Source organism: Mirounga leonina, unplaced genomic scaffold (genome assembly GCF_011800145.1).
Source record: "Mirounga leonina isolate KUSES-001 unplaced genomic scaffold, KU_Mleo_1.0 Mir_154, whole genome shotgun sequence".
NCBI lineage: Eukaryota > Metazoa > Chordata > Mammalia > Carnivora > Phocidae > Mirounga > Mirounga leonina.
Genome location: NW_023270389.1, coordinates 28414550 through 28485229, shown reverse-complemented (window position 1 = coordinate 28485229; position 70680 = coordinate 28414550). Strand labels below are relative to the sequence as shown.

At 50.6% G+C, this 70680-nt stretch overlaps 1 protein-coding gene across 1 annotated transcript; it reads left to right on the top strand.

Annotated features, from left to right (window-relative positions):
* Nucleotides 1-24449: 24449 nt before the first annotated feature.
* On the top strand, nt 24450-57604 carry IGFN1 (immunoglobulin like and fibronectin type III domain containing 1). Its single transcript, XM_035009745.1, has 26 exons — nt 24450-24871; nt 27164-27211; nt 27702-27824; nt 28969-29108; nt 30257-30356; nt 31802-31846; nt 32128-32173; nt 32951-33125; nt 34019-34132; nt 35302-35470; nt 36645-36917; nt 37635-40193; nt 41013-41219; nt 42471-44252; nt 44737-44861; nt 45813-45954; nt 46296-46598; nt 47138-47437; nt 47970-48143; nt 49178-49306; nt 51153-51455; nt 52417-52505; nt 53747-53942; nt 54686-54985; nt 55750-56076; nt 56953-57604. The coding sequence occupies exons 2-26, from the start codon at nt 27205-27207 to the stop codon at nt 56964-56966; spliced, it is 8142 nt and encodes a 2713-aa protein (XP_034865636.1). The 5' UTR covers nt 24450-24871; nt 27164-27204; the 3' UTR covers nt 56967-57604.
* The last annotated feature ends 13076 nt before the right edge of the window (nt 57605-70680 follow it).

The following is a 70680-nucleotide window of genomic DNA, read 5'->3' as shown; positions in this document are numbered from 1 at the left end:
AGAATTCAGACACGTGTAACAGGCTCCAAGGGGTGGTGATTGGTGATTTGGAGTACAGAGAAGCCCTACCTAGATCCACCTCTAATGGGAAGTCATCACTCCGCCCCTAGATGGCAGGTCAGGGGCCCAGGGATATCCTTGAGATGGGGTGGGCACCATCCTCAGATACCCTGAGTAGGTCCGCTCTCTGACCACGCAGGATTTCTCAGGCATCAGAGAGCACAGAGCTGAGGGCAGAGGGTGCCCTGCTGCGTAACACACTCTCCCAGCTCGGCATCGGCCTGAACATGTGTTCTCTCTTTGTCTGGGCCCCCAGAGTTGCCTTTTCACAGACAAGCTGCTCTCCCAAAACCAACCGACTAAGACGACACCAGTCAAAGAAGAATTATATTTAATTGAATAAAACTCTGAATGAAAGCATTATTCTATCTAAAGTGTAACACATGACATTAACTTTGCCCAGATATACACACACACACACACACACGCATATGTATGTAGTACACACACATTAAATTCTGGACCCACTTTATTTTATTTTATTTATTTATTTATTTGACAGAGAGATACATAGTGAGAGGGGAACACAAGCAGGGGGAGTGGGAGAGGGAGAAGCAGACTCCCCGTTGAGCAGGGAGCCCGATGTGGGGCTCCATCCCAGGACCCTGGGATCATGACCTGAGCCGAAGGCAGACGCTTAACGACTGAGCCACCCAGGCGCCCCTGGACCCACTTTATGGCAGGCATTCTCCCAGCAGTTATTAATAAGGCACCATTCTGTGTGGGATCTTGCACTAAGTGGTCCCTCTCCCTCTGTCGTATCTTTCTGGGCTCAGCTTCTGCCACCATATGTCCTCTTCTGGATTCAGGCTTGACAGCACCGCAGAAGTATAGAACAATAGTTCACTTTGGGTTTCAATTTTCTTTTTTTTCTCAAAGATTTTATTTATTTATTTGAGAGAGAGAGAGAATGAGAGATAGAGGGGAGAGGGTCAGAGGGAGAAGCAGACTCCCTGCTGAGCAGGGACCCCGATGTGGGACTCAATCCTGGGACTCCAGGATCATGACCTGAGCTGAAGGCAGTCACTTAACCAACTGAGCCACCCAGGCGCCCCGGGTTCCAATTTTCTAACCACATCAAGTATCTTGGATTCTGTTTGATCAGCTCCCAAAAGGACATGAGGCAGGATAGGGTTTAGGTAAGTCCCTTGGACCAGAAATCACAAGGTCCGGGGTCTAGTTTGAACTCATTCCTGTCCAGGCACTAGCCCGGTAGGGCCTCAGTTTCTCCCTAAAGGGATTTGTTTGGAACAGCAGCTTTAAATCTTTTTGGTCTCATGTCCTGTGAAATAATAAGAAATATATATATTGGTCTCTGCCATGGTTCCTAACACAAAATTCCTAAAATCTTTTAATTTTCTGAATGACAGCAACATCTGGCATATACTCCCAAACCCTTGGGAATTCCTGGCTGATAGGAACATCTTTTGTTCTGATGAAGTGACTCTTGGTGGGCTCCTGGGTGAGGGCTGATCACTAGGAAGATCAAGCCAGGATTAGAAGCTTGGAACGTTCGGCCTCCTCTGCAGAGGGAAGAGGGGCTGGAAAAAGTTAATAATTAAACATGTCTGCATGATGAAGCCTCCATAAAAATCTTGAAGTATAAGGTTCTGAGAGCTTCCGAGTTCCTGAACACATAGAGGTACTGTGAGAGAGGTGTGCCTGAAAAGACCAGAACACTCTGCACGCACATCACCACACCTTACCCTCTGCATCTCTTCCACCTGGCTGTTCCTCAGTTGTGTCCTTTTATAATAAACTGGCACTCTAATAATGACAGTGCTTTCCTGAGTTCTGGGAGCAAATTACTGAACCTGAGGAGTGGGTCATGGGAACCCCAATTTATAGCTGGCCAGTCAGAAGCACAGGTGACGGCAGGTGACTTGCAACTAGCATCTGAAGTAGGGGAAAAAGGGGCAGTCTTGTGGGACCAAGTCCTCAACCTGTGGGGTCTGCACTAATACCGATTAGTGTCAGGATTGAATGGAATTGTAGGATATCTAGCTGATTTCGGAGAATTGCTGGACATGCGCAAACCCCACACATCTGGTGTCAGAAGTGTTGATGTGTGAGTGTGAGCAGAGAAGGGGAAACAGACTTCCCCTATTTTCATATCCCCTTTACACTTAATATTATCGAGGACCCCGAAGAGCTTTATGTGATCATACCCATCAATATTTAGTATTAAAATTAAAACAGAGAAAATTTAAAAATAATTTATTTGTTTTAAAATAACAATAATAAACTCATTGGGTACATAAACATCTTTTGATGAAAAAACCCTATATTTTCCAAAAGAAAAAACAGTGAGAGGAGTGGTATTGTTAAAAAAAAAAAAAGAGAGAGAGAGAGGTATTGTTTTACATTTTTTGCTAAACTTCCTTACTGTCTGGTTTCATAGAGGACAGCTGGATTCTCACATCTGCTTCTGCACTTAGTCAGTTGGGAATTACGAGTCCGCACAAGTCATCTGCCTCCGCCCCACCCCGCCCGCCCCCCACCACCGCCATACGCCTGGAAGAAAATTAGGGAGTGGAAGAGATGATTAGGAAAATTGTTTGACCTTGTGATTGCCCTGAGTCTTGGGGGCCCACATGGTCCTCAGACTGCATTTTGAAAACTGCTGACCTAGAGACCCTAACATGTCCACCAGATCTGACATTTTGTGGTCTTTCTAAGACAGCTCTGTGGTAGTGTTTTTCAGAATACATTTCAGGGATCCCACTCCCAGGAATAATTTCATGGGATGTTACTGTCCGTGGGGAACTGTGGTTTCTACGAGTAAATTAGTTTGAGAAGCCTTAGTTGAAAGTAAATTATGTCATGGATTTTACTGCAGGACTTTTTAGATGCTTCGATATGATAATACATGTTATGAATCTTTCAAAAATACAACTGTGTATAGGGTTTCCCCATGGTTTCAGCCAGAAATGCTTTTTTTGAGAAGCATCTTAAAAGACTAGTGTAACAGGGAACATAGTTTGGGAAATGCCGCTCCAGTGACTCCTGGGTATTTGTTCTGAGTATTAACAGATCAGTTTCTATCATTTGGAATCCATTTTTCTCAAAGTAAAAATCTGCATGCACACTTTTTGATTCTTTTAATGCAGAGACTTTATGGTAGTCATGTCGAGGGCTAAGAGAACCTCAAGTTGCTAAAAATTTGGCCTCTAGATAAATTGCTGAAAATTAAATAGGAAGAATATTACCAATTATATTAATAGTAATATATATATATGTTGAGCAAATGAATAAGTAATATTTCTTGAACATCTACTACATGCCAGCAATCTTTTTAAAAGCACAGTAATCAAGACTGTGTGGTATCAGTGGAGGGACAGACACATAGATCAATGGAACAGAATAGAGAACCCAGGAATAGACCCACATAAATATGCTCAACTGATTTTTGACAGAAGTTGGAAAATAATTCAGTGGAAGAAAGATAGCCTTTTCAACAAACGATGCTGAAACAATTAGACAACCACAAAGCAAAACAATGAATCTTGACTGAAGTCTCACATCTTATTAAAAAATTACTCAGAATGGATTTTGGACTGCGGTGCCTGGTTGGTTCAGTTGATAGAACATCTGACTCTTGATCTTGGGGTCATGAGTTCGTGCCCCCCCATGGGGTGTAGAGATTACTTTAAAAAGGTGGATCATGGACTTAAATGTAAAACCTAAAACTATAACATTTTTAGGAAAAAAAGTTGTAAGGGAGAATTATGAAAATCTGGAGCTAGCAAGAGCATTCTTATACTTGGTCAGAAAGCACAGTCCATAAAAGGAAAAAAATGATAAGTCGGACTTTGTAAAAATTAAAAACATTTGCTCTGCTAAAGACTCTGTTAAGAGGATGAAGAGAAAATATTTGCAAATCACATATCTGACAAAGGATTAGGATCTAGACTATACAAAAACTTTCAAAACTCAGTAGTGAAAAATAAAATTAGAAAATGGGCAAAAGACATGGAGAGATATTTCACTGAAGAGAACATACAAAAGGCAAATAAAAACATAAAAAGATATTCAGCATCACTAGCCATTTGGGAAATGTAAATTAAAACCACAATACATATCTCTATATACCTATAAGAATGGCTAAATTAAAAAAAATAGTGACACCACCAAATGCCAGTGAGAATGTACAGAAATTGGGTCACTCATACATTGCTGGTGGGAATGTAAAATGATACAGCTCTTTGGAAAAGAGTCTGGCAGTTTCTTTTAAAATTAAATCCAAAGCTCCCATGAGACTCCAGACAATTGTACTCCTGGACATCTAACCTAGAGAAATGAAGACTTATGTTCACAAAAACCTATGTGTAAATGTTTATAGCATTTTTATTAAAAATAGCCCCACACTGGGAGCAGCCCAGATGTTTCTCAGTGGGTGAATGGTTAACCAACTATGGTACATCCATACCATGGAATACCACCCAGCAGTAAAAAGGAGTGAACCATTGATACATGCAACAACCTGGATGAGTCTCAGGGAATTATGTTGCATTTAAAAAGCCAATTCCAAAAGGTTACATATTTTATGATTCCATTTATACGACATTCTTAAAATGGCAAAATTATAAAAAGGGGGGAAAGAATTAGTGGTTCCAGGTATTAAGGAGAGGATATTGGTGGGAGGCACTTGAATGACTCCAGAAGGACACATGAGGGATTTTTGTGGTGATGGAAATGTTCTGTGTCTTGACTGTATCAGTGTTAATATCCTGGCTGTGATATTGCAGTATTATTTTGTAAGAAGCTACCAATAGGGGGAACGGGGTAATAAGTATAGTGTATTATTTCTTTAATTACCTGTGAATCTATAATTATCTCTAAATAGAAAGTTTAATTTTTAAAAATTACCTGAATTGGTCAAGATACTAACTCAAATTTGCTTAAATTATAGTCTAACCCATGTCATAGGGCTAACCCATGTCACATTGCTAATATTGGACTGGTTTTGACTTAGAAAAATGACAATTTCCTATCAGTCAACCTAATACAACAGGAATATATTAGTTCACGTAAGCATTCAAAAAGAAAACCCCATCCTGCCAAATATTTTGCTTTTTCTTTAACTTTCTTTTAATGGAGATATAACAAATCTATAGTAAAGTACATAAAATGTACAGCTCCATCAATTTTTACTATGTCAGACTCAGGCCTGGGGGTCAGGAGTCCTGGTCCTGTCCCCAGCTCTGCTGTTAAATCTCTGCATGATTGAAGGGGGCATGTCCCTTCCTCTGAATTCCAGTTGCCCAACTATAAGGCAATACTATTAAACTAGATAGGTGTTCCACAAAGTGTGGTGTGTATATGCAAGATGATTTGAAGTATACATGGAAGAATAGTTTTTATGCTTTGATAGGTATGCAGTTTCTTTTTTAAACTTCCATATGGAGTTATACCTCACATACAATAAAATGCACAAATTTTTATTGAATAGTTCAGTGAATTTTTACCTAGGTATACAACAAATAATGCATATAAACCATTTCCGGCTCCTCAGAAAGCTCTTTGTGCCCTACCCCAGTCAGCATGCATCCCCTGGCTCCCCAGGTAACCAACAGACTGAGATCTATCAATATTAACTGGTTTTTGCCTGTTCTTGAACATCATGTAATTAAATCACACAGTATCTACTCTTCATCTCTGTCTAGCTGTTTTGCTCACCACTATGTCTGTGAAAACCACCCACATTGTTGCATGTAGTGGTAGTTCATTCCTTTGCATTGCCAAACAGTATCCCGTTGGATGAATATACCACAACTTATTTAACCCGTTGCAGCTGGGCATTCGGATTATTTAGTTTGGGGCTATTGTGAACAAAGCTGCTATTATTGTAGATGTCTTTTGGTGGATATATGTACTCATCTCTCTTGGGTATGTTCCTAGGAGTGAAATTGCTGAGTAACAGGGTACTGATATTCAACTTTTGTTTTCCGAACTGGATGTACCAACGTCCACTCCATCAGTGTATGAGAGTTTTAGGTGACTGGCATTGTTGCCAACACTCAGTGTTATTACATAATATCTTATATGAATATAAGGAGGTGCACTGGAGGTGGGAGGAGGTGCACTGGTGGTGGGAGGGAATAGAGACCATCTCAAACATTTTAAGATTTTTGCAGGGATTTTCTGACTCAAAGGGGGTTTTTTAGTGTCCTGGTATACACACTCCTAGAGGGAGGAACTTAGAGGGGACACATATGGGTAAAGACCTTGGATGAAGAAAGAGCACATGCTTAGCAAATTACAGAGACTCCAAAGCTGTGTGTATGTGTAGAGGTGGAGTGGGGAAGAGGGTCCAAGAAAACGCAATATTTTGGAGGAGAGAGTCAGGGCCCAAAAGATCTTGTAACACTGTAACGAAGGCTGGATCTGATTTCCTGCTTACACAAATACAGGATGGGAGAGATATGTAATATAACCAAGGACATGTTAGTGCTTTACACTAAGGCAGTATAAAGTGACTGACTAACTCATTTGACGTAGGCTGAATTCGCAGAAGACCTAAGAAGTCCTTTTGATTAGAACAGAGCATTTTATCTTTGTTCTGCTCTCTACCAGAAGCCCACTTCCAGGGTGTTCTGTTCCACTGCAGAGCTATATGCTTATGAGGAGCACAGACAGGATGCATTCAGAGCACAGTGGCCGGCACGCTGGAGACCTCGAAACCCTGCCACGCAAGGAACAGCTGTAGGAAATGGGACATTGTTCTGGGAAAGAGAAACCTCAGTGGTATGATAGCTGTCTTTCGCCATCTGAAGGAATGTCATGTGGAAGAGGAATAGAATTCATAGTGCATGACTGTAAAAGGTCAACACTAACAGAGAAAGCTTTCAGTTTGGTATCAGGAAGGATGTTTACCAAGGTTGGCTTTAGCCAATCTATTCCTTTAGAAGGAATATATTGCCTGGAGAGACTGTTCTGTTATCACCAAGGATGTTCACATACCTTTTGGTCAGCTACTTGCTGAAGTTACCTCAGAGGGAATTTAAGCATCTGATGAGAAGCTTGACATATGACTCTAAGTTCCCTTTTAGCTCTGAGATCCCATGAGTCGGGCTGTGTGACTTTGGATTTCCTGGAACCTCAGGTCTTTATAAAACAGGGGACGGGTTAAGGATTCTTCAACACCACATTTCGTTGTGAGCTGATTCCCACAGGCGCTGGGTGGTGAATTATGCGCACTCCCCATCATTTGCTAAGAACCCTAGCAGCTGGGGCGCTTTGGTTGTCAGCAACAGAAATTGATTGGCTTACCTAAGGAAAAAAAGGAGTCTGTTGGAAAGAAGAGGAAAATCTATAGAATCTAAGACGGAACTGATGGCCTAGTTAGGTCTTACACCTGCCCCTTGGCAGGAAAACTCAGGACACATTGATTGTCAGCCCAAGGTCGTCTCCCAAGATGAAATCAGAAGCTATTATCAGAGGGGCCAAACAACATTGTCCCCTGTGTACATCACCCCTTTCTCTCCTACTCAGGATAGCACATCAGAGCTCAAGAGAGTATTTGACACATTATGAGAAAAACAATCTTTGACCTCTTCAGAACCTTTATCTTTAAAAGGGAAAAATGCACCCATGTGAATGCTTACATTTTTTTTACTAGCAGCACATTACAGTGACACATGCTTTAACTGTGTGATGAAAAGCCAGAAGTCTAAGAACCCGACGCTCCCGGGGAGACAGACAAGCCAATGGGCATGTGCATCAACAAACAGGTATCGGATGCCTACGATGTGTCAAGCCCTGTACTAGACACCAACACTCATTAAGCCAGGGCAAAAATGGAAAGGTTAAGTATTTGTCCCGTGTCAACGCAAAGGGGGCGGAGGGCAGTGCGTTGGGGCTAGAGAGCGTGGGGTTGGCGGCCTTCGGTCCCCAGGTGGCCCGCGCTCGCCCCACCCACGAGGAGGGGCCTCCCGCTCCAGCCGTCCAATCGCCGGGCACCCCGCCGCCGGTCTAGCCGCCCCCGGGGCGTCGGCCGCCCTCGGGAGGAGGGGACGCCCCCAGAGTGAGGACATTTCGGTCCCGGCCAGCAGCTGTCACCTGAGAAAGATTGAGATCCGCCCACCAGGCGACAAGGCTTGTTGTAGCCGAGACAGGCGCAGCTCAGATTCCCTCCCTGAGATAATTAACCCCGGGGGGGGGGAATGTGACAAATCGCTGCGGCATCCGCCCTCCAGCCGGCCGCTCACTCGCTCCAACCTTCCCCAGACAGGGCCCGAGCCTGGAAGCTTTCGGGGAGTAATCTGGTGGTGGGGGAGGGGTGGTCCCCGCTCTTTCTCGGGGTGCGGCTGGGAGGACTCGGGACAAATCCCGCGGGGGGACGTCCGGGGCTCCAGACCCGGGCGCCCGGAGCGGACGGCGAGCTGGAAGCACGAGGCTGAGGTCAAAGAAAGTGAGCCTGGACCGCAGCGGGGGAGAGCTGGCTGGTGGGCGCCGGCGCCAGCGGCGATTTCCTGAGCCTCGAGGTCACGGCTCTGGACCGGAGGGGGGGCGGGGGAGGCATGGCAGCACGGCAGACACCAATCCGCAGTTTTTACGCATAATCACTTCAGACGGGAAAGATTAAATACCTGTACCTCAAATTGCACTCACAGCTGGAAGGACTGGTGGTTTGAGAGGCTTTCATCTCGGGTTCCCAGGGAGGCACCAGGGGCCCCCACTCTGATCCCTGAGCTGCCCCTCACTCTAGATCACAGCATCTCCCCGGACCTCAGTTTTCTCTCCTGTCCGATGGGTTAAACTAAAGCTGGCGCATCTTACCTCCTTTTAAGAACAAAAGAGCGGATCCAAAGAATGTTTCAAAGTTAAAACATGACAGAAGTCTATGAATCTCACAGACCTCTCTGGCATGCGTGTTTGGTCACCAAAGAATGCCGATTTTTTTTTTTTTTTTAAAGTCTCTAATTGACTTGCAGGAAATCAGCCTGATGGCTTGGTCAGATGGGGATAGGAAGTGGATTGGGGGTGATAGTGTGGGAGGGGCTGCTTTATTTGCAGGGATTCTCTCAGGGAATGAAGGAACCAAAGGAAAGCCTGGCTTGTGACTTCTGTAAAGATTCCTGTGATCAGAGCTGTTATTGAGTCGCTGATGAGAGCAGGAGGCCCCTTATTTAACAGATAAAGAAACGGAGGTGCAGACAAAGGGAAGTGACTTGCCCAAGGGCACCCGGGTGTTGACCAGAGTCCTCGGCTCTGGAATTTCTTTGCAGCTTCTTAAAACTAGCTTCCCTGACCGGACCTCAGTTTTGCCTCCCCCTACCTTCAGGTTTTAGGATTTGGGCCTTTCCCCCTAAGGGTTAGTGGGTTGTTTCGTGATTCCAAAGCCTCTTAAACTGCCCCCGTAGAGCCGTTTTCTGAACCTGTCTCTCAAACTGGGAGAGGCAGGAGGTGCCAGGGGTTAAAGAGTATTCCCCGGTGTGGGATTCAGCAGGGGTGAGATGTTCACAGGCGCTCGCTCAGTTTACAACTTGCTGTTAATAGAGGCCATTAATCACAGCCAACTGCAGCTGGCTTGACCCGGGGCAGGGACGGCTCACCATCCCTGGGTGGGGCGGGCAGGCAGGAGAACACAGGGAAGGGCCTCCTTCACTTACCCCTGAGGCCCAGAAATCTGGCCTGGGAAGGAGGCAGTAGAATAAATGCTCCCACCGTGGAGACCCAGGCACATAGCATCAGTGACTCGCTCCTTCCAGCCGAGTTTCCCAAATGCCCAACCCGAGTCAAATGCCTGACACAGTGTCTGGCACACATTACTTAATGAGAACTTTGAAGGAGTCTGGTGTTTGGGAGGCCTTGCCCCAAGAGATCAGGAGAGAGGGAAGGAGAAGTGTGGGTGATTTCAACTGCCATCTGGGCGGCAGAAACCCGCTGATTAGTCTCCAGGGTGGTAGAAGCTGCTGCTGGGTAGGTAGCTCAGGGACAGAGTTTTCCTTGCAAGGGGGCAGTGGGGCGGTGGGGGCACTAGCCAGGTCAGTGGGCTCAAGATGTGAACTTCATGCTTCAGAGCTTGCTTCTCTTCCTATGGCCTCTGGTGGGGCCCACACTGCTCTGCGCCTTGGACGTCCATAACATCTCTAACTGGAGACTCCGGACCCTCTTGGATTTACTCAGGGTCAAGACCAGAATTCTGGTGAACTAGCCTTCTAGGCGGGCCTCCTAACAGAGTGCTAGGTGCTCAGTGCTGAGGATGTAGAAAGGCTAGCTATCACGTTCCAGAATGTTCTATCCCAGTTTCAGACTGTGCCCTGGAGCCAAACACTGCATCGTCAGGACCCATCATACTGTTAGGCCTCTTGAGGTCTAAATCAGAGGAAGTATCTGTTGTCTTTTGCCAACTACCTATTTTAATGCTTGAGCCTAGAACAAGAGCAAGTGAACATAAGTGAGGGAAAAGATTTAATAACTTGATTGAGTCTAACAGCCACCATGTATGTGGAACTTACTATTCCTTACATATTATTCAAATATTACCTCACTTAGAACTCCCAGCAACCCTTTGAAGCAGGTATGGTTTTATTCCCATTTGGCAAGTGTGGAAACAGAGGGGCAGAGAGATTAAATTATTTGACCAATGTCACAGAGCAAGGAAGTGGCAGAGCTGGGTTTCACACCCAGGCTATCAGGCTCCAGAGTCTATGCTTTTTTTTTTTTTTTTAAGATTTTTATTTATTTATTTGAGAGAGAGAGAATGAGAGACAGTGAGCATGAGAGGGAGGAGGGTCAGAGGGAGAAGCAGACTCCCTGCCGAGCAGGGAGCCCAATGCGGGACTCGATTCCGGGACTCCAGGATCATGACCCGAGCCGAAGGCAGTCGCTCAACCAACTGAGCCACCCAGGCACCCCAGACTCTATGCTCTTAACCACCTAGAAAGGAGGGACCTGGGAAGAACCTTCCAGTGGTGTGGTTGTCAGACTCAGATGTCATGCACTCGCAAAATTCCCACTCCAGCCCAGTGTGCAGCCCTCCCTGGAGAAAGGGGAGAGCAAGATGACCTCTGGAGGCCCTTTCACACAAACAGGCCTCCAACTCTCCCTGGAGATTCCTCCCTCTTGGACTTCACTTGCTTCTCTTTCTGTCCGGTCCAACAGGCTGGTCTGGGTCTCCTGATTGAGTTCAGCTGTCGCTGTGGGACCAGGAGACCAGTGTGCAAACCCCTGCAGGATTAGGGGTGCCGATGAGGCGGCCACCAGAGAACAGCATCACTTGACAGGCCTCTCTCCCTCAGCAGTCACAAGGGCCGAGCCTGGAGCCCTCCTCCTGCTCCTCTGGCCGCCCTGGCCTCCCTGTGACCCAGCCCTTCTGGTTGCCATCCCCCCTTCTCTCGCAGCTGCTGTTTTTGTCAGACCCTCAAAACTACCCCTCTGTCATCCGGTCTCAGCTCCCAGAGAAGGCTGGAAGGTTCAGAAGTGCACGTCCTGCTTCTCTGCAGGATATTCCCTCCTCCATGCCCACCTGAGAGCCCTTCTCCCAAATCTCCATGGGAGGAAATTCTTCATGTTCTTTGTCCATATGTCTCACCATTGACAAAGTTGCGAGGCCAGGGCATTTGGTGAGATGGAATTTCTGGGAGCAGGCTTCCAGGAATTTGTTGGGGGTACACACAAAGATTTAAAGTATTCAGTTCATCTACCCCAGGGGTCTGCAAAGGGCCAGGTGGTGAATACTTTAGGCAGGCCCTGCAAGTTCTGTTGCAGCTACTCGATTTCGCTGTCATAACACAAAAACACCTCAAGGGGTAAGTAAATGAATAGGCGTGGCTGTTTCCAATAAAACTTTATTTACAAAAACAGGGTATGGGCTATGGTTTGCTGATCCCTGACAGAACGCAGCAGTGGGCAGCTTCTGTGTCATCCCTCCCACTGGCTAGGGTGCACTCTGGACCTGCACGAACAGGGACACCTACCTCACCCACCCCACCAGAGGCCATGAGTAGACAGAGGCCAAGGGGGAGCACTGACCAAGGATCAGGATTACTGTCTTGGAAGCACCCCTGGAATGGGGTGCTGGGATACTGTCTTAAGAGTGAGGAGCACCCCCAGGCCTTCTGACCACTGTATTCAGTCCTTCTGCCCTGCGCAGACAGCGTTCTTCCTAGCGGAGGAGTCCCCACAAGCCTTACCATTGACTAACACCTCTGTCTTCTGCTGCTGGAGCTAGAGCAGCTCAAGGCGGACGCACTCAGGAGAAAACCCAACTGGGCTGTGCATGGCTGCTGAGATGCTTCCTGTCTGGGACCTGGTGCTCAATAGCCTCGGAGAAGTCCTTGATGCGGACGGGCCTTGAGGAATCATCTCAGACTTAACAATTATTTCACTGCCTCCCGGGCACCTCTCTCTTTTCCACCTCTAGGCCTCTACATGTGCTGTTCTCTCTACCCGGAACACTCTTCGTCCATCTTCTTCACTCAGCCTACTCATCCTGTCACCTTCTCCAGGAAGCCTCCTCAGATTGCCCCTGTTCCTCAAGTCTGGGTTGGGCTCGCCCCCTGTGCTCCCGTTAAACCCCGACAGTCCCCTAGCACAGCCTTTAGTGTGCTTCATTGTGACCATGGGCTTGCCTGAATCCTCTGCTAGAGTGTAGGTTAGGCTGAAAATTCTGTGCGGGCAGGGCCCCCAGCACCTGGCATGAGACCTGCTGCTCAGTCAATCTTTATACAGTAGCTGGTCAATTAAATATTTATCAAAGGAATAATCTTACCTATGTCACGGGGCAGAGCTTTCCCTTAACTATTGTGGGAAGACATGTGTCCATCACATTCTCCATAGACTTCCCAAGAAGTTTGAGGGAGCAGAGGTCCTTTCCTGTGGTCATAGAACCAGTCTTTCCCCTTGAGCTTCTGTTTCCATTAATTAAGTCCGAACACATGTGCATCATATGTTCCAAGAGTTGTATGAACAGAGGCAGAGATCTTGTCTTAGTGGGCCTTCGTTTGGGGAGGGAAGTGACAGGAGGAATATTTTCTTGGACTCTGGAAGGGAGACTTCCTGTCTTCCTCTATGCTTGGGTACCCTATTATTTCTCTACGACTTACTTTCCCTTTTGTAAATAAGAAGGTGCCATGTTTGGGGCGGGGAGGGGGAGTGAGTGAAGGAACCCTTTAGAGAGTGAATGTTTACTTCTAGAGCAGTTTGAGGGGCTTTCTTCAGAACACCAATTGTAATTGGGATTAGGATTTTCACATCACTGAAAACTAACTGCAAAACTCCCCCTCCCCACCAGCTGGGGGAACATGGGCCAGGCTTGCAGTCTAAGGTTCTGATAATACCCCTGGGGCCCAGCAACTGTCTCCCAAAGAACAAGAAGAACGTCCCAGATATCACCATACCAACCTTCCCAATTTCCCCCAAATGGAAGGAAGAGACAGAGGTGGGTGTTGTAAAGCCAGGGAAACCAGGACACAGGCTGAGGAAGATCAGGTCAGAAAGCCAGTGAGAATTTGAATACAAAGAGCGCCCACCCTCCCTTGCCCACGCCCCCAGTCCTCCTGTGGTGCCCCTTGAGGGTGGGGCGGGCTCCAGGCTGGTTGGTGAGCAGTGGGACTGACTGGTGCAGGTTCCTGTGGTGGGAGAGGCAGACAGGAACTCTGGGGAGAGGAGGAAGAGAGATGTGTTTCCATCCTAATGGTTTTCTCACGTCCATGCCCATCTCTCCCCAACTTCTTGGAAAACCCATTCTGCTCTTTCCCCCTTTGCTTTGGATCCAGCTGTGAATGGCCTATAGCCATGCCAGGCCTGTCACTGCGGAGTTGCTACCTCTCTTGATTTCAGGATTTTGTGCCTTCGATGGGATAACTTCTGAGGTATTCTTGGGGGGCAACTGGAATGAACCTACCCGGCAGCTTAGCCAGGCCTTGGTTACAAGCAAGTCATGTTTATGTGATATTAAAAATAGATTGCAAACAAATGTATCATTCTCTCTCTACTCTTGGCCCTTCGCCTCTACCCTCACACCTCTGGGGGGCCCTCGAGACTTGATTTGCCCAGATTCCCTTTGACTCCCTAACTCCTTGCCTTAGGACACCTGCCCTCCCTATTCCAGGCTGTTCTAGGTTCTTCTCACCTTCTCTCCTCACCAGAAAGCGTGTCTCCGGCAGGAAAGCTGACAAAGCAATTAACAGCCTGGGCAGCTCATTAAATGCTAGAGCTGAGAGGTGCTAAATTTTCTCCAACTTGTCAAGGGCAACCGCCTGTAGGTCGTTCAATAGGAAAGATCTGAGATTGGCCTTGCTGGATGGGGAGCTTAGCCCCAGCGCCCGCAGTCCTGAACGAGTCACCCTCTTACCATCATGCCCCCCTACCCCGGCCTCCCCACGCCTCATGTAGTCACTTGTGAACATGCGATATGCTTAGCCTGCTCAGGTCTCTCCTTTAAGGATCCCATCTCCTGGCAGAACACCCAAGGCTGAGTTATTCCTGGGCAGAACCCAGGATGGGGTGGTACGGGGATAACCAGAGGGAAAAGGAGACGGAGTCCTCTCCTTGGGGGGGGGTCACAGAGACTGTGTTCAAACATGCAGAGGGAGAGAAGGGGGCACAAGAAAGACACACAGGCCCAGTCCTTAGCAAACTTGCTTGCGTTTGTGTGATGCTAGAATAGCAGCGGATGGCAGGGGAGGGCAGGAGGGAATGGAGTCAAGAGGAATTAAGCAGGGAAGGTTTCTGGCAGAGAAGGACCTTCAGGCAGCTTTGAACAACGCTTGACAGAAAGAAAGAGGTCCAGATTCAGGGCAGATTAAGTGACCTCAAAACAAGGCTCAGAGGCAGCAGAGGGGGCCTTTGAGTGGAAGGACTAAAGTCCTTGGAGGTATCGGGGCTCGGATAAAATTACAGCACCACGGAAGTTTTCCCTCTCTAGATCAGACCTAGGAGAAGAATGAGCCAGAAAGGCTTCACATCTCAGGGAAGGACTTAGGATCACAAGACTACCTTACCTGGTGCCCGTTGGCCTAGTTCCCGGGATGTGTGTGTGGGTGTGTGCGCGCACACACACTCACGCATGTTGGACAAGCCAATGTATGGATTCTTCTGTGGGCGGGGCAGTGGAAGAAGCGAGTCAGGTGCACAGGTGTGCTGCAGGTGAGCTGTGTGTGAAGAATGAGGTGAGAGCGAGCCCATGAGCTCGTGGAGATGGCCACGGAGGACAGGGACCAGAAGTGATGACCCTGGCACCATGCGGAAGGATCACTAAGTTAAAAGAAGACAATATGGAATGTCAGACAGGAGAGGGGCAGTGCTGGACCTCTGGGGCCCCTACCCGGCAAACCCCTTTCTTGCCTTCTCCTCCAGATTCCCGCCACGGCTCCCTCCCTGGTTCTTCTGCACCTCTGCATGCTCCTCTCTCCTCCCTCACCTAGCCCCCCACCCCCACATCTCCATCCATCCCCATCCCCATCCACCCCCATCCCCTTCCACCCTGCCCCGGGGCCACCAGGCTACAGATGGGGCAGACCTTCCACCTTGGCGCCCAGGGAGGAGCACAGCCCCCAGCTCCGTGGCTTGTGGGGTTCCTGCTGTGAAGTCCATCCCCACCTTGCCCCTGACCCCATGTCGCTGGTGGGCTGATCTCAGAGAAGCCATGTGTCCAGCCATGTAACTCTATCGGAAAGGTCTGTCTTTCTCCTCCTTCCTCCTGACTCATTCTCCCATCTCCCACTCCTTCTTTTTGGCCTAGTGATTCTTCAGGCTGCTGAGTGCATCCTTCTCCCCCATTCCTTCCCACTGCCTCCATCATCTCCTCCAGTCTCCTCGGCTGGTGCCTGCAACCCCTCCCTGGCCTCAGAAGACTGCTGGGAGGAGCAGGGAGGGTGAGCAAGAGGTCATCTGCTCTTGGTTGTCAAGGAGATGCCCCAGTATCCTCCACTCCTCCCTCAAATATTGTTGAACTGGGCTCAACACGGGAAATCCATCAGTGAAGAAAATCACATATGATTCATGCTCCACAGAGCCTTCAGTCTAGTGGAACAATGCTTAAAAGTAACGGTTCAAATATATAATGATAAGCTGTGACAAGTCAGGAGATCCTGCCGTTGCCACCTGCAGACGCATCCAGCATCTGACCACTGCCCACAGCCCGCCCCCCGCTACAAGAGGCTCCAAGGCATCTTCATCTCACTAGCTAGTTGTGGGGCCACTTGTCGGGTCTCCCGCCTTCCCCTCTTGTCTCCCTGCAGTCTGTTTCCAACCCAGCAGCCAGAGTGGTCCTTTCAACACATAAGCCAGATCTTGTGATCCCTCTGCCGAGAACACTGCAGAGGCCGCCCATCTGAGGGTAAAAGGCAAGTCATTACCATGGCCAATGGCCCTGTGTGATTGATGACCCCTCGCCTCTCTGATAAAATCTCCCACTTTCCCTCTGCTCAAGCCACTCCAGGCTGACAGCCTCCAGACCATAAAAGTGGTATTTATTTTATTTTATTTTTCTAAGATTTTATTTATTTGACAGAGAGAGACACAGCGAGAGAGGGAACACAAGCAGGGGGAGTGGGAGAGGGAGAAGCAGACTCCCCGCCGAGCAAGGAGCCCGATGCGGGGCTCGATCCCAGGATCCCGGGACCATGACCCGAGCCAAAGGCAGACGCCCAATGACTGAGCCACCCAGGCGCCCCCGTAAACGTGGTATTTAACCCTGGGTATGTCTGATTCAAGAGTCCATGAACCCTCCACTAATAACATTATCATCCCTTTTTTACAAATGAGGAAACAGAGGTTCAATAGGTTTAAGACGAGGCTAGAGTCACATGACTAAGAAATGTGACTATCATTGCAAATTGTATCTGTAATTATCTGCATAATTGCAAATCCAGGATAGACCCCCCCTACCACTTCTTGTGGGAGATCATAAGTGTCCACCAGTATAGACCAGGAAATAATATCATTGGCAATTCAAGTCACTTCCACCATACCAAATTCCCCTCAATTTTTAGTTCTACTGAGCTGTGGGCTTAGTCCTTCAAGCCTAAAATCATTTTAAACTGATCTCAGAAAGTCAGCCAGGAAATGAAAAGTTTTCTTCCTTTAAATTATCACACTACTCACAATGTAGGGATAATTTTTTATCCCCATAATTTTTGTAAATAAAGCGGAGGGTGGCACCCAGGAAGTCTGAGATCATATCTTCTGCTCCAGAGCCTCCTTCAGAGAGGACCTCAGGGCCAAGTTCAGGAGAAGCCAGTGAAACCCTTCACTGTAGGGTCAGTGGAATTGCTGTGTCCATAAGACAAGGCAACCCTGGAAACAACCAAGAGGTTCAGGGCACCATCTCCTACTCATGTGGGTCAGATAGCAACCATGCAAAGAGGAGAAATGGGCAAGAGAGCTTTCTCCAGGATAGAGATGAAACCCAGCATTACTATCTCCAGGATGGACACAAGACTGGACCAAGAAGGGACCTCAGGTCTTCAGGTTCCTGGTTCCATGGAGTCACCATGCTGGTGCTCTGTCAAGTGGTTCCTGATTGAGTTCCTCCAGGGGCACAAGTCAGTCACCAGGCAATAAATCCCTCTTCTGCTTTAGGCATTACTGAGATCCAGCCGGCTCCTGTCAATCTCCCAGGAGCAAGCATCTAACAACCTAGGCTGACAGGTGGCCCCCTGGGATATGGTCTATAGTGGAGACCAGGGACTTCCCCAGGGCATTTTCCAGAATTAACTGCAGGGAGGTGGGAGGCATGAGAGCTTCAGGAAAAGGAAAGTGGAGACATGTGGGGGAGGCACACACTCTGGGTTCTGAAGTCTCTTGATGCAGGCTGGGCTTTTAGAAGGAACAGCACCAAAAGGTGACACTGAGCTAAACAAACCAAAGGGGTTTGTCACCTTTCCTCATGACTGGTATAATAGAATTCCTCTGGCGGAATTCCCTTTTCTTTTTTTCTTTTTCCCTCTTCTCTGTCTTCCTCCTTGCCTCTCTCCTGCCCTCCCTTTCTTTTTGTCCTTTCTGGTTCTTCAGGAGGAAGTTCCACAGGGGGAATTGGACAGGGTTGCAGTCAGGCAGATCTGGATCTCTCTTGCTCTATAAGTGGAGCGGCCCAAGTTTTGAGGGGCAAAGAGGCTTGTCTGCCTGGCTCCATTGCCAGCCCTGCCACCGTGTTAGTTAAGGCTCACTCTGTGACCTAAACTCACTTTCCCTCTCAATGTCTCAGGTACCCTCTCTGCAAAATGGGGATAAGACCGTTGCGGGGTTAAAGGTGCCTGTAGGTGGAAGAGCCGGGGGTGGGGTCTGGCACTAAGTCCAGGCTCTTGGTTACTAGCCTGGTGAAGGTCTTCATGTCCACCTGATCACTCCATCATTCACTGGACTCCAACAGCAGCTCACACCTCCTGGAATGTCGAATTTAATCTCTGGAAAAGAAATCAAACATGTATCTGGAGCCAAGTTTGAGAAATTAAAAGAGGGGGGATCAACTGTGGGGAAAACATCTGGAGGAAGTCAAAGATTTGATGTTTATCTAAAACAATAAGATCTCACTCCACCCTGCTTGGGGACAAATGTCCTGTGTAACAGCAAACAATTTTTGTAAGCTAAGAATTCTTGTTCTCCCTTTATAGTGACTAATGTCCTCCTGTACTCAAAGGTTATTTCCTGTTGCTGTTCTAGTTTTCGAAAACAGTTAAGTATTTGATGGAGTTTTAACACTTTGCATCTCAAATTCCAGTTGGGTAGCTGAGCTCGATTGTTCTTTTTGAACCAAAACCAATAAAGAGAAGTTAGTTCTGTCCGGAATTGGGCAGGAGATTAGCTTTGACGACTGTAAGAGTTTGGTAATGATGTGGGAAGGGCTGAGACAAGGACAAGTCACTCTGTTAATCCTACATCCTGACCCTCAGCGCTCAGCACCTAACTGTGAGGCTATGACCAACCTGCTGGTACATTGGTGGCGTCATTCCCAGGGAGTCCCATTCCTGTTTTGAATCTCACTGTTCCCATTTTGGTTGGGGCCTCTCCCTTCCCTATCTTCTGGTTTTATCACACAGAACCAGTATAGGCATCCTCTTCCTGTCTTTTAATCATTTGTTACATAGGAGTCTCCAGATCTGCCCACTTAAAATCAAGTAGTGGTGGGCAGTACCTTGTCACTCCCCAGCTGGAGTCAGGTAAGTTATTTGTACATTCTCTGGCAGCGCTGGGGGGCAGTCATTCAACAACGAATGCCAAGCACTGTTTTCAACTCAGTAAACAAAACAGAATCTCTCTCATGCGGCTTCTATTTCAAATTGAGGAGAGAGCCAAGAAACAAATACATAGATTGGATCAACCCAGTATCAATAAATGTTAGCTTCTTTGCATGGGATAATCAGAGAAGAAGTTCGAACCAGTGACGAGGAGTCAGCTCGGCAGAGACAACAGCCCGCACAAAGGCCTCCCTGCGATCCACAGTGGGAACAGTAAAAGCCAATGAGATAATTAAATGACACAGTGACACCAAGTGCCTAGCTCAGTCGCGCATTGTGGCTGCTTCGCTCGGGCTGGTTTCCATCTCTGTCATGGAGAGCTGCGGTCAAAGCCAACCGCAACAACGACAGACGCCATTTATCGGTGACCTGACGGGGGAGACTAGGTCTCCCCAATCAGACGAGAGTCTCTGAGCTGGGCCTGTGCCTCGGCCACCATGGGGGAAGGCAGGATGAGCCCCCTGAGGGCAGGAACGGTGTCCCCTCCAGTCCCCAGGGGAGGGTCCTGTCCTCAGGTTTTCTTAAGCAGGAGACTGACAGGCACCTTTCCTCCCCATGGCTGCATCTTGCAAGGACTTGAAGTACCCAGCAGGTCCCAGCCTAGCTCCCTGCCCAGCCCTCAGCCAGGCCCCTGCCCGTGGTGTTCTGCTTTGGCATGTGGCCCCAGGGCCAAGCCACTGGTCGGGGATGGGGTTTCATCCTGAACTTTACCACAAGCTGCATATGGCCAGGCTGCTGGGAACTTGGGAAGTTGATGCCAGAGTAAGGACAGCTGATCTCAGGGAAGGCGCCATACTGCCCTTGGAACTTGAGGCAGGGGGATTGGGTCATAGGGTCTCATCCTCATGGTACTTGTCTCAGCTGGCCAGTGGGAGGGGAGGGTCCTGGGGACAAGTCATACCCCACCTGGGCCTCGATTTCCATCTTAGGCAAACCAGTCCACAAGACTAAGCTTTCCCTGGGTGTGTATCCAGGCTTAGGCACAGGGATTGGGAGTCCCTGTCCCTGTCCCTGTCCTTGGAAGCCCCTAGTCTGATGTGGGAGACACAGCCCCACTCTCAGGGAGTGCCAGGCTAATGGGGGAGATAGGTCCTGGCTTCAGGTTTTTTTCCACTCCAATCTAACCAATACACAACACCCAAGAGCTCTCTCTAAAACACAAATATATTCTTTTTCTGCCTAAAAACCTCTCCTGGCTCCTCATGCACTCCAAAATAAACACCAAACTCCATTGCAAGGCACAAAAAGCACTCTACCACCTCCATGGGTATGAAGTCTGCAGGGCGGGGTGGGCCTTTTGGTGAAGGGAGTTCAGCTCTGTGTTCTCAGAGTTGCTCAGGGCAGCAATCCTACAGACAGCTGAGTGAGAATTCCAGGGGCATGCCCAGGTGGGGTCTCCAGTCCTCTCTGTCCCCTCTTCTGCCAGCATAAAATCGCTTGCTGTGAGGCCCATGATTGTCAGGGGCATGTGGTGTGGACACCAGGAGAGCTCTTGGGAAAGATGGGAGGAGGATGTCTTCTCCCCAGTCTGCTTGCCACTTCTTCCCACAATGGCTGTCACTGGCTGGGGCTGCCAAGGACACGGAGCTGGGCCGACTTACTGAGAGCTGGGGGGACTGGTGAAGGGGTGACACAGAGTCCTTTCTGAACCCCACAGATTTTCCTCCCCGCCTCCCCCCCACCAGCTCCTGCCCTGGGCAGAGCCTACCCCGGGTGGTGGCAGGATGCTTCCTGAAGGGCTCCAACATTATCTCCCAATGAGCTTTCCACACGGTCATGGGAGAAACACTGAGAGGAATGAAAGGGATGCTCCTTTTATATTTTTTAAGCATGGCGTTCATTCCCAGATCATACTACTGGTAGAACACCAAGAATTAGCCATTTTATCAAGCCTGTAATAATTGGTAAAGAGCATGATTATATTGCATGGCACTTTGTGTCTATGGGTTAAACGTATTAAGTGGCTAAATATAAATATTTAAAATATATTATTCATCTTTTAGCCCTGTTTTATTATTTCTTCCTTTAAAAAAAATACCAGAACTCTTAAAAATTGCAAATTGTTGGGCCCTTCTCAACTTTTGAGAGGCCCTGGTAGATCTTTTGAGGATAGGGGGTTCATGGTCAAAAGAATACAGCCACGAAGGCTGCAGAATATTTAATTATATCTAATTTTTCCAGTTCTGAATGGCTGGGCCAGGAGGCAGAAGTGTGATGGAGTCAGAGAGCCTGCTTGACATTCCTACTCAGTCGTTTACTAGCTGTGTAACGTGAGGCTGGCATGGAACCGTTCTTAGCCTCAGCTTACTTCTCTGTAAAATGGACATAATAAGTGTCTACTTCATAGCCTTGTTACGTGGCTAAAGAAGACGACCCACACGGTGTCACACAGTATCTCCGGACCCAGGATGTGCTGTAATTTGCTATGATTCGATGAGAGCAGGCAAACGTCTCCATAAGATAGGCAGCTATATGAAAATGCAGCCTTAGAAAGCAGAGAGGGTTTGCCTCCTCGAGCAGGACTTTTCATTTACTTCCTCACCATCTGACTGACACCTCAAGGGAGCAGCTTTCTGGAATGACTTAGTAGTTGGGGCTTCTCCCCAATTCACTGCCTTTTGGCAGGTCATGTTCCTCTCCATTAATGACTAGTAATCTGTGAATCTACCTCTGCCTCCCTCCTCTGCAGAGACGGGCCCTGAGGCCCAGAAGAGGAGCCCATCTCTGGGAGGGAGGAAGGCAGAGTAGATCCACAGATTACTAGTCATTAAGAATGCAGATGTAAGGGCGCCTGGGTGGCTCAGTTGGTTAAGCGACTGCCTTCGGCTCAGGTCATGATCCTGGAGTCCCTGGATCGAGTCCCGCATCGGGCTCCCTGCTCGGCAGGGAGTCTGCTTCTGCCTCTGACCCTCCCCCCTCTCATGTGCTCTCTCTCTCATTCTCTCTGTCTCAAATAAATAAATAAAATCTTTAAAAAAAAAAAAAAAAGAGTTAATGTATCTAAAGACCTAGGAGAATGTCTGACCCGTAACAAGAGCTCTGTTTAAGAGTCAAGTGCTGTTGTTGTCATTGTGTTGTCGGTGTTAAATGCTCTCAAGATGGGCTCTCAAAGATTCTGTCCAGCTCTGATCTTCTGGGAGGTTCTACACCCATGAAACCCACTCAGTAAGTCACAGGACACTAGAAGATTCAAGTTGGCCAGGATCTCAGAGATCATCCCACCCAACCCATGCCATGGGGAGTAAGAGGGCCCCCAGAGGGAGGCCTGTATGGGGCCTGAGCCTCTTGGCACCTGCCATATAATAATGCATTTCCCTCTTGTAAGGACAAGGGAGTAATAATAAATTGTGATCATTTCACTACCCAAAGTCATTGAGCCCTTCCCATAAGACACTGTGAAAGAATGAATATGCACAAATCCTGCCCAGAGCTCTTCTGACAAGAATATTCTCCTAATAATAAAGGCCAAAACTTGTTCCTTTATCTCCCAAAGAAAAAGTCTATCAAGGGGTGTAATAATGCTACATTATAGAGAGAGTTGGTGTGAAAATTTTACCACTGGATAAAATCAGGGCACTGGGAAAGATCACTGGGGAATAGGTCAGAACACGCTATTGTTGGCCTGAGTGGTAGGTAGCCAGAAAATTCCTTAAAGGGGCTTGGCATCCCCATGTCACCCCTTTGTTACATACTGCCAATCACAAGGAACAACACCAGAGTCTGACCCAGGATCTTTCATACCACTGAGGATTCTCACCTTCAGGAAGATGGCTAAACATGCCAGGCATAGCTAAATATTATTGGGTATTCCATTTGATAAAGCATAAAAAACAGAGGATAGAGGATGGGTGGAATTTTAGTTGCTTGGAGTCCTGAAATTTCCATCTTACTGCAAAGAGAGGGATTCAAGTATGGGATAGTGCAGAGCAGACAGGTATGCCTACTGTGGTCTTCTAGCCATCCCCAGGCCTCAGGGAAGAACCTACCAGCTACTTGGGGGCCAAGGGAGGCACGTAAAATGCTGAAGGGTTCTGTATTGGGTCATGTTCCCAGCCTCTCCCTCTTTTCCTCCTGGGACGATGGAACATGTGGCTCAGAAGGTCCCCTGGAGGCCAGGACCCCACTATCAGAAAGAACACCTTGGGTATATTGGACCAGCCTCCTGAGAGCTGGACTCCTGCCTCTCACTTCCACTTTCCTCCATTCTTTTTCTGCCGTGCACCAGAATGAGTTTCTAAAAATGCAAACTGGGTCCCGTTGCTCTTCCAGATTAAATAAACCTCAACAGCCCTTAGGACAGAGATCAAAATTCTTAAATGGCTTCTCAAGCCTACCTGTCCAAGCTCAGCCCACGTCACTCTTGCCCTAGGTCTCTGAGCTCCAGCTCTACCAGCCGTCTGGAGGCTCTAGTTCTCCTAGAGCATGCTGCAGTTTGTTACCAGCTATTTCTCATGCATCCGACCCATTAGACTGTAAGCTCCACGAGGGGAAGGCCCTGTCATCTGCTTGCCTCTGTATTCCCAGTGCCTAACACAGTGCCAGACCCAGGACCTGACACAGGGTAAGTGTTCAACACATACTTACTGAATAAACGAAACACCAGCCTCTGACACCTAGAGCTAGAAACACACAAGGAGACACACAATATATGTATGCACGCACACACACACACACACACACACCCTGGAGTGGAAGAGGTCAAGCACCTCCCTTCTCAGAACACACGCAGAGGTAGATCCTACAGAATTGGCAATGTGATAGTGAGTACGTGTAAATACCCAGTGGCCTCCCTTTGAAGGTGGCTCTTTCAAAGCAGACCAGGTGGCCTTCTCATCTCGTCTCCCGGGCCTTGCTTCTCCTCCACTCTCCTTAAGAAAATCTGTTAGCAGCCATCCTATCCCCAACTCCCATCTTCCATCCACGCATCCTCAAAACCCCAACCATCTGCCTGCTACTTTCAGCCCCTAGCCCAGCTGGCCGGACCCCCCTTCTATCCCGCGAAAGCTCACCTTCTCCCGGAAGGCCTCTTGGCTGCAGACCTCCAGGGTCTCCCCCTGCCCCACACTCTCAGGGGAGTGCACCCCCACAGCAGAGCCTTTGGGATCGGGCCCTCTGTCTAGTTCCTGAGGTTGTTGCCTGTTTGGTGCTACTTTGGGTTGTGATTCCCAAGAGGGCACTGGCTTTATGTATTTGTGTGACTTATGGTGTCAAGGGTCTCAAGGGATCAGCTTAGGAGCAAAATTAGGGCTTTGGATGATGTACCCCACCCCTGCTGAAAGGGGTTATCTCCATGAGGCCACATGGAACAAACCTAACCAGTCAGCTTTGCAAACTGAAGAGTTGGATGACCTAATGTCACGGGACCCTTCCATCTCTGACCTCCTCAGAGGCTAGGGCATTAACCCTGGGGCAGGGGCCCTGCCCTGCCAAGCCTGGCCTAGAGCAGGAGGAGGGAGGCGGGGTGAGTGGGAGGGGCAGAGGGAGCCTGGGGAGTCCGCAGTGACCTACAACTGCTCCCAGCACTGCCTCCACCAGCAGTCCATTCAGAGGCTCTGGCAGTGCGAGGCAGCTGGGAACAGGGAGGAGGGAGCAGACAGGAGGCTGGAGGTCAGCAGTACGCCCAGGTAAGTAGGCATTGCGCACCTGGCTGCCCACCCAGGGCAGAAATGGAGATGCTGGAATGCTCTCGAACTTTTTCTACTCAGGAAGGGGCAGCAGTGGGCATGAGATCAGCCTGGGGAATATTCAGCTGTAAACAGTGGGGTGCACGTACAGTCCCCTCTAAATGACTCCAGGATATTTGGAAGAGAGAATTTCAGTGAGTCCTGTCCGGGGGGGTCCTGTCCTGGCTCTGATTTTCCAGGCACTGTTTGACTTACAGTGTGAAATGATGACCAGGTTAAAAAGCTGACTAGCTGTCTAGAATGAGGACCTCGGGTCTAGGACTTGTTACATTTGGATTAATAACATGGTCAAAGCAGTTGAGACAAACTCCATTTGGCTCTTCCAGCCTCAACCCTACCAGTTTGGAAGGTGGGGGCAGCAGCTACCCAGAGGTGCAAGGTGACGGCAGGTGGGAGCAGGGGGTGCCGGGGGGCTGTGGGTCCTGGAGGGACCAGGAAACACTGCCCCGAGGGGCCAGGGCTGAGAGTGTTGGTGGGATAGGCTGAACTGAGGACACGGCTGCTGTCTGGTGCTAAGAAAAACTAAGATTTCTTCTCCAAAGGGGGGAATGAACCATGGGAAGAGAATTCATTTCCTTCCCTGTCCCCCCTGATTGAGATGATATCCATCTAGTCTCCACCCAAGCAGACCTTTTGCGCATTCGCCACTAACCTTGTCCCAAGTCTGGCTTCCTGAAGAGAATGGAGGTCTAGAGGGCAAGATGGCTTAACATCCGACCCTTAAGTTCCCGGAGGGGTCTGCTTCTCTCACCCTTCTCAGCTGGGACCTGTAGGCAGGAGGCTGGACGGACAGAGGCCGTGTTAGCATTACACTTCACGTGTGGCAAATGGCAGAGTAAGTGACTGAGAGCTGGTGATGAGGCTGATGGCGGTGATGAGGAAGATGAAGAGGACAACTAAGGTGTCCGTGTTAAATTCAAATTACTCCAGGACAGGTGCCAGGCAATGTACTGGGGAACGGGTGGGACGCAGACCCCGGGAGCTCCCACCCCTTGTGGTCAGCTGCGTTCTCCTCCCCTGGCGGCCGTGCTCCATCCTCGCCCTCCCTCCTGACTCCCTGCTGTGCGGCGCCTGTGACCCCGTGACTGCTCCAGAACGTCCCTGGCGCGCCATGGAATTCCAGCACCCTGGGGGGCAGCCGCTGCACTGTAGATGGGAAACCTCGAGGCCAGAAGTGTCAGTGGTGGGCAGTTGTGAAATGCAAGTGTCAGTTGGGGGGAGGAATTTGCTCTGTCATGTGTGATTCTATCCTGAACGCAAGGCTCTTTGGGCAGGGAATGGCATCTTCAAAATGGAACCCTTGGCCACGGGCCAATCGCACAGGAGGTGGGACTGCTGGAGAACTCTTTCAAGACATCCACCCCATCCCCCTCCAATTCATGGCTCTCACCGAGGCTCTCATGTCAGCCCAGAGCCAAGCCCCCTCTCTCCCCGGGGTGGCACTCCCCAGCAGCCATGATGGAAGGATGCAATTGTGAGAAAATCAGAAATCTGGCCTCCCAGCCCCCACATCCTCCTCCCAGGGGGAGTTGGGAGATGGTTGGGGGAAGCTGGAGGGCATTTCTTTCACCTGACGCTATAATTCACTGGCTTTGGAAGGGGGCAGATGGATTTATGAGGATCCTGTCAGTCTGTGTCAAGAAGAGCTAAAGAACAGCCAACTAAGGGATTCTCCCCCACAGACCCGGTGATCAGAAAGATTCCAGATTAGTTGAGGGAGGGAGGTAGAAGGCCGCTGGACCCTGCTAGAAAATCTCAGAGTTGGGGTTGGAGCCAAGAGTCTCAGAGAATTATCCCTGGAAAACTGACATTCCACAGTCAAGAGGGGGCAGGCTGCGAAATGGTTAAAGGAATCCTGGATGCCAGGCATTTGATTTCCTGAGGTTTGGGGAAGCTGTGTCTCATCCTCTGAGTGGCCATCAGGCCTGGGGCCCCACCCGAAAGGCCAGGCCACCAGCACAGGTTGCAGGTTCAGCCCCGTGGGCTCCGTTACCTGGGAAAGGTAAAACCGAGCAGCAACCCACCCTCTCCCTGTCTCGGGGAAGTTGGTTTTGCTGGAGCAGAGACCTGCAGGTCACCGATCAATACCATTAGGTGGGGTTAGACAAGCTCTCAGGGGGCAGCAACTCTACCCAGCTCCCAGGCCAGAGACCAGCCAAAGCACGGATGGTGTGGGGAGATGGGGTAAGACCAGCCTGCACTCTCATAAGCATTTCTGTCTTCTGTTCTCAGGAGATCAGTTGCCACCCTCAGTAACCAGAGGCACCCAAACTATGGCAGGTGAGAAAAGAGCTGACCTCCCCTCCCCCGTCTTAGTCCCTCACTGGCGTTCCTCACGGGGTGGAAATGAGGGAAGGGTAGGGCTCAGAGATCTTCGGGAACTTGCCTGGTTCTTTGTTTTTTCCAGTTTAGGCTTTGGGTTTTAACTTGTTTTCCTGAATAAAGGATGCACAGCCCCAGTGCGGAGCCCCTTCCCATTCTCCCTTCTCCGACTTTACCCCAGTGACGCTCCCAGGGTCTTCCCTGGGTGCCCCCTGCCCACTTCCCAGGGGCTCCATTCACACTGCTGGAGGACCACTGCCCAACTCCACTAGAAAATTCAAAAGCCCTGTTCAAGTCAGGAGCTCTGAGAGACAATCCCACCCAATGGTGGGATAGTGGGGAGGGGCTCACGTTCCGTGGGTGCATGCATCAGGGCTCCATTGTGTTAAAGGGTCACCCACGAGGAAGAGTAGGGAAGGTTCATCTCTGTTTCTCCCGCCTTCTCCAGAGAAGCCCCCAAAGAAGTCCGCCATTCATGGGGTGAGCATCCGGCAGCTGGTGGAGGAGATCCCCGAAGGTGGCAACACACCAGACTTCCAGCAGAAGCCCGTCGCCTTGGCGTTGCAGGAAGGTGAGACCCGGGAGGGGAGCTGCTGAGAGTCTGCACGGTGGAGAGGGCTCAGCCCCATCCTTGCTAGCCGGCCTCCCAGCCCCCACATCCAGCACCAGGCCACACCATGTCTCCCTCTGCTTGTGGGGCGCCTGCCTGCCTGGGTCCCCAGAAGGGCCAGGGACCTGACGGGCAGAATGGGCAAAGGGAGTGAAGACATACTAGGGTATGCTGAAACAAGAAATATTTGGGAACAAGCGTGGGGGATGCTCACTGGGGAGCGGGAGAGGTGGTGGTGTTGCCGAGCTCCCCTCCCCTCTCCTGACCTCTGAGCAGTCGCTGTAGACACTGTTAAAACGAAGTTCATTTGGGCCACATGAGAAAAGTGCCCAGGAAAGTGATGGGAGCAAAGACTTTTGGGGGAAGGGGTGAGAATTGGTGTTCTTTTTCCCAGCACAGGTTCCTACAATACCTTGCAATTTACATCATTTCGGTATAAGAAAAAGAATGGCACTTTATTTTTCTAAATCTGACTCTAAGTCCTCACTCAAAATACAAAGGTCATGGCAATTGTCTCTCATCACTGCGGAGGGCCCTTGGGTCCTCACTCTGTACTGCTCTCTATGGAGATGTCCCTGGCAGGAGCCCAAGGGATCTCTTGAGGGTAGGCAGCTCCCAGCCTTCCATGCCACACATGGAGCTTGGGCTCTTTTCTGAGGCTGGAACCCTGTGTCTCGGGATCATCCCGCCTTGAAAGTGGACACGGAACCCCCAAAAGACTTGTCCCCTTCCCAGTCTTGGGAGGTCCTTCAGACTCCTCCCTCACCTACGTGCAAAGAAATGCACCCTTCCACCCCAAGCCCTGCTTGCCTCTCCTTCCACCATGGACAGTCCAGCCGCATCTTTTCCTCGAGGAGCCCACCCTCTGTGATACAGAAGGGGGGGGGGGGGGGGCGGGAATCTGTCTTCTGGGTGCCTGGAAACTGCTGCTCTCTGCCTGGCATCATAAGACTCCTTGAGTCAGGGCACCAAGGCCTGACACCCTTCTTGGAATGGGCAGTGGAAATACCTAGAGCAGTGAGAACAACAAATTAAAGTCCCAATAAAGTCTACTCTTAGCCCTCCCCCAAGCTGCCAATCTTTTGACCGCCTTCTCCTGACACAGGGAAAAATGCCATCTTTCGGGCCGTGGTCTGTGGGGAGCCCAAACCTGAGGTGGGTTGGCAGAGCACCAAAGGTAACCTCAGGAACTCCAGCAAGTACCAGATCTCCTCCTCCCCCTGCAGCAACGAGCACGTGCTACAGGTAGGGCCTGCAGCTCTCCCCCCGACCCACGTCTACTCATCTCTCCCTGTCCCCTTGAAGGGCTCCTTGGCAGCCTCCAAACCCCGGAGGAGTAGATGTTCCCAGTTGGGGTTGAGCCCACTCAGCTCCATCCTGTGGCTCCAGGTGGCTTGAGCCAGGTTGGGACCTGCCAGGCTTGCAGGTACGTACCTCTGCTGATAACCTGGCAGGTGGTGGAGGCTGGAGCTCAGGAACTCAAGCTGTGGAGTCCAGACGGCCTGGTTTCCAATCCCAGGCCCACCACCTTGGCCTTGGAAAGTTCCTTACTTCTCTGTACTTCCGTTTCCTCATCTGTGACATGGGATAATAACAGTACTTACTTTACAGTGTTGTTACGAATATGAAAAGTTTATGTGAGGTACCTCACCAGTGCCTGGCCTCCAGCGAGCACTCTGTCCCGGCTGCCAATATTAGTAATAATTAGGGCGCCTGGGTGGCTCAGTTGGTTAAGCGACTGCTTTCGGCTCAGGTCATGATCCTGGAATCCCGGGATCGAGTCCCGCATCGGGCTCCCTGCTCGACAGGGAGCCTGCTTCTCCCTCTGACCCTCACCCCTCTCATGTGCTCTCTCTCTCTCATTCTCTCTGTCTCAAATAAATAAAATCTTTAAAAAAAAAATATTAGTAATAATTAGAGCTACCAGTCACAGAACACCTACTATGTGCTGGGCCTTGGGCTAAACATTTGACATAGATGATATCCTTTACTCCCGACCATTCACTACTTTTTGAGGCATTATTATTCTCGCCGTATAAGAAACTAAGGTTCAGAGAGGTTAGGTAATTTACCCAAGGTCCCATAGCCCGTAATACGTGACGGAGACGATACGTAGTCCCAGATCCACCTGCCCCCAAAAAGCCAGCCTTTCTGCTACACCACATTGCCTCTGTTGGCTAAGAGGCCCTCCCCCAACCTGCCAATGGTACATCCACTCTCTGTCATGATCCCGCTTTTTGTTTTGGGGTCTGACTTCCTTGATGAAGACTGTGAGCTCTGTAAGGAAAGGGCTGTATCTTATTCATCTTGATATACCTTTAGCCATGTCTAGTAAGTGGAGGAAGGGGGGAGGGGGTGCTAGCCATGTCCCCCCGGCCTTGGCCTCTCTGCAGATCAACAAGCTGACAGGTGAGGACTCGGACCTTTACCGCTGCACCGCAGTGAACGTCTATGGAGAGGCCACGTGCTCCACGAGGCTCCTGGTCATCGAAGGTGGGCTCGACCCCCTCCCCTCATCCTGTCTCATTGGTGCTTGGGGTGCTGGCCCTGGCTTTCTCCTCAGAGAGCCCTCAGAGGCCTCAGAGGCCGGGCAGCTGGTGGGGTGAAAGGAGAGAGGGACAGCAAGTTCGCTGTCCCATCTGGTGCCAGGGCCCTTGGCTTCACGCACTTACATACCAACTCTGCATGTGGTCTAAAAGGCACACGCTCAGCAGATGCCCCACTGCAGATGCTCTGAATGATAGTCTCTTAACCCTGGAGCGTGAGAGCAGGACCTAGAGGTCGGTTTCTGGTCCTGAACCTTCTGCTAACTCCTTCAATGCGCTTCATTTTCTTGAGGGGGGGCCCCAGCTTTGTGGCCCCAGTTTCTCCACTGTACAAAGGACACTTTGTACAGGCCTACGTCAGAGGTGGCAAACAGGTATATGAAGGCCAAATCCTTTCTCAGACGTGGGGGTGGGTTGTTTTTGACTTGCACAGTGTTTCCAAATTTTAAATTAATTTTTGACATATAATAACGGGAAGGGGCATGTCTCTTGAGAAAGCAGATCTAGTCTTTCAATTGGTTATGCTTTTGCCTACGAATAACAGAAAACCCTACTACAAATAGCCCAAGAAATAAAGACACTTGATTATGTCACATGATAAGTCCTGAGGTTGGAACCCAGGGCTCAAACCACAGCTCAGCGCTGTCACAGGACAACCAGATGTTTCCTGTCCCACTGAGCTGCCACCCAAAGACATTGGCTTGGCTTATAGCCTCGTGGTCATAAGACTGCTGCTGCAGATCCCAGCTGCATCCACATTCAAGGTGGGAAGAAGGGGAAAGAGGTGGCCCCAGGTACAGCTGGCCCTTTTATCAAGAAAGCAAAAGCTTTCTCAGAAACTCCTTGGAGACTTCTGTTAACATCTCATTGACCAGACCCGTGTCACATGGCCACTCCTGGTGGCAAGGGAAACTGGGAAGGCAAGGATTTAGCTTTTCCAGCCTCCTTCCTACTAGTGGGAATAGGCAATGAGGACTGGGCATGGCTGCAGGCTCAGTCAAACAGCAGTGTTGGCCTACCTGGGCAACATCTGGCCCGTACCCTGAAATGGCAGCTCCTGGGGGGCATGGGAGAGCTGCTGCCCCTGCAGCCAGCCACAGTCTCTGCACTCACTTCTGCCGCCCCCCCTGCCCCTGCAGACACGTCAGCGGGCCTCCCCCGCATGTGATGATAATCAGGTCAGCTCCACATCAGTCATGCTAAGGCTCTGGGTATCAAAGCTTATGATGGACCCTCCGCTCATCCCTCTTGCTGAGCTGTTGTCTTGCCCTTTTGGACAGTGGGGAGGACACGGCTGGGGCACTCAGTTGGTTCTCAGGAAGACCATCAATGTGTCTCGCTTCTCTCCCTATCTGTCCACATAAATCTCTTCCTCTTCTCCTGATGGTCCAGTTGGCTTTCGGAAGAATCGGAAGAGGCACAAGGAACCCCAGGAGGGTAGGTGTAAGGGTTGTCAGAAATCTTCTTGGGTTTTGGGGAATGGGCTACTCCTTGCCTGGTGCTCCTGACTTGGCCAAGCCCCTACCAACACCTTACAGATCATCACCAGTCCACAGGAGGGCAACTTTCAAAAGCTCGGTTGTCAGCTATGGACCACAGGTCCTCAGATTACCAGCCCCTCACACACCCACCCCACTCCCATTGCCACAGAAAAGCCCTGCCTTAGCCCCTTGGAATCCCACCCTGGGCTTGGGGCCTCATTCCTGCTCCTTTTCTAGACCTCAGGAAGGAGCTGATGGACTACCGAAATCTTCTGAAAAAGAGGTGGGTGTGGGCCTATCCAGGGGCAGGGTTGAAGTCTCCCCAACTACATCCATGAGCAAGGCAGGCTCAGTTCTCCCGTCCACTGGCTAGGAAGCTAGACTGCAGGTAGCCAATAGGAAGAGGGAAGAGCGCTGACCCCCTAGTTCTGTTGCCTTTAAGCTCTGTGTCCTTGAATGAATCATCTCTTCTCTCCCGGTCCTGACTCACTTGTTTGTAAAATGGGGTGCTCCACTAGAACAATGATTTTTTTTTTTTAAGTGTTAAAGTAACAGAATAGGGACGCCTGGGTGGCTCAGTCAGTTAAGTGGAGGCCTTTGGCTGAGGTCATGATCCCAGGGTCCAGGGATGGAGTCCTGCATTGGGCTCCTTGCTCAGTGGGGAGCCTGCTTCTCCCTCTCCCTCTGCCTGCCCCTCCCCCTGCTTGTGGGCTCTCTCTCTCTGACAAATAAATAAATAAAATATTTTAAAAAAAAGTAACAGAATAATCTGCACACACACCCCCCTGCCCCCCCCCCCCCACGGCCATCTTTCTCAGTGATCCACAATACAAGGTGTTAGGAGCAGAGTTTCTCCCCTGAAAGTTCGGACTGGGGTGGGGGTCGCCCTTGCCCATCTCTGTGTCCATCGTGTCCCGACAGTGCTCAGACCCAGAGCCCAGCCTCCGCATCCCTTTCTAGTGCAGAGAAGGCAGCTCCCCACAGCCTCTCAGGGTGCCAGGCCCAGGGACGCAGCTCCTGGGGCTCCCCTGGCCTCTGACCTGCCCGCCCTGCTCCCCAGGGCCCCGCCTCCCACCAAGAAAAAGGTGGACCTGGAGCAGGTGTGGCAGCTTCTGACGACGGCCGACCGCAAGGACTACGAGCGGATCTGCCTGAAGTACGGCATCGTGGACTACCGGGGCATGCTGCGCAAGCTCAAGGAGCTGCGGAAGGAGCACGAGGACAAGATGGCGCAGGTACCCTCGCCGGGGCCCGCGGCCCGGTGCCTCGCGGGCGCCCCCACCTGGAGCTGGGCCTGGCGCAGGGCCGGCCCTCACCCAGCTCCCAGGGCCACGTGTGGTCAAGCATCGGGGCCTCCAGTCAACGTTTTGGCTTTGAAATCTGGTTCAGATACTAAAATCGGGGGCATTGGGCAAGTTAGGGCCTCCGTGTCTTGGTTTCCTTACCTGTAAAATGGGTGTTATAGTTGTACCTGCTTCTTAGGGTTAGGGAGAGGATGAACTAGAGAATGTACTTAAAGCACTTAGCCGAGTGCCTGACACCTGGTAAGGGCTTTCTGTCCGCTGTCATCCTCCCCAGACCTTGGATACCTGTCTTATTTCTAAATGCTTCCTGTGGAGGGGATTTCACCGTTGCCTGCTTATCCCAGTGTCTTATAAACTGTATAGGCAGTTCTTTCCTGGGTCTAACATAACTATAGCACTAGTCTAATTTGTCTTCTGGAAATGCAAAACAACTAGTTTTCACCATCCTGAAAATAGTATTTTATCACCTTGAAGGTGGTTCATCAAACATCCTGGGACTCAGTTTTCTGTCCTCCAAGCCTTCTCATTGACCTTAACACAGGGCTTTGCCCACAGTAGGTGCTCAACTGCTTTTTATTGGCCGGAATAGCAGATGAACAGAAATGTCCTACCATGTTCTCAGAGCACCTGGATGGACACCTGGGGTCCTTTCCCACTTTGCTTCCTGACCTGATGTCTCATCTTGGAAAATTTCTTCCCACCTGTAAAATGGGCAAATGCATGCTCGAGTGGGACATGGTGGGGGGTGGGACTGGGGTCCGAGGGTTCGGAGTGCCCCGAAGAGAGAGCTCAGAGAGATCCCCTGGTGCGTTTGTCTTCCCTAGTACGTTAACGCCGTCTCCAACTTGAGACACATCAGGGTCAGCAAGGAGGGGGTCGCAACATTTGATCTGGAGCTGGATCTCAAGTATTCCGGGAGCAAGATTCACCTGTATAAGGTGAGGCTGGAGGAGTCATTGAGGAGGGAGGCATCTGGCAGGGATGCTGCAGGTCGTGGGGGGAGGAACTATGGGTCGCATGGATTCCCCTCTGGGAGCAACTCAAGCACACAGATGGTGAGTCCTGAATCCCCTGGAGTTCCTGATTGGAGGGAGGTGAAACTTTGGTGTAGACATTTCATAAACTCTTCTTACCTCTCACTGAGCAACGAGGTTCTCTAGCCAGGACACCGGGGGTAAAAAGAGGATTCTGAGAAAATGTACCCCCGCCCCCCTGCATCTGTTTCGTTGCTCTAGCTGGTCCTGCTGCCTGCCATGGTCTTCCCCGGTATCCACACGGCTAATTCCCTCACCCGCAGCCAGATGTCCCCTGACCACCCTCTGGGTGCTTGTGTCCCCCCAGCCCCGTCCTGCATCCCTGAGTCCATATTTTCCTCTCCCTTTTCTTTTTTTCCCTAATTCTATCTCTTTCTAATATACATTATATTATCTGCTTATGATATGTGTTATTTGTCTGTGTCCCTCCTAGAATTTTAGCTCCCTGGGGGGCAGGAATCTTTGTTTTATTCACTGATGTGCCCCAAGTACCCAACCCAGTGCCTGGCACACAGGAGGCAACTGAAGACGAGCTGTTGTTAATATCTTTCAAGTGGCAAATCTATCTAGGCTTTAGCTACAGGGGGCGTGTGTATGGATCACTGGGTTTTCTAGAACCCCTAAAGATACCTGATAGTACTTTCTTGTGGCCCTCCGAGAATGAATGTGCTGGGGCCCCTAGGGCCCTCGGTGTTGCCTCCCTGCCCCCTGGTAAACCCCTGGGGCTGCTTGGGTGGTTACTCAATCTGAGCGGAGGTCTCCCACTCTCAGGTGTCTCTTGTGTGACACTTGCAGATTATTTACTCCATAGTCAGAGTCAGCGACCCTCCTAGGGCAGTGTTCCTTCACCTCACACTCCCCATTCTCAAGGCCTCTGAGCCCTGCTCTCCACCCCTGCCCCTGCCCCCTGCTCTCCACCCCTGCCCCTGCCCCCCTCCTCATCTCCTCTGTGGTTCCAGCAATGTTGTCTGGTGCCTCGGCCAGTGGCAGAAAACTGCCAGAGTGGGGTTGAGGCAGGAGGTGCTGGGGCCCCACTGAAGCCCTGAACCTCCCTCTTCCTTTCTTGGCCTCAGGATGGTGAGATGATCCCCTACAGCTTTGATAACCAGACCAAGCACTGTCTGCGGCGGCTGGGGAAGCGCTACCAATTCCAGATCCGAGACCTGCAGCCTGAGGATGCCGGCATTTACCAGGTCAAGGTGGAGGATGCCGAAATCTTCTCCACGGAACTGGATGCTAGCGGTGGGTGGTCTTCCCCTGCAGAAGCTGGAGTGGAGATCTGTTAGGAGGGGGGCCCATGTGCCATGGCAGGGGGAGGGGGTGGGGAAGATAAATGTGATATGCCTCCCCCACCCCTTGCAAAGACTGTGAGGGAGAAGAATGCACACCCAGGTGGTTAAATTGAAATGATCTCTGCTTTCCAAAAGTCTTGGTCCAAGGTCTGTGTTCTCTTGATGCTGAGCTGGGCTCTCCTGAGTTCCAGCCACAGACATACAATGTCCATGCCATGCCCCTGCTCACAGACCATCTGCAGCGGAGATTCTATCTCCAGGTTAGATCCAGACTAATTTCACAGGCTCTAGCCACAGCCTCACTGCTTTCTGCTGCAGACTCTCACCTCCCACACTCCCCAGCACAAGATCCACCCAGGTGTGGAACCCTTGTGCCCTGTACAGACCTCTTCCTTCCCTGCCTCCCGTGGCCCCACCCCACCTGGGAACTGTCCCTTCCTCTTTCATCAAACTCTGTCCCATCCCCTCGAGTAGCTTTGTATACATCATCACCCACCCCCCACACCTGGCCTCCTGGGAGGAGGAGAGGCCTGGAGAAGAAAGCTTTGGGCAGACAGAACATAAAGAACATGATTCTAAATCAAGGTTGAGGAAGAAAGAGGGCATGAGGTCTCCAGGTATGCCTGGACAGGGCTTTGAAAAGCCGAGAAATGGCGTGGCATGGGGGAAGGAGCAGGGCCTTTGACGTCAGCCAGACCTGGGTGTGAATCCTGCCCGGGCTGCCTCTTAGTTGGGTAAGACTGGGTTTCCTTACTTGTAAGAAGGAAATAATAATACCTATCTGGGAGGTGGTCCTAGGATTCATAAGAGATCATATATGAAGCTCTGGCAGTCAGCATATCGGTTTCTTCATGTACCCATGTTACCCCCAGACATAATCTCTGGATTTCAGATTACAGAATTCCAGAGCTGAAAACAGTCTTACTGTTCATAACCTCATTATAAGCCCTCATTTTATGTTGGGAACTGTCACCTGGGGTAAAGAAGTGACCTGCCCCAGGTGACACAGGGGGTCTGTGGCTGAGCTGGTCTGAACCTGGGCTTCCGAGCTCCCGGCTTCGCTGTGTCAGGTCACGCTGGGTCAAGCTGCCAAGCTGACGCCCCCATTCCTGCTTCCCTGACAGCCATCCCCTCCAGAGTGGTGGTCCCGCTGGCTGAGGCTCACTGTGAAGAGCAGGGTGATGCTGTCTTCGAGTGCATTCTCTCCAGCCCCTGCCCCAACGCCACCTGGAATTTCCGGCACCGGCCACTCCAGCCCAGAAACAAATATGAAATGTTTGTGTCCCCTGATGGGCTGACCCACAGGCTGGTGGTAAGGGGGGCCCATTTCTCAGACATGGGCCCCTACTCACTGGGCACTGGGTTCTACTGTTCTACTGCCTGGCTGGTGGTTGAAGGTGAGTGGTTCTTACCTCTGTGGTTCCCTGGCTGAGAAGGGCATGAAAAAGGCCAGGGCCAGGGGCTTCCCTTGGTCAGTCATTCGCTCTTGATGATTCCTTCACTGTCCAGGAATAAGGAAGGCTCCTGAGATCTATTCCTGACCCACCTCAGTGCTGGCCCTCGCAGCCAGCCTGGTCCTCCTCAGCTGTGTGTGCTCCATGGGCCTCTGGAATGCCTCTGGGAGCAGAGATCCAAGATGGCCCGAGGCTCCTGGCCAGGCCTTGGCTGAGATTCACTATGGATGAGAATCTGGGTCAGGCCAAAGAACACCCTTAAATTCCCCTATGGATTTAGGTTCAAGGTGATCCCAGGAAACTGTAAAGTGGACATTTGTAAGGCAGATGGTGAGCAAATAGAGCTTTTAAAAATCATGCAACTCTTCATGGCAGTTTGATAAGCGGATGAGTTTTAGGTTATGTATTTTCTCCAAAAGTCCTCATGAACCACATAGCAGGGCAGGGTGTCTGTGGGTACAGGGCTGGGGGAGGTGGTGATAGGATTCATCTATCAATGAGCTGGCACACCCTGGCTTCCTTCTGAGATGGTCAGCTTTTTCTCTATTAGGGAAACTGAGGGTCAGGCAAAGCAGTTAGGGTCAGACGGGTGACTTGACGTGATTTAACAGGTCTTTTCTTTTGTCTCTCTATGGGGGCATTGACCTCTTATCAAAGCAGGGAAGGATAGAAACTTTCTGACTGCAAGTGCTGACCATCAGCTGCAAGCCCAAGGAGCCCAGACCTCAGAAGCAGAAGATTCCAGGAGCATCAGCAGCAAGGGAGGGGAACCCAGAGAGCAGGGCCTGCTGGAGGGCTCCCTTAATGGGGCCAGGCTTGCTTCTGGGCTACAGTTCACAGCTGGCCTAGAGACAGGTGGCCTTGATGGGCATGGCTACTCCCTAATAGGGAGTGATGGGGCAGCTGGCTCAGCCGGGGGCCCTGGGCAGGCAGGAAAGGGCTTTCTGGAAGCAGAGGGAAGCACAGTCACTCCCTTTGGGGAAAATCAGCTCCACAGAGAGGGAGGCTGGGGCATAAGCCTTCCAGGGAGCCCCTATGTACAGGGAGAGGGCCTAGAGTCAGGTTTAGGTCTCATGGAAGGTCAACAGCAAGATCATGGCAGAGACAGTGATGGGGACAGATGCGGTAGGACAGCAGGAGGTTGGGAGGCTGAGTCCAGGTACCCTCAAGTGGGAGGACTGGGGAGCAGCGGGGAAGGAGAGGAGTACAGAGAGGACCATGGGAGTCCCCTGGACAGGCATAGCCAGAAACAACTCTTCAGTGCTCATTTGGGACCTGGGAGAGGACAAACAGCCCTGAGGGGATCCCCGTCTAGTCCTGAGGGCTCTTGGTCAGAAGGGGGAGTGATGGAGAAGATTTTGCAGGGGGAAAGCCTGGGTGAGGTGGAAGGAGGGGGTGATCTGAGCAGGAAAAGACAGAGAGGAGCGACAGGGGCAGTGTGGAGCAGGGGGACCGGTGTGGGGGAAGCTGGAGACAGCAGTGGGACAGGTAGTCTTGGGGCCCAGGAATATCCTGGAGAAAGAGCTTCTAGCTCTCAGGGTGGCAGAGATGCTGATAATGAGGAAGCAGGGGGCTGCTGGGGGCCAGAGGAGTCTCAAGGGCAGATACCTATAGGAAAGAACTCCCAGGAACCATCAATACCTGGTAGTAGAGAGTTCCTTCTGGGACAAGGGGGGCCTGAAGCCAAAGCTGAAGGGTCACTACAGACAGCTGATCGAGGCCCAGGGAAGTCTGTGGGTGGGGGAAGGCACTACAAAACCAGCCCTGCAGGCCCAGGAGGTCCCAGAGGCTGGGAGAGGAGCCTACAGGGGCCCAGAGGAAGGGAGGGCCAGGAGACAGCAGAAGACTTGGGTGAGGCAGGGGATGGCTCCAGAAGCTTCCAGTATTCCCAAGGCTGGCCAGCAGGTCAGTGGGGAGCAGAGGTTGCTGGCAGAATAGAGTCTGGGAGCACAGGTCCTTGGGATGACACAGGGTCCAGCCTCAGCAAAACCAGGGCCTACCACAGGCCTGGAATGTTGGGGTCTGGTGAAGGGGAAGGTGGTGTGGGTGGTACCCAGGGGGCTGGACTAATGGGGTCTGGTCAGGGGGTGGATACCAGAAGCCACAGGCTATTTGGGTCTCTAAGCCTGGGTGCTCAGGGTTCTGGGGAGACACTAGGAGACACTGATGGATTAAGAGGTCCAGGGGCAATGGGTTCTGAACCAGATTTCTGGAATGGGTCATGGAACTCCAGAGGAAAAGGGCTCAGAAGTGAGACAGGCTACGAGGATGGCTTAGGAGGTCCAGGGAGAATGGAGTCTAGGTACGGCAATGGCGTAGGGTATGCTAGAGGAATAGGTCCTGAAAACGGGTCTGGCTATAGTGATAGCTCGGCAGTGTCAGGAGAAATGGGCTCTGGTTATGGCGCTGGTTGTGAAGTTGTCTCTGGGGCACCTGGGGGAACAGAGTCTGAGGAAGGGGTTGGTTATAGGCATGGCTCAGGGGTGCCTGGGGGAATGTGGTCTGGAAACAACGATAGTTACGGTCCTGCAATAAGGGGGTCTGAGAGACTTGCTGATCTCAAGAGTGGCTCAGGTGGCCCTGATAGAGGGCCCATGGATGAAGCCAGGATGCCTCCAGAGGCCAGGGATGCATCCAAAAGCCAGGGGGATACTGGCCCTGGGGGAAGGCATCATTCCAGTGGTGGCCTAGGTAGTCCTGGGACAGTGGAGTCTGTGGGTAGAGGTGGCCTTGGGGCCTCTGCAACCATGGAGGCTGATGAGGAGGGACATGTAGAAGAATCAGAACCAGGGGTCTCTGGAAGAATAAGTCCTTGGGGCCAGACTGGAGACTATGGGGACTTCAGAGCCTCAGGAGCTCTGGGGGCCTTTGGAGAAGGAGGCCATGAAGATGGCTCTGGGGAAGCAGGAGCCATGGAGCCAAGGTATCTGAAGGCAGGAGGCAAAGTGAATGATGGGGTTGGGACCAGGGACCTTGGTGCTAGGGCCTCTGGAGCTAGAGCCTCTGGAGCTAGAGCTGGTCATTGGGACGATACCAGGTTCCCCGAGGCACTGGCTCCTCATGCTGGGGCCAGTTCTGAAAGCCAAGAGACTTATGGGTCTTGTGGCATGCCTGTTCTTGGGGGTGGATCAGGAATTCGAGGGTCTCAGCAAATTGGAAGGAAAACAGCTTATAAAGGAAGGTCAAAGGGTCTTGGGTCTGGGGGGATGGGGCCAGGGGGTGAGGCAGGTTATAAGGATAGTATTGAGGTTTCTGGGGAAATGGGGTCAGTAGATGAGGCAGACTATAGGAAAGATTTGGGAACTCCTGAGGGAATGGGTTCATTGGGTAAGGCAGATCATAGGGATGATTTAGGGGGTTCTGGGAGAACTGGGTCAGGGGGTGAAGCAGGTTATGGAGATGGTTTGGGGGGTTCTGGGAGAATGGGGTCAGGGCATGGGGTGGGTTATAGGGATGGCTTAGGAGGTTCTGGGAGAATTAGGTCAGGTGGTGAAGTAGGTTATAAAGATGGTTTGGGGTGTTCTGGGAGGATAGGGGTGGGGGGTGAGGCAGGTTATGGGGATGACTTGGGAGGTTCTGGGAAAATGGGGTCAGGGGGTGAGGTAGGTTATAAGGATGGTTTGGGGGGTTCTGGGAGAATTGGGTCAAGGGGTGAGGCAGAATATAAGGATGGTTTGGGGGGTTCTGGAAGAATGGGGATGGGGGGTGAGAGAGGTTATGGGAATGACTTGGGGGATTCTGGTAGAATTGGGTCAAGGGGCGAGGCAGGTTATGGGGATGGCCTGGGGCATTCTGGGAGAATGGAATCAGAGGGTGAGGCAGGTTATGGGGATGGCTTGGGAGGTTCTGGGAAAATGGGGACAGGGGGTGAGGCAGGTTATGGGGATGGCTTGGGAGGTTCTGGGAAAATGGGATCAGGGCATGAGGCAGTTTATAGGTATGGCTTAGGAGGTCCTGGGAGAATTGGGTCAGGGTGTGAGGCAGGTTATAAGAATGTTTTGGGGGGTTCTGGGAGAATGGGGATGGGGGGTGAGGCAGGTTATGGGGATGGCTTGGGAGGTTCCAGGAAAATGGGGTCAGGGGGTGGGCCAGGTTATAGGGATGGCTTAGGAGGTCCTGGGAGAATTGGGTCAGGTGGTGAAGTAGGTTATAAAGATGGTTTGGGGGGTTCTGGGAGAATGGGGATAGGGAGTGAGGCAGGTTATGGGGATGGCTTGGTATATTCTGGGAGAATTGGATCAAGGGGTGAGGCAAGTTATAAGGATGGTTTGGGGGGTTCTGGGAGAATGGGAATGGGGGGTGAGGCAGGTTATGGGGATGGCTTGGGGGATTCTGGGAGAATTGGGTCAAAGTGTGAGAAAGGTTATGGGGATGGCTTGGGGGATTCTGGGAGAATTGGGTCAAGGGGTGAGGCAGGTTATAAGGATGGTTTGGGGGATGCTGGGAGAATTGGGTCAAGGGGTGAAGCAGATTATGGGGATGGCTTTGGGGATTCTGGGAGAATTGGGTCAAAGGGTGAGGCAGTTTGTAAGGATGCTTTGGGGGGTTCTGGGAAAATGGGGGTGGGAGGTGAGGCAGGTTATGGGGATGGCTTAGGAGGTTCTGGGAAAGTGGGGTCAGGGGGTGGGGCAGGTTATAGGGATGGCTTAGGAGGTCCTGGGAGAATTGGGTCAAGGGGTGACACAGGTTATAAGGATGGTTTGGGGGGTTCCGAGAGAATGGTAGCAGATGGTGAAGCAGGTTATGGGGATGGCTTAGGGGGTTCTGGGAGAATTGGGTCAAAGGGTGACTCAGGTTATGGGGATGGTTTAGGGGGTTCTGGGAGAATGGGGATGGGGGGTGAAACTGGTTATGGGGATGGCTTGGGGGAATCTGGGAGAATGGGGGTGGGGGGTGTGGCAGGTCATAAGGATGGCTTAGGGGGTTCTGGGAGAATGGGGATGGGGGGTGAGGCAGGTTATGGGGATGGCTTGGGGGGTTCTGGGAGAGTTGGGTCAGGTGGTGAAGCAGGTTATAAGGATGGTTTGGGGGGTTCCGAGAGAATGGGAGCAGGAGGTGAAGCACGTTATGGGGATGACTTGGAGGGTTCTGGGAGAATGGGGATGGTGGGTGAGAGAGGTTATGAGGATGGTTTGGGAGGTTCTGGGAGAATTGGATCAGGGGGTGAAGCAGGTTATGGGGTTGGCTTTGGGGGTTCTGGGAGAATGGGGGTGGGGGGTGAGGCAGGTTATGGGGATGGCTTGGGGGAGTCTGAGAGAATGGGGGCAGGGGGTGAAGCAGGTTATGGGGATGGCTTTGGGGGTTCTGGGAGAATGTGGGTGGGGAGTGAGGCAGGTTATGGGGATGGCTTGGGGGAGTCTGAGAGAATTGGGTCAAAGGGTGACACAGTTTATAAGGATGGTTTGGGAGGTTCTGGGAGAATTGGATCAGGGGGAGAGGCAGGTTATAAGGATGGTTTGGGGAGGCCTGAGAGAATTGGGTCAGGGGATGAAGCAGGCTATAGGGATGGTTTGAGGGGTGCTAGGGGACTGAGGTCAGGAAGTAAGTCAGATTATAGGGGAGGCTCAGGAGGATCTGCAGAAATGGGGTCAGAAGGTGAGGTGGGCTACAGAGATGGTTCAGGGAAGTTCAGAGTAACAGACACACAGGCTGGAGTGGGATATGAAGGTGGACCCAGCAGCCAAGAAGCCGTAGAGCATGGGTCAAGATACTGGACGGCATCAGAGAGGTCTGAGGGTAGCACAAGCTCCAAGGATGGTTCAGAGAGGGGCAGAGGAATGGGGTTTGTGAAAGGGGCATGTCCTGGAGTGGGTTTTAGGATGGCTGGAATGCCAGGCACTGCAAATGGCACAGCATGCAGGGAGGGCCCCTGGGGCCCAGAGATGCGGGGGATTCAAGGTGAGCCATGGATTCTTTCAGACGGGCAAGGCTCCAAGAATGATCTCGGGGGCTCTGGAACCTCAGGGGTTCCTAAGGTGCTGGGAGCCTTTGGCTCTATGGGAAAATCAGGTGTCAGAGAGTGGCAAGATGCTGCTAGGAACCCAGGATCTCCTGGGGACAGAGAGGCTCCCAGTAGGGAGGGCAGGTCTGCAGACCAAGCAGGGGGTATGAGGGCTTCTGGGTTTCTTGATGGTCAGGGGGCAGTGGAGAGCGAGATCTGGGCAGGGGCAGCTGCTCTGGGATCTGGACATGAGCAGGACTTCTGGAAAGCAGAGCCAGGGACAGCAGATAGGGGTAGAGCAGCTGGCCTGGGAGGACTGGCACCTCAGGCAGGTGGGGACTCACCGCTGGGAGGCAGAAGGATGGGAGCAACATGCGGGCACTCAGTGGGCACAGGCCAGGTTCTGGACAACAGCCGGATGCCTGGGGAAAGGGGCGAATCAATGTCAGGTTCTGCTGATGGACAAAGGGTAAGCCACACTGGGGTCCCAGGCAGGGAAGACCAAGGGTTTGGCCAAGGAAGCATAGGTACTGGGAATCAGTCCCCAGGCTCCAGAGCTTCCAGATCTCTGCAAGACAAAGATGCCACTTTCAGGGGGACCCATGAAGGGCCAGAGAGCTCCAGGGGCAGGAGGGGTGCTCTAGGCCAAGGAGGGTCTGGTGGGTGTCAAGATCCATGGCTCCTGGATAGCAAAGGTTCAGGTCCTGAAAGGGGCAAGTCTACCGGCTCAGGGGACTCAGGCATCTTGGATAAGGGGAATTCCACTGATAGGGAGAATGGCCTCACCCAAAACCCTGGGGATTTAGGGCCTCAGGGAGCCTGGAATGGTCTAGATGGTCCATTGGTCAGAAAAGACTCTATGGACAGATCTGGGGGCATCCAGGGCCTGGGCTTTCAGCTAGACAAAGGACAAAGAGGAGAAAGAGGGTCCCTGGGGTATCAGGGGTCCCTGGGGGCTGAGAATGACAAAGCCCAAGGTCCAGGGGCCCTAAAGGAGTATGAGGGATGGGGAGCAGAAGAGTCTGGAGGGTCAGACAGAAGGCCTGGCCAGCTCAGGAGCAGGTCTCAAAGACAGTCAGGGGTGGAGCCTGGAACAGCAAAGAGAAGGGGAGCAGATGAGGCCAGAGGCTCAGGGCAGCCACTGGGAGGAGAGGACAAAGAGAGCCCAGGGGTGACTCGGCACGAAGACCAGAGCTGGGAGCCCCCGAGTCACCTTGGCAGCTGGAGAGGTGACCTGGAGAGCAGGTCAGACATCTACGGCCAGGGGAGGGATGCCACCCAGAGTCCCAGATCCAGATACAAGCCTGGCACTGGCGGTTTCTCCAAGGAGGCCCAAGGTAGGTATTTCTCAGGGAAATGGCTCCGGTGGGGTAGAGTCAAGGGGAACGGGGATGACTCAATTCTGCCTCTAGCCCCAGGAGTTTGTCCCTGCCAGTGCCCCCCCATTTTCAGGGATCTCTTCCCATCTAGGAATCAACCTCTTCCTCCTTGTGGAGGTGGGCTCCAGGCCACATGGGGCTCAGAGGTCTCTGGGTCTCTGTCTTAACACCCTATGTCCAAAGAACTGGAGCTGTTGAAATCTCTCTGTGGGTTACTCAGACTTCCCGTCTTTGTCACTCAAGGGGGGCCCTTCATCCACCTTGTACCCCAGGTCCCCTATACCAGCCTAGCAAAACCAGTTTAGTTTTGCTGGCACGGCCTCAGCCCAGTTGGCGGGACATGGTGGCCTCCCAGAGCTCAGTGTAGGCCACGGTCTGGGAGGCTGGACCTTGGGGGAAATCCCTGGACGACCAGCCCCCAGACTCCTCTGTGTCTCTCCAGATCCCCAGGGCCACTTCTCCCAGGGCCTGGCTGACACGGAAGTGCAGCAGGGAGAGGATGCCATGCTCTCCTGTACCCTCACCCACGACCTGGGCCCGGGTGCCTGGTTTAAAGATGGAGTCAAGGTACTGCCCCCCATGCTTTACCGACCAGTTTATGGGTGGGGGGAGGGGTGTGAATGGGGGGGAGTGAAGCAATGAAGAGTAGAAGGTAGGGGCTTTGCAAGAAAGATTTTTCATTCTTTTTTTAAGATTTTATTTATTTGAGAGAGAGCACAAGCTGGGGGGGAGGGGTGGAGGGAGAAGCAGACTCCCTACTGAGCCGGGAGCCCGATGTCATGTTCGATCCCAGGACCCTGGGATCATGACCTGAGCCAAAGGCAGTCGCTTAACCAACTGAGCCACTCAGGCGCCCCAAGATTTTTCATTCTTCATTTTACTAAAGCACCTACCCTGGGAGAAGTCTAAATAACCAGCATGTTGGTATTTTTAAATAAAACTGGGTTTTTAGGTGGGTGTGTATCCTCTTCGCTCCCCCCACCCACACCCGGACATACCCCTTCCTCTCCCAAATGCCTCTTCCTCATCCAAAATGCCTGTCCTGTCCCAGCGCCTGTTGAATTCTGCTGTCCTTCAAGGCGTGGTACAAACGCCCCCTTAGCCCAACCAGATGGGACCTCTCCTCTCTCTGAACAGCCCTTCTGTCCTCCACCACGGCTGTTCTCCCAGGAGAATGGATGTCACAGGGGTTCAGAGCACGGGCCTTGGCATCAGCTAGCCCGGCTTCAGATCCCAGCTCTGCCCCTTACCTCTGGTTGCACCTATAAAATGGGACCAGTAACAGTACTGACTTCATAAGGTCGTTGCAACATTAAATGAGGTACTGAGTATGGAGAGCACTAGCACACGCCTGGGGCGTCCTGGGGCGTCACAAGCATTCCATTGACCCTGCTCTTATGACAGTCCCTGCATTGCATTAGTAAGGGGCCCTGCTTCCCCCCACCCTGCCCCCCCACCACCTGGAAGAGCTGAGCAGGGGTGGGGATGACAGGGCTCCCCCGTGGCCCTTGTTTGCAGCTCAGCACCCAGGATGGAGTCGTCTTTGAGCAAGACGGTCTCGTGCACAGTCTCCTCATTGCCCATGTGCAAGGGACCCAGGCTGGGAGGTACACCTTTGTAGCCGGCAACCAGCGGAGCGAGGCCACCCTGAGTGTCCACGGTGAGGGTCAGCCCGCCCTTCCCTGCTCGGCAGGCTCTCTGCAGCAGGTGCTATGCTCCACCTCTAAACCCCTGACCGTGTGGCTAGTCTGCGGCCAGTGCCTAATCTCATCCTCAGTCTGAGAACCACATCCTCCCTGTTCTTTGTCAGGAAGTCCTTGGGGAGGTCTAGCCCTGGTCCCTCCTTGCTGCAGATGAAGCGCATTCATCCCCTTGGTAGTTCTCCTGGGGGGTGGTCTTTACTCTCAGCCTACACTTCCCACTCCGGGTCCTTCTTTCCCCACTGCCCCGGTGCACAGTGCCCTGGCTGCCTTTGACTCCCTGGCCCTGTTATATCTCTAGATCGCCCCGTCATCGCTCCTGATGTCACAGAGAAACTGAGAGAGCCGCTGGTGGTCAAGGGTGGGAAGCCGGTGACAGTGAAGATCCCCTTCCAGAGCCACCTCCCATTTCAGGCTGCCTGGAAAAAGGACGGAGCCGAAGTCGTGGGTGGCAGCAGCCCCCAGGGAGCACAGGTGGCCCTGGGGGACGGCTTCACTCGGCTGTGCCTCCCTAGCGCTGGCAGGAAGGATGGTGGCCGGGACTGCGTGACACTGAGGAGCGAGGGCGGCTCTGTGCAGGCTGAGCTCACCCTGCAAGTTATAGGTGCCAGTCCCAGCTTCTCCCCAGCCAAGGCCCAAGGGTCCCGGGGTTCTGGGAACTCCCTGCACGCAGGAGCAGGCCCAGAGGGTGCCGCCCTGCTCCGATCCTCATTTGCATGCTGTTTAAGATCCAAACCTACTCCACCTTGTTCTTGCTCCCCTCCTCAGACTGGTTAGGAAGCAGCAGTTTAGATAAAGACAGGGCTGGGCTCCCGCTGGTGGTGCTTCTCTGGGAGCTAAGGCACTGGGCCCCGGGGAGGGGGGGCATTTCTGGGATGGGATGGTGGCCCCCAGCCTTGAGCAGTGCCAGCAAGTTAGGACTGCCTGTACCAGCCACAGTGGCGCATTCCGGGTCACCTCTGTGGGGTGTATGTGTGTGTTGGGGGGTGGAGACCAGGGGCACTTCCAGGTAATGTCCAAGGCTCTCTGGATATTCTACCCCATGGCAGGCTTATCCGCTGATGAGGGGGGAGGCCTAGGACCACTCCCCTCCAGCTCCTTTGACCCCCTCTTCTCTTCCTGCTCCTCTCGGTGGGACCCCAGACAAGCCCCAGCCCCCACAAGGTCCCCTGGAGGTACAGGATCGCCAGGGGGCTGGGGTTTGCCTCCACTGGCGGCCCCCAAAGGACAGCGGGGGCCGGCCCGTGGAGCACTACGTGGTGGAGCGGCGGCAAGCTGGCCGGAGCACTTGGCTGAAGGTGGGCGAGCCCCCCGCAGACAGCACAGCCTTCACCGATGCCCACGTGGAGCAGGGCAGGAAATACACCTTCCGAGTGCGGGCTGTGACCTCTGAGGGGGCTGGGGAGGCCCTGGAGTCCACAGAGGTGCTGGTGGCTCCTGAGGGTAAGAGGATGGACTGGGCCCTAGCATTCTGGGCTCTCCACCGTGCCCAGGGGGTGGGCGGGGCTGCCCCAGGCACTGAGGGACGTGGCAGGGGGCGGGGGTGTCTTGGGGCCCTTGTAGAGCACTGTGGGGACTCCTTACATCAGCTTCATTTGGGATTTGGCAGGCGATCAGGAAACAAGGTTTGTGGGGTCTTCTCTCAGCGGTGGCTCTCTGGGAGTAGGGGTAGACAAGCAGAGCCCACTTTCTCAGGAAGCTGGGTGGGGCAGGCACCATCCTCCATCAGATGCCCTCCTTCTGGAGCATCTATCAGGGGACTTAAGGCTGAGGGGCCTCAGGGCTGCCTCTAGGCTCCTAGGCCGGAGCCAGAACAGTGTCCTAGGGCAGGCTGGCTCAGCCCCCCTGACATTCCCTAGGAAAGAATAGAGTGTGACCCACTCCCAGATGCCCCACTCCCCGTCCCCTAGGACCTTGCTGTGAGCTGGCATCTTTCCTCGGCCTCTGGCTGACCTGCACCTTCTCTGCCCCCCAGCTCTCCCTGGGCCCCCTTCAAGCCCAGCCATCCAGTCGGCCTCCAGCCAGGGCATCACGCTGATGTGGACGGCACCTCGGGGCCCTGGCAGTGCCCACATCCTGGGCTACCTGATCGAGAAGCGCAAGAAGGGGAGCAACACCTGGACAGCAGTGAATGCCCAGCCTGTGCCTGGTGAGTGCGCCTGAATGGATGCTTCACATTATCCTGGCCTCCAAAGTTTCCCTAGAGGACCTCCTGGCTCCAGGGTCCTGTGGCACCATCTTGCCAGATCCCTTTAGGACAGTGGGTCTCACGTGGGGCAGTTTCACCCCCTGGGGACATTTGGCAATTGTCTGGCAATTTTGGGTTCTCATAACTGAAGTGCAGGAAGGTGGGGAGTAGCATCTAGTGTGAAAAAGCTGCTAAACATCCTGGAATTCACAGGGCCATGCCCCTGTCCCATCCCCTTGTCCCCAAACGAAGAATGATCTGGCCATAAATGCCAGTAGGGCCAAGGTTAGGAAACCCTGGCTTAACAGAAGTCTCGGGATGGAAGCCAGAGATGGAGCAGTTAGCCCTGACCCCTCTCCTTCTGGCCTTGACTTCAGGCAGTGCATTCTTTTCTCTGGATCTTACCTTTCTCATCCATGAGATGAGGAGACGTGTCCCCTGTCCTACTAACTTCCCTACAATTTCCAGGAAACTGCTTTCCAAAATCAGAAAGAACTCAGAAACTCCAATCCAACATTTGCAGAAGAAAGAACAGGTTCCAAGCCCCGAGCGGGTTGTCAGGAGACCGGGTTCCTAGCCAGGGCTGTGCCACTCAGGACCTCAGGATCCTCATCTCTGGAAAGAGGGTGGTGAACTAAGGGCATTCTTCCAACTTCACTATCTAGTCATTCTGTTTTATTTATAAATCTATATAAATTTATAGCAACTTTTAGAAGTCTTTAAGGCAGAGAGAACCAGAGAGATTAAGGCACTTGTCCAAGACCACCCAGCAAGTTAGTGGCAGAACCAGACAGGGACTGGGGCCTCTCGCACCCTGAGCAGTGCTGTTTTTACCTTGGAGACACCCGAGTCACCCCAAGCTGGCTGGCTGGAGAGGAGGAATGTTTTAGGTCCCTAGGCTTGGTCTTTTCCAGAGCTTGGAGGCACCAGGCCATCTGTGTGCCCATTGCCTGGTCCTGTCACAGGGGGACAAACGTGGGGTGGGCTTTTCACAGAGAGGAGGTGGACCGTGGCGGATGTGTGGCAGGGCTGTCAGTATGAATTTCGGGTCACGGCTGTGTCTCCCTCTGGTCCCGGAGAGCCTGGGCCCCCATCGGATGCCGTCTTTGCTCGGGACCCCATGAGTAAGTAGAGCACCAACCCAGGTTGGGGGTGGCGGTGGTGATGAGTAGGGGATAGCTCTGGGGCCCGTGGGACAGGACAGGGGCTGTAGGAAGGTCAGGGCCAGCCCTGAAGGACATCGTCAGGAAGGCTGGGAGACACAGGTCGAAGGGCCTCTGGGGTAAGGCATATTTTAGGGGCCTGGGGAATTGAGATCAAACAGGCCTAGAGGTCAGGCAGTGGGATCACTTTACTCACTCTTCAGCCTCTGGGTAGGTCAGTCCTCGAGCTGGCCCACCTGCTCCCATCTTACAACCATCCACCCACCCCAGTGAGAGCTTGTCATTGCCGTGGGGCAGGTGGGAGGTCGCCGTGGAACCTCACCATTGACTATCCAGCAGATCTTTGCTGAGCATCTTCATCACAATGGCTAACATTGTGCCAGGAACTAGGTAAATAAATCCTGGCCTCTGCTTCTGGTGTAGAACAGCATTTTCCTCTCTGTGATTTCAGACATCCAGGCACAGAGAGATGTCAGTGGACATGTTGAGAACAACACAAACAGCCAAAAAGATCTGTGATCAAAGATGTTTCTAACACCTAGCCTATGAGATTTCCAAGTCCTACAGGAAAGGGACCTGTCCTACTTTGAGCCAAATTTCCCAAATTTGGGTAGAGAATGCCTTTTCCACAAAACAGCCATCAAAAACCTCATTCCAAGGCATACGGCTTAGGAAATGCTGCTCTGTATGCCCCTCCTGAGCCTCTTATCTCACGAGCCCTTATGAGCCTGCTGGTGACAAGCCACCAAGGGGGCAGCACGTTTCTGGCACTTGCTGGACTGGCCATGTGGTCACCTTGAGAGCACCTTTGTATCCCTATAGGGCCTGGTGCAGTGTACGGGTCTGGGCTGTTGGACTGAATCTAGCAAAAACAGAACATCGTACAAGTTTAATGGATCGAGTGGCACCTAAGGGTTAGTCCTAGAAAGGGCAGAGTGTGCAACGGGGAGGGGAAAGGTGACACATGCATTTTATTCCTTGCAAGTGGACCAACCCCATCCTAGTTTATCAACCTCTCTGTCTCATCACTGGTAGAGAGTGGAGACAGCAAGTAGCATAAAGGGTGTCCTACGATAGCCACCCCAGTCATGACCGTTCCTAGGCCCTCGCTACTGAGCATGATCCTCGGACTGGCAGCATTACCTGGGGGCTTGTTAGGAATGCAGAATCTCAGGCCTCACCCAGGCCCTTCTGTATTAGGATCTGAAGTCTTAACCAAATCCCCCGATGGTTTATAAACAAATTGAAGTTTGAGAAACACTATCCTAGCCCCGATTTAGAAACACCTGGGCAGCTCTTAAGACTCGTGCTGCCTGGGCTGCACCCCAGACTAATGAAATCCACATCTCTGGGGATGGGATCTAGGAACCAGTGTCTTTAAGGCTCCGTACAAGATTCCACTGTGCAACCAGCTTTGGGAGACTGCTCTGCAATGTACAAAGCCCTTCACACACATCACACCTTTGCTCCAAAACCCTTGTGGGTGGGTAGGGCCTGTGTTATTTTCCTTCCCACTTAACAGGAGAAGAGTAAGTATGGACTGAGTGCCCAAAAGGCAGTCTTGACTAACTTAGAGCTCAGAATCAAAAGATACAGAATTCTAGTCTTCGGGCATTTGAAGTCCAGGAAGTCACCAACGAAGACGCCAGATTTCAGGAATTACAGCAGGGTAGTTTGGGAAAGTGGGTTGACAGGTGGGTGAAGAAATTCCCAGCCTCCCACAGGAAGACTAATGAATATCCACATGGAGTGGCCTCCCTCAAGAGAGGGTGATGCCATTCCTGACCTTCCCACGGTGCCTGGCCAGGACCCCCTGGGCCCGTGCGGGACCTCCAAGTCATAGACACGTGGCAGACCAGCATCACCTTGAGCTGGGCGCAGCCGGATGCACAGGATGGGGACACAGCCCAGGGATATGTGGTGGAGCTGCGCGGCTCAGACAGTCTGCAGTGGAGTCCCTGCCACGAGGGCACCGTGCCAGTCACCAGCTTCACAGCCAGAGGGCTTCGGCCCCAAGAGAGCTACTTCGTGAGGGTGACAGCAGTTAACGATGGGGGCCTTGGCCAGCCCACTGCCCTGGACACGTTAGTGCAAGTCATGCCAGTTGCCGGTGAGTCCCATCGCCTTCCCCTTCCCGCAGGCCCTTCCTGAGAGGGACCTCTGAGCAGCAACCACGCACTTGCTGAGCCAGGATCCCCTTCCCCAGTTTAATAAAGTGCCCCTTATCAAGCACCCGTTATGAGCCAGGCACTGGACTAGGCAGCCCCATTTGGAAATGTTTTCTCATTACAACTCATAGAAATCCTACAATGTTAAGGTTTTTATCCCCAATTTACAGATAAAGAACCTGAGGTCAAAAGTGCTTTGCCCTGGGTCACACCACTGGTATGTGGCAGAGCCAGGAATTAAACCAGGTGACTCTAACTCCAGAGTCCAGGCTCTTTCCAGGATTCTTTGCTGCTTCCCGAGCATGACCTAAGAAGGTGTAAGTGCTGCTCGGCACACGTAGTTCATGTGCAGAGTAGAAGACACCCAGCTCCCTGTTATCCAAAGGTGGATTGTCTTTTCCCTTGGTTATAATCGCTGGAAGCTTCTGACCTGGGCCATCCCAACAAGCCCTAGTTGTCACAGTAACAGTTAGGGAGACAAGTACAATGAACAGCACACGGCACCTGGAGTCCAGAATCCCGGAAACTTGTCCTGGCTCTGCCCCCGGCTGGATGTGGTCTCAAGCCTGTCACTTCCTGCCTCAGATCAGTGTTTACCTTGTCTGCAAAACAAGAGTTGGATGACTTTTCCCTGTCCTCTGTTCTGGCCTAACCCTAACCCGCTAACCTGATGGCTTTCCTTTCTCAGCTCCTGTTCCTTCCGGGCTAGCATCTCCCCACCAGCTCCTGCAGCTCCCTGCCCCTCCCCCAGGATTCTCCTCCCAGCTCCCTCCCCAACCCCCACCATGGATCTCTGCATCTATTAGTCTGGCCTAGGCATCCCCCTCCTGCTCTGCCTTGTTGGAGACCTGGGGCTGGGTCCCAAGAGTGGAGGGAGGTGACAAGCCATCTTGTGTGTTCCAGTCCGTCCCAAGTTCCTTATGGACTCCAGCACAAGGGACTCGCTGATGGTCAGAGCTGGGGACACCATTCGTGTGCCTGTCTCCTTTGAAGTGAGTATATCTAATAGGGAATGGGGAGGGGGGCCCAGAGTGGCCAAGGGAGCCAGACTCCACCCTGTGCTTCTCTTTCACCCCCCTCCTTTTTGGTCCCCAGGCAGTGGCCGGGGCTTGTGCTGGAAATCAGGCCAGAAGTGAGGAAGAGGGTCCTCCCTGAAGGCACCATCCTCACCTGGCCCCTGGGCCATTCTGCACTTGTCTGTAGGTCCCTCCAGTGGTAGCTCCTGTTACTGCACCTCTAAACTACCAGGCCCACTTTTCTCCACCTTCCTCCTTACTTCGTCTGGGAATGCAGTGCGGCTGCAGCATGGATAGTCCCTTTTGACTTTAGAATGACCCGAGTCTGAGTCTGAGTTTTGTACAAGCACATGAACTGCGTTTGACTCAGGATGATCCCCCACCAACACCACCTGTCCTGTATAGATAGGATAGCCGTACAGTGTGGGGGCTGGAAGCACAGTTTGCGTGGGGTCAGATTCTAGCATCATTACTCGCTAGCTGTTGGACCTCCGACAAATATTTTAACCTCTCTGTGTTCCAGCTTCCTCATCTGTCAAATGGGGACGATAGTAACTTATCTCCAGGGATTCTTCTGAGGATTCAAGGAATTAATACCTTGAAAGCACATAAGTGGTGCTGGCATATGGCAAGCACCCAGTTCGTGGTATCTATTACTAATTGTTGTTGTTATTATGGTTAAAATCCTCATCCTCATCATCATCTGTTTGGGAACTCATAGGTGGCCGAGCCTGATTCAAATCCAGATATAACTCGAAATTACATGTAACTAATTATTAGACCATAATAAGGACAGTGATGGTGACAAAAATTTTTAACACACACTGAGTGTTCCTCTGCCCTGTTCGCTATGCTTTCCATGTATTATTAACTCCTTCAGTCCTCAGAACAATCCCGTGAGGCAAGTTACGGTCAGCATCCCCATTTGACTCTGATGCCCAGTGTGACCAGTGCCAGAGGATCTCACGGGGAGCTGGGGGTTTGCCTTACTCCCCCTTTCCTGCTTCCTCGTTATCCCACACCCCCTCCCATACCTCCCTGGATCACCCCCTCTCAACCAGCCTCTCCCTAAGTAGGCACCTCCCCACTCTGTGCTTTTGCTCAGACATTTCTTCTCTGGGAATGCTCTTCTTCCCACTTACACCTTAGGACCAGCTTCAATGCCATCACTCCCACAAAACATCCCCTCCTTATCTTTCTTTCCTCTCATTTCCCAGGCTGTCCCCATGCCTGAGGTGACCTGGCTGAAGGACGGCTTGCCCTTGCTTAAAAGTAATGTGACCTCCACCAAGGATGGCCTCGCCCAGCTTCTGATTCCTGTGGCCAGCTTCTCAGACAGTGGCCTCTACACTGTGGTGCTGAGGAACCTGCAGGGCGGGGAGGCTGCCTACCGCTTCTCCCTCAGGGTGGCAGGTGAGGCCGGCCTGGGCAGGGGCTCCCGACACCAGCTTGCCACAAGCCAAGGCATGGAGCTCTCCAGCTGGCCTGGTCACGGGTCTCAGCTACTCTCCCAAGCCTGGGTATACAAGGTGACCACCCCACCAGCCCTTCCTAAGAGCTGGAGGAAAGAAAGGAGGAAAGGCAGAGGGAGAGTCTGGGGTGGGGCGGGGCGTGGGGGTCCACTGTCCTTCTGCCCCAGGAACTTAGGGACAGTTAAGTCACAGCCCTTCCCCGGTCTGTGACGGTCAGTGAGCAAAGACAGTCACCACCATTACCTCACTTGAAAGAGCCTTGGAAGGATTGTCTGTGGTCCTCGTACAAGATAAATGTTGCCCTCCCCACTGGGACTCCCACACAGCCCCTGCCCACCCTGGAGGAGCTTCTGGAATACAGAAATGACCAACAGCTAACAATGGGGGTTCTGCAACTTGATCTTGTGAAAACCCCTCCACTGTCCACATCCTGTGTCATTTTACTTACAAGCCAGAATGAATTCAAATGATTCTTATTGGAGAGGCTTTCCACCTTCTAGAGATAACTGTAGACCCCCAGCTGAGCTCTCTCCAGGGGGCTCCAGCTGCCTGCATGGGCAGACTGCACTCCCCAGGACCCCAGAAGACTTGGGGACCTGGGGGAGGGCATGCAGAAGCCTGTGGGCATTCTGGAGTGCCCTGCCAGGTTCCCCCCCAAACTCAGCTGCCTTTCCTCTCGTGCAGCATGCCCGAAGGCGCCCGGGCCCATCCATCTGCAGGAGAACGTGCCTGGGACAGTGACGGCCGAGTGGGAACCTTCTCCAGATGAGGCTGGGGTTGTCCCCCTGTACTACGAGGTGCTGACGCGCTCCTCAGCGCACGGGCCCTGGCGCCAGGCGGCCGACCGCGTGCACACCAACCACTTCACCCTCCTGGGAGTGCTCCCTGGCCACGAGTACCACTTCCGGGTGGTGGCCAAGAACGAGCTGGGGGCCAGCCTGCCCTCAGACACCAGCCAGCCCTGGTGCATCCCCCGGCAGCGAGGTGAGCTCTTGGGGATGCGGGCTGCATCCGGGACAGCCCCAGCAGAGGTGGCCGAGTGCGGCTCAACGTGTTGCTGGCCCCACCACCAGCTGGAGGCCAGGAGCCATTACCCTGCCCACCTCCCCACCTCCCCCACCTCCCCAGCTGGCTCAACCCACTTGCACTGCTGTCCTCTGTGTCCCTGACTCAGGGTGGGTCCGGAGAGAGCCGAGGGCTGTGGGTGTCTGCATGTCCAGGATGCCTTTGGGTGGGGTCTCAAATAAGCAGCAGGCCTACGGCAAAGAGAGGTTAATGTTTCTCTGAAAACCAAGCATATTTTACAGTCAAATAGATGGTGGGCCTTCAAAGTAATCACTAGAAAAAGCAGATTATAAAATAGAATGCGTGATTCCATATTTCTAAAACACAAAAATGTCTGGAAGGTTCCCCACCAAAATGTTAGCTCTGGTCATTGATAGGCAGTGAGATTATGCTTGGTTTTTATTCCTTCCCCTTTTGACTTTCTTACACGTTCTAGTTTGTCCACAGTGAGTGGGTGTTAGCTTATAATAAAGGAATAAATAAAAAATAAAATCCAAAATGTATTTTAAGAGAAAGATAAAAAAGTGAGTCAAGCCGTGAGGGCCAAATTGACTGGTAAGATGTGGCGGAAGGACCCAGAACGTGCCTACGTTCCACCAGGAACTTGCCACCCCGACTCATGCCTCGGCCCTCCCTTCCTTGCTCACTGACCCTTCTCTCTCTCGCCCCGGTGTTTGCCACAGACAGGTTCCCAGTGAGGCGTCCGAGCTACCGGGAGCCCAACCTGAGCCAGAAGCCCCGGTTCCTGGTGGGCCTGCGGACCCACCTGCTGCCGCAGGGCTGTGAGTGCTGCATGAGCTGTGCCGTGCATGGCTGGCCGCGGCCCCACGTCACCTGGTTCAAGGACGGCCGGAGCCTGGCGGGAAACCCCGCGGTGTACAGCACCGATGTGCTGGGCGTGTGCTCCCTCATCATCCCCAGCGTCTCCCCCAAGGACAGCGGCCGGTACAAGGCCGTGGCGGAGAACGCGCTGGGCCAGGCCGTCAGCACGGCCACCCTCATTGTCACAGGTAAAGGTGCTGCCCTGGCAGAGGGGGGACGGGAAGGAGAATCAGAGGGGCGGCCACCTGCCTGCCTTCAGGGAGCCCTCCCTGTGCCCTCAGGAGTGCTTGGGCTGGCGGTCAGGGTACCAGGGTCCTCTAACCGCCGTGGCTCCACAGGAACTCTGTGACTTCAGCTGGGCCGTCACTCGCCCTCCTGGGGCCTTGATTTACCTGCAAAATGCGGTATTGAACTAGATCACTGAGGACTAACTCTTGGCTTAAGGGACGATGCACCCCCCACTAAGCTTCCTGGGATGGCCTGCAACACATCTCAAGAGAGATAAAGGGGCCTCTTCTGTCTTCTGTGTCATACCTTCATAAATATGCCCAGACACAGACACTTAGTGCCCCAAAGCCTTGCTGATTTCCTTACTGGTAGTCTCCTTTTCAGCAAAGCAAATAACCTATGTTAGTAAGAAAACATTTTTCCTTAAGTGTACTTAAAACATCTTATATTTTGAATAGAAAACAAAGTAACCCCTAAACATTGTAAAATTATTCAGAATTGACCTTTGTGCAAAAATGGCCCTTTCAGCACTGAACCAGAGCATCTTTTTTCTCTGTGGCATCTATGCCCAGGCCCTCGGGAAGCCGCTCACCAAGGGCCCCAGCGCGTGCACACCCCTCATCCTGAAAAGGCTGTTTTCAAAAAAGTGTTTGGGCGGGGGGTTACCAGGGGAGGAATTGGCCCAAGCTCAGAGAGCATGCGGTGTCTCTGCATTTGAACCCATGGCCCCTGCTGGGACAGCCCCTGGGCCTGACCGCAACGCGGAACAGGGGTGGCCCCTCGGCAGCTGTTCCTTCAGGACCCGCCGCAATATCCCGGTGCTCCGTGTCTTGCAGAATCTAGCTCCTAGCCCCGCCTCACGCCGGGATGGCCCTGTCTGGCTCCACAGCCAGGGGATGATGACAGATCCTCAAAACTTCGCTCTTGACACCAACACTGACCCAGAGAGCCGGTCCTGAAGGATGGAGGACACTGGTCATGCCCAGAGCCCCAGGGAGGCAGGAGTGAGGAGCAGGAGGGCATGGAGTCCTTTGGGGAAGAAAAAGAAGAGGGGAGGACATTCAGCCTCTCCACCCCAAGCCAAGTCCCTGAACATGACCATGAACCTCCTCCACTCTCTCCACGGGGGCTTCTTTCTTCTCCACTTCTTCTGGGAGATGGGGAGATCCGGACAGAACCTGTCTGCAAGAGGGAGGCCAACTCCTTGTTTTCCGGAAGCGGATTCCTGGAGGGAGAGCAGGAAGAGCTGGGCCTGCTGTGAGCACACGAGGGAGGAATGAGGAGGTCAGAGGACCTGAGTGAGGGCCAGGGCATCCAGGGCATGTGCGGAGGGGGGCTTTCTGTACTTTTCATCATTAAAACGTTAGGCTGACACAAACCTGTCATTTGCAAGTTAACTTGGGGTTGGTGTGTTGGAGGAAAGATTCCCACCGCAGAGCCTTCATACCAGGCTCCCTTGGGGAGGACAGGTGGGTTCTGCGCCATGGCTTCTGAGGGCGGGAAATCGGAGAAGGGTTGGAGAGTCTCCTCCCTCACTCCTCACCCATGTGTCCCGCACACCTCTGGCAAAAAGCCTGTGAGCAACAGAGCGAGAGGCTTTCCTGGGTGTTAGAGTGTGGGGAACACAGAGCCAGGGCCTTTGCCTGTCCCTCCCCGGGTCCAGAAAGAGTCTGGGCTGGGGAAAATCCTACTCCAGGATGTGATCTGGGGGCCCCTCAGAAGGCACCGAGAGAGACCATCACATGGGGATTTGGCTCTCATTCAGGGCTCCCATGGGCCCCTCCTCCCCTCCTCCATGGCCCCCACTGCCCTGTGTCACACACAGGATGGGATGCTTCCCTTTCCAGAGAAGGACTTCTATGTGACCTCCCGCAGAAGCTCTTGTCTTCCTCTGTCCTCAAGGCCCCTGAACCTCCCAGGCTCCCAGGAAACACTCCAGAGTTCCTGGGGGGTGAGAAGGAAAGAGGGAGCCCCAGGAAGGCTGAGCCTCACTCTGTCCCAGTGCGTCCACTCCAAAGCCTAGCTGGTGGCCTGACACTGTGTGCTCTTCACTCCCTCTGCTGGGATGCAGGCTTTTGCCTTCCCCTGTCTCCTCTCATGCCCGACTGCAGGTCAGACGCAGGAAGGGGGGAGCTCAAGCCACGCAGGAAGGGGGGAGCTCAAGCCACCAGCCACGAGCTCTCAAGCTCAAGACGGAGGGTGAATGTCAAAAACACCTTTCTGAGGCATGGGAAACACGTAACCCAGGGAATGCTTTCTGGATGCCAGAGATAACTGTCCACCCAAAATAGATCAAGAGTGCCCCCAGAGGCAGGGGGATGGACTAGATGACTTTGTGCAGGCCGTGGTTCACTCCTGCCCGCCGCCCCCAGGGAAACCTACAAGCTTTGTTTTCCTTGGGTTTTCTCTTTCCATCTTTGCTTTGCTACGGCAGCAGGCCATACTGGGGCCAGGAGCAAAGAAAGAAGTTCTTAGAAACTGCGAGGCAGTGGTTGACCACGTCGGCCCATGTGAACTATTCTAAGTACTTTTTGTGCTGCGGGGTCCTGCAGTGGGGGGAGGGCAGGGCTTCAGCTCAGACTGCAGTGTCAGCAATCGGGGCAAGTGGGGGTCTGCACAGAGGGGATGACCCAGTGCCTGTGGCCTGCCTGGCCCTAAATAGGGACTCCCAGAGCAAGGATGAGCAGAGAGCCCGGTCTACATTTCTGAGGGTGGAGTGGGAGCCTGACCTTCCAAGGAGATCCAAGGACAAAAGACCCTAACTTGTGATGGCTTCTCAAGATACATTCATTCATCTGACGGGCCCTGAGCAGGTGCTGTGCAGGAAGATACAAAGACAAGTAAGACATGGGACCTGTCCTCAAGGTGCTCACCTTCTGGAAGGGAGATAAGACTAACAAAAGCCCCAAGGAAGTCCTGAGGACCTCAGAGGAGGGGAGACCTGCAGGCTGAGTGCGTCAAGGAGGGCTTCTTAAAGGAGGCAGTAACATCCTTGAGGGATAAGCAGGAAGTGGGCCTGCAGAGGGGAGGAGAACATTATGAGCGCAGGCTTGGTTTGAACAACTCGGCCCAGGACAGTAGAAAGCAATGTCTGTTTGGTGGTGGACGGTAGTGCTCACATCCGGGCAAGTGAAGCCGTGTGTCCCTGGGAGGGGGCTTGCATACTTCTATGACCAGAGCAGAACGTGAAGAAGAAGGGAGCAGTCGTGCGCATTTTCATTCACTTCCACACAAAGCCCAAAGCTCTTGCCAGTCAAGTACATCAAATCTGAGTATGAATTTAAGGGTTTGAGGACTAGTTCTGCTTCCTAACTTGTTAATGTGACCTCAGCAAGTTCCTTATCCTGTTTAATGACTGAGTCCTCATTTGTAAATTAAGAATACTAGTTCCTAACCCAAGGTCACAAGGATTTTCTCCTGTTTTCTTCTCGAGGTATTACGGTTTTAATTCTTACTTTTAGATCTATCCCTTTTGAGTGAAGTTTTGCATGTGGCGTGAGGTAATAGTCAAGGCTTTCTTTTTTCTTTCTTGATTATCCAACTGGCCTAGGACCATATTTAGAAAGAGATTTTCCTTTCCCCACTGAATTACCTTGGAGCCTTCATTGAAAATCAATCCACTGTATATGTGTATATGTGTGGGTCTGTTTTTGGGTTCTGTCTTCCCTACTTCTGCTCTACTTTCTGGAAAAGTTTGTATAGAACTGATATAGTATCTTCTTCAAATGTTTGACAGAATTCACCAATAAAGCCACTGGGCCTGGAGTTTTCTATGGGAAGGATGTAACCACAAATTTAATTCTTTAATAGGCATATAGGGCTATTCAGGCTATCAATTTCTTCTTGAATGAGCTTTGATTGTTTATGACTTTCAAAGAACTTATTCATTTCATCTAGGTTGTTGAATTTATTAGCATAAAGTTGTTTGTAATATTCCCTTATTATCCTTTTACTGTCTGTACGATCTCTAGTGATATCTTCTCTTTCATTCTTAATATTGGTGATTTGTGTGTTTTCTCTTTTGTTCTTAATCAGTTTGGCTACAGGTTTATCCATTTTATTGATCTTTACAAAGAACCAACTTTTGGTTTGATTGATTTTCTCTCTTAGTTTTCTGATTTCAATTTCATTGATTTTTGCTCCTATCTTTGTTATTTCCTTTCTTCAGCTCACTTTGGGTTTAACTTGCTCTTTTTTTCCTCGCTTTTTGTTAAGGTCAAATCTTAGATCACAGATTTTAGACCTTTATTGGTTTATAACACATAAGCATTGAATACCATGAATTTTCCTTTAAATGCTGTTTTAGCTATATCCACACGTTTTGACACATGTATTCATTTTCATTCGGTTCAAGTTATTTTCTAATTTACCTTATGACTTCTTCATTTACCCATGGATTACTTAGAAGAGTGTCATTTAATTTTGAAATAGGTGAGATTTCCCAGCTGTCCCTTCTTGACTTTGACTTTAATTCTAACTGCAGTTAGATAACACACTTTTATGATTTTACCTTTTTAAAATCTAATGAAACTTGTTTCATGGTCCCAAATATGGTCTATCTTGTTAAATATTCTCTGTGCACTTGAAAGGATGCACATTCTGCTTTTCTTGCGGGGAATGTTAGACAAATGTCAATTAAGTAAAGTTGGTTGATGGTGTTGTTTGAATCTTCTATATCCTTACTGATTCTCTTTCCATTTGTTCTCTCAATTCCTGAGAAAGGAGTGTTGACCTAGCCAACAAAACTGTGGATTTGTCCAAGGTGTATAATATATATCTTTAATTTATCACAGTTTACATTCAAATAATATGCCTCTAGCATAAAGTAAGAACCTCACCAGGGGCTTGCATTTCTTCCTCCCATCCTCTGCTATTTTGTCCTGCCTTTTACTTCTACATAAGTTATAAACCCCAAATATGTGATTATTTCTGCTTTAAAAACTCAATTGTCTTTTAACTATATTTTTAATGAGGAAAAAATACATTTATATTTACCATTTGCTGTGTCCTTCATTCATTTGTGTAGATCCAGGTTTCCACTTGGTATCATTTTGCTTCTGCCTAAAGAACTTCTTGGAACATTTCTTGTACAATGTTTTGACAATGCATTTTCTCAGCTACTATTCATTTGAAAAAGTCTTTATTTCCCCTTCATTTTTTCCAGAGCCTACCAGAGAGATATTTATTCAATGTTTTATTATATAAATGTTCACAGAAAAGCTGAAAGAATGATACAGTGACCCATACGCCCATCACCTGGATTCTACAGTTAGCATTGCTGTATCTGCTTCATCACATATCTAATCGCCTATGCATCTCTCTATTCATCCATTAACCCATCCTATTGTTTTTTTTATACATTTCAAAGTAAGTTACACACTAGAGTACACTTCACACGTGAACAACTCAGCGTAGCAAAAGACTTTTGTCAGGTAGAGGATTTGGCCACTAGGGGGCCGCCAAGTGCCATCAAAAGCTTTAGAAGGTAAATGAGTCTACAGTCCTAAAAGTGTCCTGTTCTGGGGTAGGTCTGAGGAGAAAGATTCATGAAGTGTAAGGGCATCATTTAGAAGCAGAGACTCCATCTGCAATCCAGAAAGAAGACTGGAACACCTTTAGTCTCTACCCTCAGAACTCCTCTCCTCTTTTTACGGTTGTTTTAACTATAAAAGAGAAAATACATCATTGACCACTCTTTCCTTCAGCTGATTTGTGCTATAAAAGATAGCAGTTCTTTAGATCAGAATCTCAGAAAACTTGGTGAAGTCAGGGTGTTATATTTGGGGAAATGAGCTGATAAAATGAAATAAATATTAAAAATATTTTAAATATTTAAAATATTTTTTAAAATATTTTTAAAAATACTTAAAAAATAAAGATTTATTAATTTATTTTAGAGAGAGAGAGAGTGTGTACGTGAGAGAGAGACAGCGCATGCGAGCAGGGTGAGGGGCAGAAGGAGAGGGAGAGAGAGAGTCTCATGCAGACTCCCCACTGAGCACGCAACACGATGCAGAGTCTGATCTCAGGACACTGAGAGCATGACCTGAGCTGAAACCAGGAGTGAGAAGCTCAACTGACTGAGCCCCCCAGGGGCCCCTAGATGATTCTTTTTAATGCTTGCTAAATCGAGTGGTAATAAGTGGCACATACTTGTAAAATCTGCTTCATATTTTTATTTATTTATTAGATTTTTTTAAAAAAATTTATTTGTCAGAAAGAGAGAGAGAGAGCACAAGCAGGGGGGAGTGGCAGGCAGAGGGAGAAGCAGGCTCCCCGCTGAGCAAGGAGCGCGATGAGGGACTCGATCCCAGGACCCCGGGATCATGACCCGAACTGAAGGCAGATGCTTAACCCACTGAGCCACCCAGGTGACCTAAATTAATAAATCTTAAAAAAAAAGTAAAAAGAAAAAGAATTATCCAGTGTGTCAAATAATATAAATTTCCATACATTGTTGGTCTATAAGTTGATATAATATCTCTGCAAAAAAAAATGAATTGATATGTATCAAAATTGCTTTAACATGTATAAATCTCTCAGTGATACAGCAATTTTATTTTTCTGCATTTATTATTATAAGCTCAAAAGAGACTTTTTCAGAAAAACAGAAACAGAGAATTTACTACCAAAAACTCAGAATAATTTCCATACTGCACTTCAGATAGAAGAATAATGATTCTAGAAATAAGTTCTAAGATGCAAGAAATAATGATCAGCAAAGCTATTTTTAAATATTTGGGTAAATAAAAAGCGCTGGCTGCAAGTAATAATAATCATAATATTTAATAAGAGACTACAATCCTGGGAAAAAATTAGGCATAATTTCGGGAAGGAGTGATCAGAGATAAAATATTGAAAGATATTTATTATCTTTAAATTTTAAGTGCACATATTGGGAATAACTAGAGTAATGCCTAAAATTAGACTCAGAATATAAAACTTTCAAACAAAAGTAAATACAGAAAGAGAAAAATAACTTCAATCAATCCAAAAGAGGGCAAGTAAGAGAGGAGGAGAAGGAGAGGAAGAAGAAGAGGAGTGAGAGAAGGTGGGGAGAGGTGGAGGAAGACAGAGGAGAAACAGCAATACTGGGACAAATATGAATAAATAGAAATGATCAGTAATCACAAATAGTATAAGTCAAGTTCTCCAGTTAAAAGACAAAGATCATCAGACTGGATTTTTAAAAACCAGCTATGTCCTCTTTACTAAAGACACACTTAAATACAGGACTCCAAAAGGTGGAAAGTTGAAGAACAGAAAAAAGACATTCTGAGTAAATACTAGTCAAAACCAAAAATTAAACGAAAACAAACAAATAAAAACTAACCCTTGATTATCAATAACTTTATTGGCAACAGTTAAAATCTTTGAGAACAGCATTACTAGAGATAAATGGAGTAGTTACAAAAGGTTAAAATGTTTACGTCACTAGGAAAATATAACAATTCTGAGCTGGTATGCACCTCAACAGAGAGCCCCCAAATATATTTTAAATACAGCTGCAAAACATCGAAAGCAGGAATTGATAGAATTACAAGAAAAAATAACTAATCATTGTGATAGTGTACCACTCTTCCTTCAGCAGTTAATAATGTATCAAGCAGGCAAACAAGTAACAAGGATATAGAAGATGTGAACAGCACTATTCATGAGTTTGATATATGGATACACATAGACCATTGTGCCCAACAAATGGAGAATAGCATTCTTTTAAAGCACACATGAAACGTTTATGAAAATTGCTACGTACCAGGCCATGAAGCTAGCTTGAACAAACTTTAAATGATCGGCATTATGTAGACCACACTGACTACAATGCAGTTAAGTTGGAACTCAATAATAAAAGATATGTAGAAAAAATCTCATACAATTGGGAATTAAAAAATGCTCTTATAAATAATTACTGACTCAAACGACAACCACAAAAAGCATAGTGGAAAACAGAAACATATTTAGAATTAATGATAATAAATAATAATAAAACTACATATAAAAACTTGTAGACTTCAGTGAAAATCAAATGTAGAAGGAAATTTTTGGCTCATATGCTTACTCTAAAAAAGAAAAAAAAAAAGGCTCAAAATCAGTGAGAGACGATTCATATCAGAGACAATTTATCCAGCCTCCTGCGGTTGATATGATCATGACACTGAGTTCTGGCCTATGGCGTATGGGCAGACGTAATGTGAATAGCTTCTGGGTCTAACCTTTAAATTTCCTTTGCAAGCATCCACTTTCTAGATGCAAGGAATCCTTTGTAGGATGAAAGGAACACAAGCTCCTGAATGACTTCAGGTAGAGCAAGGTCATGCCTGCCAGTCCACTGAACTGTATCTTATCAGGCTACTGAGGTTTGGAGGTTGTTATGGCAGTTAGCCCATCCTGACTAATACAGCAAATAACCTTTTAAAAATGAAAACAGGGGTGCCTGGATGGCTCAGATGGTTAAGCGTCTGCCTTCGGCTCAGGTCATCATCCTAGGGTCCTGGGATCGAGTCCCGCATCGGGCTCCCTGCTTAGTGGGGAGCCTGCTTCTCCCTCTGCCTCTCTCTCTCTCTCTCTCTCTGACTCTCATGAATAAATAAATAAAATATTTAAAAAAATAATAACCTTCACTGTTAAAAAAAATGAAAACAAAAACAGAATAACGTTTAAAAACTTAGAAGAAAACAACGAAGGGTAAAAATTAATGAAATAAAACACATCATAGAGAGGATAATCATATTCAAAGATTATCTTTTTGCAATGGTTAATCATACTGACAAACCTTTGTCATGATTAATCACAGGGAAAAAGAAATGGCAAAAATAAACCCTAAGAATGAAAAAGGATGCATTATGGACTGAGCAGAAACAAAGGATACTATTAAAACTATATGTTAATACACTTGAAAATTGTAATGGAATGTGTGAATTCGTAGAAAAAGATCATTTACCAAAACAGACCCAAGAAGGGATAGGAAACCTGAATAGTCCTATATCATTGAAGAAATTCAGTCAGTAGCTGAGCATTTTTCCCACAGAGAAAACATAGCCCAGCAATCTGATGGGTGCAAAGTTCTTCCAAATGTTTGAAGAACATTTACAATCTTTGAAAACTTCTCCAGAGAATAGAAAAAGGAGTCCATTCCAACTTGGGGTAAGTGAGATTAACCTAATCCTGATGCCAGAACTGAAAGGACAGCACAAAGGAGGAAAACTATAGGCCAATCTAACTCATTAGCATCGATGCAAAATTCTTAACAAATAGCAAACTGAGTCCAGCAAGGAGGAAAAATGTTGATAGATGATGACCAAGATAGGTTTATATCAGACTTGCAATACTGGATTCATATTAAAAAACCATTCATGTAATTCGCCACATTGATAAAATAAAAGCTAAGCCATATAACCATTTCAACAGATGTACGAGAAAGCATCGATACAATTCAACATCTAATGACAGTTGAGAGTGTTACAAACACGGACTCTGGAGCCAGGCTGCCTGGTTTTGAATACTGACTGTACCATTAGGAGCTTTGTAACCTCCAGCAAGTAATTTCATCTCTCCAAGCTTCCGTTTCCTTCTTATCTATAAAGATGAAAATAATAATAGTACTTTCCTCATGGGTTTGCTGTGAGGATTAAAATAATTTATATATGTAAAGCACTTAGAACAATCCTTGCATGTGGTAATATATGTTCGCTCTTATTATATGGGTGATTTTAAAAAAACCCTTAGCAAACTAGGAAAAGAAGTAAATATCCATAATATCCATAAAGGGCACCTACAAAACCTTGCAGCAAATATCATAATTACTGTTGAAATGTTGAAAGGATTCTCTTTAAAATCCGAGGAAAGATATAATGCTTACTATTACCGTTTATGGTTAACATTGTGCTGGGGCTCCTAGCCAGCGCCAGAAAAACAAATAAATCAGAATTGGAAAGAAAGAAACAAAGCTAGCATTACTTATAGACAATAGGATTGCCTATACACAAAATGCAAAATAATCTACAAATTATACAAATCAAGAAGAGAATTTATTCTGGATAAAATAAATAATGTACAAAATAATTTGTATTTTCATAAACAGCCACACACAATTAGAAGTGTAGCTTTAAAAATTATCATTTAGAATAGCAACAGATCATTTAGATATATTCCTAGGTATTTCATAAAACCTAGGAATATGGGCACCTGGGTGGCTCAGTTGGTTAAGCAACAGCCTTTGGCTCAGGTCATGGTCCCGGAGTCCTGCATTGGGATCAAGACCCACATGGGGATCAAGTCCGGCCTCTGACCCTCCCCCCTCTTGCACTCTCTCTCTTACTCTCTCTCTAAAATAAATAAATAAAATCTTTTAAAAAATACCTAGGAATAGACCTAACAGAAGATGTACAAAACATAGATGGAGAAACTATAAAACTTTATTGAAAAATTTTAAAAGGCATGGGTAGATGGACGTTCTACGTTCTCGGATAGGAAGATAATATTACCAAGATGTCAGTTCTCCCCAGAGTCATCTACAGATTCAATGCATTTTCAATAAAAAATCCCAACAGGGTTTTTCATACAAATTAATAAAGGAATTCTAAAATTTATGTGGATGAACAGAGTCCAAAAAAAAGTCAAAACATTCCTGAAGAAGAATAAAAAAGAAAGGAGGAAACTTGTCCTATCAGTTATCAAGATTTATTATCCCTAGAGATATTAAAACAGTGAGATTTGGGTGTATCAATAGACATACAGAAATAGAACAAGTAGACACATGCCTATTTGGAAACTTGATTTATGACACAGTAGGCATTATAAATCAATAGGAAAGAGTCAACTCTTTACTATGTTGTTCTAGAACAATTGGTTATTCAAGTGAAGTCAAATTGCTACCTTCTACTACACATAAAAATGAATTCCAGGTGTATTAAAAATTTATATGTAAGTAGTGAAACTATAAATCTTAGAGGATACTGTAGGAAAATGTCTATTTCACTTTGAGGTAGGAAAGGATTCCTTAAATAAGATGCCAAAGGCAAAGCCATAAAGGAAAAGAGTATAAATTTGACTATATTAAAATTAGGCCTGTGTTTTCATCCAAAGACATCCAAGCGTATGAAAGAATAATCCAGAGAGTGGGAGAAAGATTTGCTGCACATATATCTGTCAAAGAATTATTGTTCATAATTAGTGTCTATAAAGACCCCTTGAAATCAATGAGAAAAAGATAAACATCTCAAGAGAAAAATGAGCAAAAGACACAACCAGACCTTTCATAAAAGAGGTAGTGTGAATATTGGTTCATAAATATATGGGAAAATGTTCAACTTCACTTGTAACCCTAAACTCTAAGCCCTAATTTGTAACACTTAAGCACACAATTAAACACACAATTAACATTAAACACACAATTGTGTAACATTTCAGCTCTATCGAACTGGCAAAAATCAGCTCTGTTCAAGTTTGGGTAAGACCTTGAGGCATGGGAATTCGCACCCGCTGCTGGTAGGGGCGTAAATTCGAGAAGGTCCACCATGACCTCATCAAGTTGACCGTGACAATTGTATTGGTGAGGGCTCTCCAGAGAAACAGAACTAATAGGATATATAGAGGTACGTAGAAATTTATCATGAGGGACTGTGGAGGCTGATACCTCCCACAGTCTGCTGTCTGCAAGCCGGAGGCCCGGGAAGGTGTTACTGTAGCTTCAGTCCAAACCTGAGCACCCAAGAACCCACAACTGCGGGAGCCAACGCTGTAAGCCCTGGTCTGAGTCTCAGGAGCATCAGTATCCACAAGCAGAAGACGGATGCCAAGTTTTAAGCAGAGCGCAAATTTGCCCTTCCTCTGCCTTTCTGTCTTCATTCAGGCCCTCAAGGGATTAGGTGGTGCCCACCTGCACTGGTGAGGACCACCTTCTTTCCTCAGCGTACAGAGTCAAATGCTCATCTCTTCTGGAAACACCCTCCAGACACACACAGAAACCATGTTTTACCAGATATCTGGGCATCCCTTATCCCAGCCAAGTTGACACATAAAATTCACCATTATAGGAATTCTACCTTTTGACCAGCACCCCCACTCCTAGGTATATAGTCTAGACACATTTTCCCATATATTTGTGTATGTGCCCCGTGGAAAAGAACATTCACAGCAGCATCGTGGCTCTTACCATAGTCACAGACTAGAAATAATCCAATGTCCATCAACAGTAGACTAGATGGAAAAAGAAAAGGAAATGTAGTAAAGCTTAGAAAAGGAATGAATACATGCTATGCTGGGTTCTAGAGCCACGGCCTGAGGCTTCTGCAGCCAAGAGCTTACCGAGGTTCAGATGGCCCAGGTCAAGCTGTAGCTGAAGTTCCCAGAAGCCTCAGGGGTGGCTCAGCAGCTACCGGTCGACGTCCCTCCAGAGAGACTGGCGCAGGCACTCTGGGCTGGGGAAGAGCGGCAGGTCAGCTGGTTAGGCTACAGGAGAGGATGTCCCACTTGGAGCAGGGGCCCCCGCGAGGCTGCTCCGCCCAGGGCTGGCCTGGGTCCAGGCACCAGGCTCCTGCCTGGAGTGCCTTGCCCAGTCCCGGGCCACCAGCCTCTGCAAGACCCCGCGGATGCCCCAGTCTCTGCGGAAAGGAGTGCGGGAGGCCCAAGAGGCTGCCTGGAAGCTGGAGCAGAGACTGGGGGTGGAACCCAGCGAAACTGAGAGGCAGAGAGGGTCATGGCCAGGGGGGCTGGCTCTTTCAGGCTCTGCAGCCACAGCTGGACAGGAGCCGGAGGGGACTGGGGAAGGTGAAGGATGGGGTGATAGAGCCCAGGGGTGGCCCCAGGGTGCACCGGCTGTTGGGAGCAGGGTGGGTCAAACTGCACTGAGTATCGGAAGGCTACCACTGCCTCCTGAGGACCTGGGGCGCCCCCCTTAACCACCCTGGGTCTTGGGCTTTCCCCCAGTCCGCTGATCCTGCAGTCCTACGTGCTTCACAAGGCCATGAGGAAGAACACATTTTGAGCAGTATTAACACCCAGTGGTGTTATAACTGGCCCCCCAGTGGGTAGCTTTCATCACCCGGCCGGTGGCAGGACTGTTGGGGCAGAGAAGACCTCATGGGCTGGCTCACCTCTTCCCTTGCGGATTCTTTCCTAGCCCCGAAGCCTCAGGGTTTCCCAAGCATTATCCTCATTAACGTATCAGTTCGCTCAGCCGGCTGTTACCGAGGGCTTCTGATGTGCCAGCCCCAGCCGGGTGCTAAGAAAACAAAACAGTCTGTTCTCTGCAGTAGAGGCCCGGCTCTAGGAGCGCACCAGCCAGTGCCTGGGCAGGTGCCTTCCCGCTGAGTCAGTGAGAGCTTACAGGTAGGCACAGGTACCACGGGAGGGCCCCTAACCCAGCTGAGGGGGGTCAAGGCAGGCTTCCTGGAGACCGTGGTACCTGAACAGAATCCCAAGGACAAATCAGCGATTAGAGCCCTAAGGAGTTTCCAGAGAGAGGTGCCAATGAAGAGTGGGCACATTTGGGAGAAAAAGAAGTAAAGGTTGGGGTTCACAACTGAATCTTCAAGACTGGGGCTCAGCTGTCGGCTGAGAGGGGCAGCGGTGCCACTTCCTGAGAGGGGAGGCCACACGTGCGTGTCTGGTACCTCCAGGTGGGGAGACTGGCAGGGAGTCGGGTAGAGGATCGGGGTGGGAGATGTCCCTTTGGGTAGGAGAATGTGGGAGGGGTGTGGTCACTCTGGGGTGGGCTGTCAGAGTGGACCCCAAGGTGGACACCGAGGACTCAGAAGTAGCCAAGGAGGTAGGAAGGAAACTAGTAGAGTGTTAAGGAGGGAGGATCTGGGACACTGGATGCTCTGGAAGGTCAAGTAAGGTCAAGCCTGAGAAGGCTCTGTTGGGTGTGGCTGGAGTGGAGAGAATCGGCCCTTCCAGAGCAGGCATCTCTATGGGGCCTGGGGGGCAGGAGGGACAAAGGGGCCCAGCTGTGGATGGGCTGGGGCGCAGGGGGTTCTGGCCTTTTCTCGTGGAGCCCCTGTGGGTGAGGGGCCCAGCAGGCACTGTCTGGAGCGGACCGGAGAGGGAGCAGGCCCGGGGCCCCAGATGAGCCCAGCTGGGATATGGGCCTAAAGCTTCTTGCGCTGCCAGCCCTGCAGGCGGTGAGCACGAAGGCATGAGGACAGCTGCCCCAGACCTACCGTGGGGATTGGCTGAGAGGCTGCGAAGAGCTTGGGGGTCACAACATTAAGGATGTTGGCAAGAATGGGCCACCATAGTAGGGGCATGGCCAGGAGAGCAATTGTGCTGGCGGGCTTCATGGAGGAGGTGACATTTCTGCTGGAGCTTGATGGATGGGAGGTCAGCGGAGAAGGAACATGGACAAAGGCAGGGAACAGAATGACTCAGCATCCTTAGGGCACTGGGGATGAATCTGGGGTGGCGGCAGGAGAGGAGGCCTTGAGCATATACCCTAAGGGATCGGGCATTCATCCTTTGGTCAATTTTTTTTGGGTAGCCAGCTAAATGTTTTCACCGGGAAGCGACCTGGTTCCTGGTCCAGCTTGGCCACTTGCTCTATGCCCAGAGGACAGTCCTCCCCG

Excerpts from the sequence above, each read along its gene's own strand:
- IGFN1 (XM_035009745.1), top strand. Across the intron at positions 32,174-32,950 it reads CGAAATCTTCTGAAAAAGAG|GGCCCCGCCTCCCACCAAGA; the intron begins GTGGGTGTGGGC and ends CCTGCTCCCCAG. Across the intron at positions 46,599-47,137 it reads GCTCACCCTGCAAGTTATAG|ACAAGCCCCAGCCCCCACAA; the intron begins GTGCCAGTCCCA and ends GTGGGACCCCAG.